This window comes from Tachysurus fulvidraco, chromosome 9 (genome assembly GCF_022655615.1).
Source record: "Tachysurus fulvidraco isolate hzauxx_2018 chromosome 9, HZAU_PFXX_2.0, whole genome shotgun sequence".
Taxonomy (NCBI): Eukaryota; Metazoa; Chordata; class Actinopteri; order Siluriformes; family Bagridae; genus Tachysurus; species Tachysurus fulvidraco.
Genome location: NC_062526.1, coordinates 9,656,205 through 9,728,293, shown reverse-complemented (window position 1 = coordinate 9,728,293; position 72,089 = coordinate 9,656,205). Strand labels below are relative to the sequence as shown.

Below are 72,089 nucleotides of genomic sequence, written 5' to 3'. Positions count from 1 at the left end.
ATAAGCTTTGTTTGAAGAACTCTGGGATGCCCTTCAGTACTTTGGCCCCATTCATCTTGCTAAATAATCCCTTTAAGAATTTAACTGGCGGGGCAAACTGTGCGAAGCGTGCCAGTAATTGTGTGTGGAACCTTGGACGTCTGCATGAATATTTACCCTGTCATCATGACTAGAGGACACAGATAAATCCTGGCGAGGGACGACGGAGGTGAAAGGGAGAGATGTGAACATGGCTGACAAAGAAGGCGTCACAGATGCTGAAGGAAAAAAAAACATAACTTCATATCATACAACAACCTTATTGCAGTGGATATATTTATTAGGTATATGCTAATAATCAGTAGAATCAAAATGCACAATGCTGTTATTATAGACTTTTCAATGATAATAATCACCATTGTACTTTATCCTTTTTTATATTTACATTATTTTTATTTTTTGTTGTATTTGTCAAATATAATGTCATGAAAGTTATGGCAGTTACCTTACAGCAGAAAAGACACATCTGTGACGTCTATGCGATTACAGACATATTTATTCAGACAAATGAATAAACTGCACTAGAGGTTAAATTCAATTCAGACCCCTTATTTTTACACCTTTTTAATAACATCTTATAGTTTCTTAAGTTAGAACAATAAACAGTAAACCTTTGCTTTTTTCATCTTTCTCATTCAATATTTTAGAAATATTGCATAATTTGTCCAATTTTACTGCACATCTTTTTTAAGCAATATGTATTGGAAGCTTCTCTGTAGCATTTGTAACTTACTTACAATGATATATATACCTTTGTTCATGCTTTGCCTAATAGATATATTTTTAGAATATTCAAATAATCATTCTCGGTACAATATGAATCTTAGTGCCGTCGTGCTACTGGTTTCTTGGAAAATGGAGAGAATAACATTGCTATCCTGTAATGACATCAGTGCTGCAGTGACCTCCTGTCATGGCCATGGCATCATCAGAGCTATTCTTCTCTTTTTTCACTATATGCCCAGGGTGTCTCTCTCTCTCTCTCTCTCTCTCTCTCTCTCTCTCTCTCTCTCTCTCTCTCTCTCTCTCTCTCTCTCTCTCTCTCTCTCTCTCTCTCTCTCTCTCTCTCTCTCAATAAAACAAAAATATACATACATCTTAAGTCTGGTTTATACTTCTGCGTTAAAGCATATTTGTAAATTTGCATCACAATGCAGTGAGGAGATTTATGGGTAAGCGTGCATGCAGAGGCATACTGAAAGATTCAAGTGCTGTCCTTCCAAAAGCTAGCAGCATGTCATGTGTATACAGTATGTGGTGCCGTGTGTCAATCAGGCATCAGGCAAATGCTGATTGTATGGGATAAGGACATAACCAAATACAAATGCATGGGTCAGAATAAAGAGATAAAGAACAAATCGTTAGATACAATAACAGATATGAATAGGAAGGGAAATATTTATTTATTTATTTATTTATTTATTATGCTTGCCAGAAAGGTTCACAGAGAATCTGGTTGAGAGAAGAGGTGTGCATCATAACTGTGATCCCAAGCCAGCTGCACATTTAGTTTTTACATTCATGCAAGATTGAGCTTCATGCAAGTGCTCACATATGATTGGAGACCGATGACATTCTTGAATGATGTAGCTGAGGATGAGGATCTATCAGAGCCAGAATTCACACACCATGCAGACAGTGCTAGGCTAACATTTCTACCTCGGGGATTTCTTAAATGTTTCTAGAGCATAGTGTTAGGATTTATATTTAATTAATAACTAAATAGCCTGTAAGAAATGTATACATAATAGCCTGCAACAGAAACTAAAATACAGAAACTTGCTATTAGTTTCTTTGAGTGATGTCTGTAATAAAATATATATGATATAAATATGACGATAAAACATGATCAAATGAACAGTGCAAGGACAGGACACAGTGGCTTATTGTATTAACTACATATATATATTACTACTATATATTGTGGTATATGCTAATGCTTTGTACTGGTTATAGCAGTCATTATAAAGGCCAAATGAAACAACCTACGTGATTGCACACTGTATTTTCTTTTTTCCTCTAAGCGATTCCCAGTAAATGTATTTATAATGTAGAAAGGCATAGCAATATGCATAGCTATTAACATCTCATGTTTTGTTATTTATATTGAAGCAATGATTTTCTTGATACTGATTCATTCAGAAAAGTGACAACAGACAATAGATTTGTTTTATAATTGTTCACCAAATGTTAATTTTTCCCCCAACACAATTATTTGTCTTTTTTTCCACAAATCTTCAGGTTTTTGGGTCATAGATCACTTTTTTTTTTTTTGGCTTTTGGTTTCTGGTAAAAACTGATTTGGTATATGTGACACTGCCCCCTAGTGTACACACTCACATTACGTACAGATATGAAGTCAGACACCTATGTGAGCATCAGTGAACGACACCCTGGCGTGCTCCCAAATACGCTGATGTGGCAGAAAAAATCAGGGCTAACTCCTCCCCTGGTATCAGCCCCTTTAGGCCTTTAGGAGGGCAGCAATCCGGAAAATGACCTGGTCAATTCAGCCACTCCCAGTTCTGCCTGGAGCTATTCTGGGATTTAAAGCCATTTAATACTTCTGTAAGTAGCACATTCTCAGGGAAGTTCTCAGAGGAGGCAACATCAACATCTCCATAATCTTAGCTACACACTGTGCATATCAAGCAAACACTGATTGGTTGAGCAGAGCAGTGTATGCAGTAGCACCCTTCAGTCTAATATTCCCACCAATGATTTTCGAGTACAGAATACAAAAATAAATACTTCTTTATGAACTTATTTGATCTGTTCTCTCGCTACCAAAGTGCAAGACTCTTCTGACGATTGTGAGATGAGGTCCGCTGTGAGCACAGTGTGAAAATAAAGTCAGCCATTTAGTTTCCAAGAGCAAGTCAGTGGGCAATTATGTAAAGAAGAAGAATTATTACAGTTATAATTGAAAATCTGTACACCACCATCGCTTTCATTTACTAGGTTATAACCTGGACCTATTTGGCTATTGTGAAAAAAGGTGTAATGTGTAATCAAATGTAACCAAGCAAAATTAGCTAAATAAATTTTCATATTTTTTATAACATGTGTTCATTTTTAGTTATCTTGGTGAATCAAGGCAAATAATTGCCCTGTCTGGCCATCATACCAATGAAGATTGACAGCAGCTAACGCATTTGAATCTGACTACCAGAACACCGCTACAGACATCTCAGAGCAAAACTTACAGCTTGACCACTTATGGTTTAAATGCCACACAATGCCATTTTGGTCAATAAAAATAACATCAATAGGGCAATAAAACTTTATATGAGGCTACTTGCAGCACACAATACATTTTCCATAACTGGCTCTACTATGCCCTAATGTGAAGTATCCACTGATATCTAAGTGCCAAAAAAAGGACAGACTAAAGACTAAAACTGTTGGTCAGAATCAGATTTCCCCAATTTATTATCACTATATGATTCACTCATATATCAGTTCATATCGTTCATACTTCAACTTGACCTGTATTGAACTCCCATTCAGAGCAATAAAACTGCAAAAGAATCTTCAGTTATTTCAACTGGATCACACAGAAAATTTCTACCTTCTTTCTCATTATCCATACCTTCTCTTAGGGTAAATGTGACGCTGTCCCCAATTGATAGGCGAATATGCAAATGGAACCCAGGGGCTGCAGATGTTTGTAGGTTCTCCAAGACATAATTTGTCCGTTAGCTGTCAAACTAGTCTTGCTTAGCAAAAAGACTGAATGGGACAATAGAGCCGAGGACTGTGGGAACAAACATACCAGACGACTGCTTGTTGTAAAGACAAGGCAGGTCAGTGACCTTTCAGCGCTGTCCCATGGGGCTATTTAATGTCAACACAGGCTGGCCAAACATAAAGGGCCCTTAGTTAAATGCATTTATATTCCATCATGGAACAATGTTAGTCCTCAAATTCATGTTGGATGTGGAACTTGCAACCGGCCAGCTGAAGTTCATGTCAAGTGGTTTATAGGTTAATAGGAGATCTTACTGAACTTCAGAAAAAATGTCCATGATTTTTTTAATGATGCAGCCTTGGAATTTTGTATAGTCAATAAATTAACCCTGAAAAATATATTACAGCTTATTTTTGAGTTACTTTCAATCAGAACTACAGTAAATCCTGCATATCTTATTGATTATGTCTATCTTTACAAGCCTGGTCACTTAACCTTCAACCTTTTCCATGTCCAACATACATCCTGGTCTGCTAAACTCCATATGGACTTTTTTGTAAAGATCTGTGTGCTTATAAAAGGACACTGAATTCCCAACAGTCATGACATGCTTGACCAGTCTATTATCAGCCATTTTAACGGTCACTACTTGACTTGACCTTTGACACTGGCTCTTGCAGTGACATATACTGCCTCATTAAGCGCTTTAGACAAATGTTTTATAGAAATAATAATAATTTTCTCATAAAATAAAAAAACATTTTCTCAGTTATTATCAGTGAACAAATAGCTGCATTTTATACAGGCAGTGCCATACTGAGTGTGATAAACTGTGATTAAAAGATTACATTGTGAAGACTTCCACTGAGGCAATAAACTTGACAGTGGGTTGACAAATGAAATATCGCTGTTTGTCATTTCCTTAAAAATGAAATCCTTTCCAAATTCAAAAAACTAGACCGTTATATAAAAACGTTATATACACTACAATAAACTTTTTTCATCATCTAATAATTAAAGTCTAAATTTCTTGACTAAATACACCTTTCAAAAGATATTACTTCAAACCGTCACTCAAGTTTTTACTGCTTATGAACCTCTTTGCTCGATTCCTTCCACAGTTTTATGCACATGGACAACATGAATGAGGCTATAATCCAGGTCAAGCCATAAGTAGCTGTGGTCATGCTTGTGTCCAGATTTAACATGCTAGTTTAAACCAGTTAGCAACATGTGGACCTGACTGTGTTTGGTCATGAGGGAAATGAACTGGGGTCGCAATACTTATGACCCTGAAACGCCAACATTTTCCCCAAGGAGACTCCATTAGACTTGATAGATGAGAAGAGATCTTCATGAACACAGAGTTAGAAGGACTGATGATGAAATGGACTACAGTTTGATTTTCAAACAGGGTTCTGTGAATTAGCAGTTGTTGTTATAGAGTCGTTTCAAGTACAATAAATACTTAGGGATTTTGGAAAATATTAACAAAGGGACATGGTTAATTAATTATAAAGAAATACTAGAATTGAAATGAAATAAAAATATAATTTCAGGATAAACTTAAAGAACTTTTATAATATCATTCTTTTTTCTAAAATATGGATATACTCATTTTTCCAGTGGGTGAAAAAGGCCTCATCTGTAATACTTGGTCACTTGAATGCTACCCTGTCAATGACAGTAAGCAGCATTAGTAAATACAACAGACTTTTGACCTGAGCATTGCTTTTGAGCCTCCTGTTTGAATGGGCCGAGCTGCAGGAGAAGCCGGAGCTGGCGCCTGAGCCCCAGAATTTCCCCACAACTCTCTTTCACTTTTTCTCTCTTTATCCCTTGCTCCCCCTATGTACCCTCCCTTCCTCCTCACTCTCCCCTGAGTGGGCAGGTAAGAGCTGTGGTCGACTCGCCGCTCACACTCCAGGGTGGCAGATTAGAACACGTCCACCCGCCGGCCCCTTTCATCCTTCGCCAGAGTGCTGGCGGGGTAGAAGGATCCGTTCTTATTTTTATTCGTCTCCTCCTACTCTTTTTTTTTCTCTTCAGCATGGGGGGTGGCTTGGGTTTTGGAATGGAAGGGATGGGGGTGGGGGTTGAGGGGTAAAACCAAGCACCAAGAGGCATGAAAAGAGGGGAGAGAATGAGTATGGCTCAAATAGAAGGTGGAGAAAAAAGGAGAATGCACGTTGTCCTTTTCAAATGGATGGGAAATGATTAGGGAGGGGGGATTTGCTTGACAATTATACGGTGCCGGCTAATCAATTCAGCACATTCACGGCATGGAGTGGACTGATCCGCCCGAACAAAGGGCTGGTCGGCAGGGGAGGTACCTGAGAAATGGGCTGGCCCGGTGTAAGTGGCATGGGCCGACACCTACCCCCCTCTGAAACAGCACGGGAGCATATGGCCAGGCTATGAACTTATTAGACAGAGGATTAAGACGAAAGCCAGGAGCCACAGGGCCACACTGTGGCCCCCTAAAGACCTGTGCACCAAGGTGTGCTTCTACTCATCCATAATGACATGATGCCTACATTAAAACAGATTCTTTTATAGAAGAAGGCCATAGTACAGAACGGCTGGATGCCATCAATGGTTTTACAAATAGTTTTATCTATTATAAATTACAATATTATTTACAATAATTATTGAGCAGATCAACAAAATATAAAACCACAAATCAGTGATTAGATCTAAGACCAATTATATTAACCAAAAGAAGTTTAAAATCAAAAGTTTAAAACCAAAAGTTAAAGTTTAAAAGGGGGCACGGTGGCTTAGTGGTTAGCACGTTCGCCTCACACCTCCAGGGTTTGGGGTTCGATTCCCGCCTCCTCCGAGTACTCCGGTTTCCTCCCCCGGTCCAAAGACATGCATGGTAGGTTGATTGGCATCTCTGGAAAATTGTCCATAGTGTGTGATTGTGTGAGTGAATGAATGTGTGTGTGCCCTGTGATGGGTTGGCACTCCATCCAGGGTGTATCCTACCTTGATGCCCGATGACGGCGAGAAGTTCGGATAAGCGGTAGAAAATGAATGAATGAATGGATGAAAAAGTTTAAAGTCATACACAGTATATGATTTATTGAAAGCAGAACTGTACCAAAAAGATGGCAATAATTAACAATGTCATATCATTTTATTTAAATATGATGCATTTAACGAATTATAAAACAGAGTAACAGCTGTGTAAAAAGCAGAGATATGTTTCTCAAGTAGTCTTAAATATTTGGGTGTATTTTATCAACTGAACAAAAAAAGATAAACTCCAGGTTAAAAAATGATGAATAAAATCAGTTCATTTGGCGGTTGTCTCCCTTTTCGACTTTACTGTACATGAAAGACATTTTCCCTTTTTTTGATCAACAAGCATTTGCCTCATAGACACTGAAGGGTTATTCTGCATTTCTCATTAGCACGGCTGATGCGTTATTATGTTTTGAGCAGCTGAAAGGTGACTTGAGAGGAACCAGATTGCGCAGAGGGTATATTCATGAGCATATCTCACACAGAGGGAGGCTCTCCTCCATACTTTGATCTGATGGAGAGATTGACAGGTGATTGCACCGCACTTTTATCCCTGACAGCAAGGCTTTGTGACCTCTGTGACCTCTCTTCTCACCTAGTGGCAGTCGACAGCCTCCTCCTGATGTGCGGTTATGAGCTGAGGACGGCTGCTCTGGGGCCACAGTAAGCTCGGGTTGATTCCTCTTGGCATGAAATGAAGGTCAGAAAGGTCATCCTCTCAACATAAAAGGGGCTTTTTGATAATCCCTACTACCCACTTCTAACGCCAAGCACCTAAAGGTGAGACTAGATTTCCTCCTAAGACCAGATTAAGGAGCAAGTGGGGGTTTAGAAGGTTTTCCTCCATGCAGAGGACAGCAAAGGTTGGATGAAGTGACCGTCTTTTTGCCAACTTCATCTGCATCATGTTGATCAGCACCCATTAAACCTTTTTAGCATCTGTGTCCTCTTAAATATTTAATCAGCTTAAATTTTTTTAAGTATCTTCAGTGCATTCTTCATTCTTCTTCTATATATTCTATTTCTAGGTTTCCCAGCTCCTTTGCTCTTCTTCTTAAAACCAATATTGGCCTGTTTTGTTAACATCAAGGTTTCTTTTCATTTCTTTGTCATTTACCTGTATTCCTTCCCCCTTCCCACTTTCTTTCTTTATACTGGAAGTCGACCAGTCTGAGGATTCGTTAAGGCAGAGCTGAGAGGTTAGTCGTTAATGAGAGAGGTTTCAAACAGAGCTCGGAGATCGGTACGCTCGCTCTGCTGTCTGTCGCATGACGGCGAGGTTGCCTACTTCAGAGCGCTCTGTCTTTACTGACGTCTCTCTAAACTTCAAGGAGAATTGCTGAGCACACCTCACGTACTTGCTACAGTAAAGACCATACGATTCTTTTGCGACACAAAATTAGACAGGCGCAGCACCTCAATCTGAGGCAGAGGGCCTCCTTATGGTCAGGCTTGCCATTCGTTATTAATTTTAGCTTATATAAATAGATTATTTCTTATTTTGCCTGTATTCCGGTAGAGCGACATCAAATCTAGTCAGAACAAAAGCAAGATGTGGGTTTTGAACATTGATTTTGTTTTGTCTGATCAGTTTATGAGCTAATTATGCAGTATGCATCAAGCATAAATATACATGCAGTTATACTATGTAGATATAGATATACATCTGTGCCCGTTCTATTCTGTATAAATCAATCCAGACCTTTGGCTCAGGGTCTGTAAATTTATTAAGCTTAATAACCATAGGGAATATTATCCTGGCCAAGAGCCATTTTTTTCCAGCAACAGCGATGCAGCCCAGCCAAATAAACTTAAGAAAATCCACTTATCCATATTCAGCTTCATTCGGTTTTTGAACGAGCCCTGCCAGGATACAATGATCCATGTCCAGAGGCACAGGCAGATCTAGACAGATACGGACATGGGAGAAATTGTGACAGGCTCATGCTCTTAAACAAACGGGGGCAAACGGGCTTACTGATTGCTTCTCCCAGTATAGCTATGTTAGTGTGAAGCGTGTGAAAGGTGGCCTTGAGATGACCCTCAGATGGGTTGTGTATTGTGTATGGTGTATTGTGCAGTATGTTCTAGTTCCCAATCTCCGTGTCAAGCAACTGAAACGAGACGTTCAGTTTAGCACAGTGGTTGTGCCAATGCCAAAAACAAGGGATTTTTTTTTTTTTGGAAAACAGACATAAAATTTTCAGTAGCTCTTTGTGGAAATAAGCCACATATAGACTGAATAGTGTATATAAAAGAAATAAAGGAAGGGATGATAAATAGTGTAGAAAAATGCTCATACAAGTGAGGTTAATTGTATTTGTACGGGTAACTGTAATATGGTCAATTGCTTTTGCTGTTTTTGTTCTTTTAAAAGGAAGATGAGTTTAAAGTAGCCAAATGCAAACACTGTTTATAGCACTGACTAGCTGAACCAAAAGAAAAAAAAAATGCTTTGGAATTTAATACTGTATTGTAATTTGAGCATATTAACTGCAGGAGATTTTATCTGTTTGGGCTAAAACTGCACTCTGCATCAAGCACACTTTATTATTAATGGATCATGATTGATCTCTATGTATATATTTAAAAAAGCATCCATTATACAATATATAGTGCAATATACATTCTGATTTCAATATACACTTGTCTTTTGTGCATGCGTCTGAACCCATTCTAGTTCAAGAAGGAGCGAATGCACTAATCAAAGCATCATGCAGCATAATTATCAGAAGAAAAAGCCTGGAAAACCGGGGTGACAAGGAGAGAACAGAAATCACAGGTGCGTACGGCGCACGGAATGAAGCCAAATGACAGAACAATAGTTGTACAGTGTAGGTCTCTGTACTGTATCTGACATCAGGTTCTCTTAGAAGAAATACAGGATGAAGAAAGGTATATGGAAAAAATCCATCATTTAAACGATAAAGAGCCTTAAGCAGTATTGATGGCTGACAATAGATGACGAACAGCAAAATAAGTCTTATTAATGCAAACAAATGATAATCTCACACCAACTCAGATTACAACCCCGAAGCTCTGATAAAACAATTTATCCGATAAAACAATAAATTCAATTACTCTTAAAAAAAACTATATTCCTAGATTTCTGTTTTCATCGTGCTGTTTTTTGACTGACACAAGAAAGTGTTGCAAGTTTAAATGATCAAGTAAAAAAATGTCTTTCCACTTTTCATTGTTCTCAAACGATTATTCAAGGAAGATTAAACGTTACATTTGCCCTGAATAATTTATGCATTATGCAGAGTTGCTGTATCTATCTTTCAAACGGAGACAGATAGGAAGTGGTGTCTGAATAAAAATCCTGAATTAATTGCAAGTAATCTCTTCTATTAACAGATGTAAATATGCCTTCACCCCCCTCCAAGTCTTCCTCATTCTCACACATACACACCAAAAACCTAAAAGCTTCCTCAGCTAAAGGTAAAGATTCTGTGAAAGATTTGCTATGTAAAGGAGGTGTCACGGTGCTTATTTCTTTTTTTTTTCCCCCTCACTGTTAGGGTGTTAATCAGTCGAGATGTTCAGAGGGGTGTGACGGTGCTTTGTATGGAATTCAAAGGCCTCACGTTTCTTTACTTTCACCTGCTGAGACCAATTTGGTCTGTTTCAACAAGAAAAGCAAAAAAAACACCACCAACAACAACAACAAAAAAAACCCCCGAAAAAGGCAAATATCACAAACATGCTCGTGTTATATATAAAATAAATATTAAAGTAGATATTAAAATTCTAACTAATGGCTGAAGAACAATCCTGGTACATATGCAGGGATCACAAAGAAGAGGCTTTTGAAAACACATCTAATGTGCATGTAGCTATATTACAGCTATTGTATGGCAATTTCAGCAGCTAGTCTAAAAGCTAATTAGCATAGTATGACAGCATTGTAGTACAATACACAAAAGCCTGACACATAGCACAGCGATGCTAAACACACTAAGAATTAGTTTGGAGTGTCAGCATAACAATAAGAACTTTATTCCCAGGAGAGCGTCACAAGTAGCTCGTGTTAGTTTAGCACGTTAGTCGGTTTTTCAATCGCTAATTAGTGTAACGGATTGCATTGAACACAAACTAACACACCAACTAATATGCTAAATCAAGAGAACACAGGACACTAAACCAACATTATCTGCAGCACTTTAAAAAATGAGGTAATGAATTTGATAGCATTCATTGCAAGAACATAGTGATGGTGGATGAATCTGTGCACTGAAATCTGTTCATGAGATTACGAAATGAATGGAACAAAAAAGATAATAAAAATAATGTTGTCGAATATTGAGAACGACTACTGGGATCAAGCTACACCTAAAATGGAAGTTGGTTTTTTTTTAGAATATAATTAAGAGTTTAGGTTATGTTAGCTAGCCGTTACCAACTCTGCAATAATGGTACATACACAGCATGTCTATTATAACTGTTTTCTTTGTCCTCGTGAACCCTTGTAAGAATGGAAGCTTGTAACAATGTTCCTGCATTCTCGTTACTAAGAACACTCATGTTTTTAAGATGGTACGTCGATTTATATGCAAAAATAATAAGCTAAGAATTTTTAGCTAGGCCAAATGCCATAACTGAATAGGATTTTGCAATCATTTTACAACAATAGATTAGTTGTTATTTGATTACATCAGTTAGAAGCACAGTTCAGTGATATTCATGTAGGCTTTAAACATATCAAATATATAGTTAAATACAGTCTCTGAATATTATCTAGACAAATTCACCCTAATTGCAGATTCGGAAACTCTTCATTGTGTTAAAATTGTGTTCTATTTATTTTAGGTGATATATTATTATTATTATTACCATTACAATGAAAAGCCTGTCAGTTCTTCCATAGCGTAACTAATCTCTATTAGTGATATCTACTAATATGTGATGTATATCTATCTAGTTAACAAGTGTGATATTACTAGATTACAATACTGCATATGAAGGTAGCGAATGCGGCATCTTTGTGAAGTCGTATTGTGTCCACTGTTATACATTATGAATGTAAATTCTCTAATTTCATCTTAATGACCTTGACTGTGTCTCCCAAAAGCATCATAGCACAAACACGTTTTTAAATGATACACATCACAATGAAAAGGATTTTAACTTTGCATGTTTGGGAAAGTGGGTCTTGGTCTGTATTTGGTTGGTAGTTGTGTGGGCTGTGAACTGTGAAGGTCAGGAGGCTCGGCCCTACAGCATATAAAGAGTCAAAATAACTGGCAAGGGGCCTTGTTAGAAGAGGATTTTTATTATTTCTGGCTTTTGGGACATTTCTAACAATGAATGACCTTTTAATAAAGTTCACTAACTAGCCTGAATTCTATCATTTGGGAGCCATATGTAATGTTTGAAGCCACTTAGACTTCTGCTGTATCCAATGTCAGAACTTCTTATCGTAAGCTTGGCACAAATTATACTGTGAGGATTTCAGAATAGAATTTCAATCTATGTACTAAATAGCAATTATGGTATAATTGTTAATACATTCATAGTTTATTTTTGATTATTTTGGATAATAGCTAATATAGACAAATAGACCTAGGGTAGATTGCAGGTTTAAATGATAATAATCAAGGCTAACATTATAATTTAAAAATTGATTTATTAATTTATTTTAGTGTTCAAGTCTAACATTTAATAATTATTAACTGTCATGAACCAGCAAAGGAAAAAAATGTCTTGAAATTTGTAGGATATCGGTTAGATCATGGCGCCATCTAGTGGACATTAATGAATGAGTTTTATTTATGTGCACCAATGCAGGACATACTACACGAGACACGTCTCTTTGTAGAGAACTCTTTCATATTTGCATTTAAAACAAAGTAGAAGTGTTATAAGAAATACATTTGGATAATAATAGAAAAAATGTAGAATTTGTTAATAATAATAATAATAATAATAATAATAATAATAATAATAATAATAATAATAATAATGTGCAGTTGTACATAAGGGTGTATCGCTGTCTTATTTACCTCCATAGACTTATTTATGCATCTTGTGGTCAAAAAGTGAACTGCACCAACACTGTAGCTGTTCGCTGGGGCAATAATCACGCTGCCCCAGTGAATAGAGAGAGAGAGAGAGAGAGAGAGAGAGAGAGAGAGAGAGAGAGAGAGAGAGAGAGAGAGAGAGAGAGAGAGATCATTGTCTATTCATTAGACTGTAATAAAAGAATTCTAACTTTATTCCATTTATATTGCAGAAAGAATTAGGTCAAAAAATGAAATTTACACTCTTCCCCATACACGCAATATAGTTGAGAGAGGTTGCAAAGATTTGGCAAGGGAACAGCACTAACTAGCCCTAGCTAGTCTGCTAGCACTCTCTGACCTACTGAACTAGAATAAGCATATATTTTGTTACAGACCACCAAACCCTTGTGTCAGTTGATCTGGATAAGGTGGTGCACTGAATGTTATAAATGGAAATGTAAAGGTGACGAAGTGTTTAATGTCTGTACATAAGAAATGTGTGTATACCTCAGTGATGTTGTTTTTAATAAACCATGTCTGAGAAAAGGTAGAATGATGTGTCTGCCTTTAGCAGGATATGAATGTCTCTGGCCAGTTTGTGTGGTTTTTAAGATCTATTGAGAGGCAGGAAATTTTAATGAAACCTGGAAACAACTGATTTATGATATTACCCTGATCACAGCTGAATATAAAATCTTTTAAACTCTTCAGTACGAGCAGCTAGAATACATACTTGATTACTCTATGTTATCGACTGTAAGGACTCATCATATAGATGAATTACATCTTAATTCACAAATACTAGTCCTATAATAAGATATAAGGATAAGCGGTAGAAAATGGATGGATGGATGGATAGTCCTATAATAATACTATACTATTAATACACACACACACACACACACACACACACACACACACACACACACACACACACACACACACACACACACACACACACACAAAAGAATTCTCATAATATCTTTGTAAGGCTATGCAACACTTAACTCAAAACAATTAAATAAAAGCTGCTGTTTTTGTAACAAGGCGATCTTCCTTATGACAAACAATCAAATGCCCCCATAAGGTAGAGACTGTCAGACATTCCCATCCTTTTGAAGATATTTGGTCCCAACCAAGATATTAAAATATGCCCACATGCTTACATACACGCACACACAGACACACACACAGAGACACACACACAGAACAGCCAGTCGACAGGTCATACATTACTCCAGCATGGCCGGACACGCATCTATTTCTCAAGTTGAGGTTGGCGAGGCACGGAGCGGTGGACATGCTACATTGATATAAAGGGTCATTGTGGATACTTGGCGGGAGCCGTGTACTGTGGTGGATTGGATTCACACATGAATGCATGCACTTTCCTGTTCCTTCCATCCTGCCACACTTCCACACCAAGATAGCTTCTGAATGGCAGAACTCAATCTCTGACTGTTGTTCAAAAAAAAAAAAAAACAAGGCTATTGTAAAGGGCATCCAAAAGTGTCAGCAGGATATGGATTTCACCAGCATGGTTTTCTGATAGATAGCACAGATAATCAGATGCCTAAGCTTCTGAAATGTAGTCATGTAAATGACATGCAGTAATGAACCCCAGCTTAGGTTGTAGTACTTTAAGGCTGGAACAGTATAAATATATTATATTGTTCATTAATCCGTATGTTATAGTTTATTATAATATGATAGGATAAATATAAATGGAAAAAAGTAAAGTAAATATTTTACATGTGATATGGAATGTGATGTTTGAAACATATATACATTTTTTAAGCTTTAAAAAAAAACACGAAATACGCAACACAATACATTTCTAAATCAAGTTCTTCACTATCTACACGTGAAGGAAAGAAAATGTCTGTCTCAAATTCTATTCTGTTGTTAAATCTGACTGAAATCCATTCTGCTTACATGCTATCGGTAATATGAGACATTTCATTAGTTGTTGCCTTTTTTACCTCAAAATCCTTTAAAAGCATTATTTATAATATATGTGTAGTTATAGTTATAGTGTACTGATGGCATTAATAACCACATTTTAATTACAGGACTTGATCTACACTTTATGTTGTTGCCCAATAAATTAACCAAGCAAATGATTTAGAAATGTTCAAAATGATTCAGTTATAAAGATATGTTCATGATTTCATCTTTATTCTTATTTTGTTGCAGTAGAAGTTTCTGTATTTATGTATCATAATGCCCGCTATTAGTCATGAAAATATATTAGGACCAGATTTTTAAATTTAAAAAAATCAGCCAAAGAACAATGGCTAGTTAAATAAATGAAAAGTGTGACAAAAATTATCAAGTGCTAGAAGAATCGCATTGAAGGAAATGGAGATTATGTATAAACATGCACACTTGTGACACATCTGCATAAAACCATGCAAAACAAACATTTTAAATCATGCATCCTTTTAGTAATTTTTACTTCAGGATTTCTGGGGTCAACTTCCTCTTTTAATGCTGACCAAACCGTCTTATATGATGTAACATGAAATAAGTCATGTTATTTTCAATAAGCAAAATAAGCAATGGCTTACTTACATGTGTTTCATCTTTGATATTTCAGTCCAGAAAATAAATGCTTTTAAATTTATTTTGTACCATTTTTTCTGATCCCCAAACATACCTGAACTCACCGTAACAGAAACGGCCAATAAATAATCCTTACAAAAAAAAATGTTTACTAGACAACCTTTCAGTCCACAGCCTCTACAATGAATGGAATAAATATTTCCCATAAATGATGTTAGATGTAATTTCACCTCATTTACTGTTTAAAACAAACCCAGTACATGGAAGTCAATAAAATAGATTAGATTTATTCAAGGAAATCATTCCTCATCATGTCCAATCAATCATGTTCATGAAATGCTTTCGTCTATGGCCTTGAGCTAAAATACAGTTTCTGAAACTTTACTTCACACTTGCACTGTACGACATGAACATTATATATTTTTTCATTATAGTACATTGTTAAACTGTACTATGATAGCATCCCCTCCTAAACTATTCACTTAGAATGTAGAACTGAACAGAAGCAAAGCAAAGTCTTGCAGCATGGCCAGTTGTGTGTGTGTGTGTGTGTGTGTGTGTGTGTGTGTGTGTGTGTGTGTGTGTGTGTGTGTGTGTGTGTGTGTGTGTGTGTGTGTGTGTGGAGAGCTGCCACAGGAGCTACTGGTAAGTGGTGTATTTAAAATGCGAGTCACGTAAAGTGGGGCTGTGTTTCTCATTTAAGCCCTGCTCGGTGCAGCTGGAGATTGTGCCAACGTGGGATGCAAATGAGAACGTCTGAGTATGAAGGGAAGCAGACACAAAGCTCAATTATGAAGGAAGGGGGCAGGGGAGCGCGTGCTCAGGATAGCGAGGGGACGTCCTGGTTGTACGCCTAATGCCAACCTCAGATATACCCATTCTTAAATCTGAATTCATGCACTGGCAGACAAAGTGGAGTAAAAGATACACACAAACACATATACACACTTTCATCATGGTCAGTATGATATGATGGATAACAGGGACAATGATGGAGGAAGTGTGACACTATTGTGCTTTATTGCAGTGAAAATTCAATGGCATTCTGTCAAAACTGTATTATTACTTTTCTGGGGTTTTTTTTGTTTGTTTGGTTTTATTTTATTTTATTTTATTTTTTGCAAAATTGGATTTATGCTTTTTTGTCATGAATAAACCTGACTGCTCTCTGACTGAAACATTTTGATTTCATGTTCATGCAAGTTTGAATATGCCTAATAATAAAATGTCTGCCAATGAATCATCGTTCATGTCCTGCTAGTGGCTACCAGTTTAATATGCTACATTAATATGGATGCCTGGTGCCTTTTCAGCCTTGGCACCAGTGTCGTGTGCATGCAGAATGGAAGCTTGATGAGGTGGTGTAATTCAGCGGCGCTGGGATTCATGGGGAGAGCAGCACTCGTCCCCGCTAATGTCACACCAGCCCTGCTCCTCCTTCACCATGGCAACGGGCAACAGAAAACGAGAGGGAGAAATTAAATCACACCGTTGTGGGGGCCGAGGCATTAATTTTGCATAAAGAGTGGGTGAAAAACACACGCATGGAGCTGCTTTTGTTCCTGAAAAACGTGCACTCTGGGAACTGTACCAAATTCAGCTTCAGAAAATTTCACAAAATAATGCATTGCACAAATAACCACCATCAGTACACTGCATGATTTTATTATTATATGATTATAGTAATGCCATCTCTGCGTGGTTACTATTATGGCATTTCCCAAAATTTCACCAAATAGCTTTTTCACAAATTATATATTTAGATTTTCTTTTTTCTAACATCTTGGTGGTGTGATCATTTTCCAATATTGTCATTGCTAACAATTTTTTCAGTGACTAATTATTAAAAACACACTTTAATTTTGATCCATTTACTTTCCGTTTAACATTGTAGAATTTCTGTAAAAGAAAAGAAAAGAATTGAAAAGAAGGTTTTTTTGTGTTTCTCTTTTTCTCTCTTTCCATCAAGCTTCTTGTGAAATCCAAGCGATCCAGACCCCTTCTGCTCTTCAGACCTGCATGATCCAACCGAATGCTCTATGTCTGGTTAGAGACTCATCACCTAAAAAACACTCGCTGCTGCTGCTGGATGGTTCCACATGGACAGCCTGGAGATACACGAGATTGCTGCGGATGGTACCACTTAAAAACCATGAAGATGGCATTCGACTGCAATCGATATGAACAGTATTGCACTCAAGCCTCCAACAGCTGATAACCTCCTCAAGATAGACTTCATGTTCAAACTAGAATGAATTTCCTGGTTACACAATTGCACTTTTTGAACATATACAGTAGTACACAGATAGGAGGAAATTATTTATGATCACACTATCCAGTGTCGCCCAGAAAAGGATGGCTTTACTTTTAAGTCTAGTTCCTCTCTGGTTTTGGTGCTACTGTCACCTCTAATGATATATGTAAATGTATATCCTAAATGTATATATTTATGTAAAGCTGCACTGTGACAATGGCAATTAAATTTAATGTATTACATTACACTAGCTATAAAAAGTCACTCCCAAAATAGCCTTAATTTTTTCCTCCTCACTTGTGGTTATCAAGGCAAAAATAATTATCTTGCCATAGAACCAAAACCTGCATGTCTTACTATGACTTACACTGGAGACTCCTTCTAAAAAATTCAAACATACATCTACCTACAGAAATGTCAGCCGTTTATTATCCGAGCATATACTTAGAACTGTGAATAAGGTGTTTCCATAGAAACGATCATGAAAACCTATTAGGGACAAGTATATTAATATAAACATTTGTAATTTGAATTACAATCAGCCTTTCTGTTACAGTCAGAGTCTCTCTTTCAGTAAATGAATTAACATCTGACCAATCAGACTCGAGCTGTGGTGTGAATCAAACGTTTCACAGCATATATGAGTAGAGAGCAGGAAAAGGTGGCATTCATTTTATATGTGGAAGCATCGTGATTGCTGTGAGGTCTTAAATTGGGTGAGTGTAATCCCACATGAATTTCTCTCACAAATGAACTTATCAGAAACTGTGCAGATGACTTCAGAGAAGCTGTGAATGACAGTTAGGAAGCAGGCAGAAGAAAAAACAAACACCTCCCTCAGTCAAGCATTCAAGCACTGTGGCTGATGCTGCCGTGATGTCTCACGACACTGCGAACACGCTTCAGTACGCGGAGAGACAGTGAGCGCAGCGGAGAGACAGTCAGCGCAGCACCGCACCGCAGCGCACCGGCGCGCACCGCAGCGCGCAGCAATCACCGCTCACACGCTGCACCGCCTCATCAGTTCATCTAAAGATTCGGCATCAAACTAGATATGTCAATTTCTCCTGATGAAAGGAGGCACGTTCAGTCCGCCTCTGCACAACACATTTTTATGCTAAGGACAGGGAAATGAAAGAAAGAGAGAGAGAGAGAGAGAGAGAGAGAGAGAGAGAGAGAGAGAGAGAGAGAGAGAGAGAGAGAACGCTACACACACCTCCCCGACTACACAAGCTTATCATAGCCGTGTTGATTTGATTAGAGCCCACCGGCAGACCCATGCACTGTCACAATATGCTTGTCTTTGATTTTCCTGACGTGTCTGTGCACATACACACGGCTGTTCATCACGGTGACAGTAATGCAGCTTTTGCTTTGTGCGTTTACTCGCGTCAGTCTCCAGCCCTGGTGCGCTCCGACGCACATAAACACTTTAAATAACAAGGAACGATGGTGTGTCATTAAAGAAATGAAAGAAGGCTTAAACATCAATGAGAGTGAGCAGAGATCAGAATGACAGACACAATTCGATACCAAAGCCAACGCTCTATTAAAACATAACATCCAAAATCCGCCAATCAAAAAAAAAAAATAGTCAGCAGTCTCCTCGACGCACAAACAGCAAGACCTTTCTGGCCCCAATCAGCATCCACATCCTCAATAGCTGCTATTACATCAAATCTTCACAGGCTTTGCTGACACCAGAGAAACCTCAGCCGCATGACAAATAGATCATGCAAATGACCTCGCATGGATTTGGAAAGGAACGGCCACATAAGGTGGCAGGAGGTAAACGCTATCCATCAGCGACTGCTCTGTCCGAGCACGGTTTCCCGGTGGGGAAGCCACTCATCAAAGGTCGCTTGAAACACAGAGCTACAGTTGAAGCACCCGGGATCCAGAAAATAAAGCATCTGACACCCTCGTTGAAGAATCTCAGTGCGAGACAGGGGCAAATAATAAACCAAAGCCATCATTCTGTCTGTCCGGACACCTTCTTGGCTATCCACACAGCTGAGCCAGGAGCTCATCAATAATGCAGCATGAGTTCATGTTTATGCAATGGAGCACATATGCATCCTAGGAACTGTACCAGAAGACTGACAAGCCTGCAAAAACATACACACTCGTCTACCCAGAATAATCCAATACTGCAAATTGAAATGGTCACAAATGGTACAATTTAATAGAGAGCGAGAGGGAAAGAGAGAGAGGGAAAGAAGGAAAATAGCTTTAAATACTCACCTTTTCAGTCCTTCTGTTTGATTCTGTTAAAGGCAGGGTCTTAGTGCTTCATGATAGCACAGCACACGGAAAAAATAACTGTAGTGGCATGGTGATATGCAAATTAATGGATCACGCCGAATAGGGGTGCATTTATTATTCATAAATTACTCATGTTTATGCAAATTAGGCTACACAGAGCTACTCAAATGGGGGGTTGGTAATTCCTCTGTCTTGTTGCAGATAGAATCAACATGCAGCTCCTAACACTCAGGGTTTATTGTCGTTTGAACATTGCATATGCTAACATTTCTACAGATTTTTATAATATTTGCAAGAGTTTTTTTGATGATTTGATTTATTTTAATTCATTAGAATCAGACCAGACCTTTGGCCTTTCGTTCATCTATCTAGCTGCCGTGAGAACATTTATTTTTACCTCCATGTTAAAAAAAAAAAAAAAAAAAAAAAAGACATTATTCCACATAGTGGCTTAACATTGTTACAGTACATGAAGGATCTAAATATACATGCGAAACTGCCAGCTTCTGCAATATGAGACATTAAAAAAAATCCATGATATGAGTTTGAACTTGGAGAAAGCATTACACTTCAAGAATCCCCTGTTCTAACTACTGCAGTTGCATCAAATCTCACAAATATTCACTGTACACGTTTAACACGCTGATCAAACTCTGATTATCACCGAGTTCTCCAGCAAATCATATTGTTCAGACTTTCTGAACATCCGTCTTTAGGTTTCACAAAACTTCTCAGTGCAATAAAGTAGGAAAACTCATAAACGTTGAAATAAAAAGTTTATGAAAAGTCAAAACAATTAACAGGAATATGCTGTACTGTCAATACTGTATCTCCAAAATGTGTACAATTTCCAGCTCAATATTTACACATTTAAGCTTTAGAACAGCTTCCTTTTTATTCTTCTGTATAAAAAAAGGATTTCAATATCTGAATAAATGTGTACATAAAGGAATGAACTAAAGGAATTTAAAAAATAAAATAAATAATTATACCACTATAACCAGCACGCCACAGTTTATAAACATGTTTATGTAGTTTCCAAATGGGTGAGATTACACACACAAATTTACATGAGAAGCAGCGCCCCATTGTGGCCACATAAGAGAAAGCGTCAAAAAAAAAATCCATACAACACAATTAAAATACATCTATATTTTTAATACAATGGTCTACAGCTGCTTTACAGATGGTTCGATATTTCTCCATAGGAAAAAAATTAAGATATTTTGCAAATTACAAATTGAAAACCATGACTGAAAAACAGTAATAAACTTGATACTAAATAAAATTGACCCTGCAAACAAGGAACAAGACACATCAGCCTACGAACAAATTGATGCTGAATGCCCAAGTTTTCCAAACCACATTCACCAGAACAAGGACCTCACTATTATAATTTCAATGAGAGGCTGAGTTATAAAAAAAAAAGGTTTCTGATCATTTCCCAACCCTGTATCCTACACATTTTTATCGCATTTCCTTCTCCAACAGACCCAGTTCAAAAAATGAAGGGTTGTTTAATTAGCTGGTTAACTCGATATGGATTGAAAACACTTAAACACATGTAGGACAGAACCAGGAGACATTTATGGATAAAAGCAGGCCTATCTTTCACGGTATCATACCAATGTCAGACAATGACAGAATGTAGCTTTATAACAGCAGTGTGGTGTTTTGTCCATAAACAGTTAAACAAAACAGTTTTTCCTTTAGTGAAATCTACCTAATATAGGCTTTTTTTTTTTGGCAGCAGCGTGCCTACGATGTTTTAAACATTAACCATCATAAGTAGACATTCAATGTTCCAACACTGTATATAACAGCAAACAGTAGTGAAGCAGCCAAACTAGGCAACGTGTTTCCTTGTATTTCCAAACCCTATTTACTACACAGTACACATGTGAGTCTGTCTTTCCATCTTGTCCACAAACATTAAGGTTATCCAGTGTGTTGGTGTAATCCCACAGTGCACTTCAACACGATAGTAGCCAAATAATACACCACAGAAGGCACAGGGTATAAATAGTGCACTTGAACATTGCAGAAGACAACAATATTAAGTGACCCAGCACTCAGGCTACAAAACTGTCCTGACATCCTTGTGCCTTTGATCTCTTCACAACGTTTGAAACTTCTCTCTCAAACTGATGGAGGAGATTAAAGTCACTAAAACCGCGGTATAACAAACCAGTGGCTAAAGTCTTCATAGCTTCCTGCATTTGGTGCAGTGAAGGAACAGTAACTGTCTGCATCTGTCCGTTTACTTTGCCCATCAGGGCTGTAGGGTTGTTTTGGGCCTGAAGCGGTTTGTTCTGTTCGGTTTCGTTCACTGTAGCACTTTTTCCCTCGGTGTCATGAGTGCTGTGTTCCCGAGGAGGCTCAACACCAGCGTTTGGAGACGCAGAGACAGGTTTGTTCTGAGATCCGAGCTGTTCATCAGGCAGATTGTTGTGATCAGATGCCGGATAGATGCGATACCTCTCACGCACGATCGCCTCTCGTTTCTTAAACCCGCTGTACCACCTGGGACTCGGTCTGAAGCGAACTATCCCCATTCGCCCGGCAATGTCCAACGCTTTACGGTGAATCATTAGATCAGTAACAGGGGTTCCGTTTTGCTGCAGCTGATCGATCCATTTCCAGATGTTTGCCTCGAGTCTTGGTGACCTACCACATCCTAACCACTTGTTCTTTTCACGTTTAATGATCTCGCCTTTTATTATGCAGTTCCTGTTATGGATAATATTCCAAAGCATAGACGGAGTCACGTTCAGTCGTTTCGCAGCCTTTCTTTGGCTCATCAGAGGAAGCTGGTCATACAGCTCAAGAATCCGTCGTTTGTCTTCGATCGTGAACCTTCTTTTATTCGCAGCCATGTTGCCTGAACCTAGTGCGATGGCGCGGTTTGTTTTCCCCCCATTGCTGCTGATGCTACTTCCGGATTATTCCTTTTTCACGCGCTACAATTGGTTGGGTGTTTATATATTCCGGACCCTGTTGTGACGTAGATTTCATGCGACATTTCTTAACGACACCAAACAACCACTTGATTTATACCTTGTTTTTATTTTAGGGAACGGTTTTCAGTTTGTTTCGTCGTGTTCATTTTGTAGCTATTTCTCTATAGGATGTATAGGTTATTTTTTAATCAACGTTTGATGTTTAATAGGTTTTATTTGAGGTCACACACGAGACGCTAGGTGGCAGTATGTATGTAGAACTAACTGCACACCGTTCACGAAGAAGTAACCGGTGCGTGTGCGTGGGGTGTGCGGTAGGAGTTAAATGCACTTGTTTTTGTAACCGGGTTGATAAAAGTGCGAGAGTTTTGGCAGGATCCAGAGGTGAGGTTTTGCTCAGTCACACGTTATACTTTAACAGAAAGACAGTTAGCTGATTGGGTCATCAGGCAAAATGTAAACAATAGTTACATTACAAATGGATCCAAGAAATACATTAAATACATCAGTGTGTTTTTCATTAAGTCGTGATACACATATGGAGGACATTCCGCATAATGTACTATTAATTATAAACAGATTTATAAATGCATAGAGTAATCAGTGATGTGACTTTTTATAGGTGGCAAATAAATGAATGTTTCTTGTTTGTAAGCAGTCCCCAGTCAGGAAAGTCTTCAGTAAAGGAGATATGTGTTCTGGTTTCTCTGTAAACAGACAAGATGTGTTTTACAGGCAGTCAGGGAAACACACACACACACACACACACACACACACACACACACACACATACACATACATACATATATATGAGTGAGAGAGAGAGAGAGAGAGAGAGAGAGAGAGAGAGAGAGAGAGATATCTATATACAGAGATATACAGGTCTAGAACCGTGATTCACTTTGAATTGTATGTAGTGTCAGGACTGTGTTCTTAACTATTGGAGTGTTTGAGCCACTAGAGCGTGCACAACTCTTTTACAGTATCCTATTTTTGATTACTTATTAGATTAATCTGCATGCATCGTATATGTTTGCATAGTCTGCAAGTATGTTTGCATACTTTGCATATGTTTGCATTTGCATATAAATGATGTTAATGAGTTTAAATTGGAAAAATAATACAACACCCAGAACCTGAATGCTTTACTCACTGGAACTGAAAGCATTCATATATTTCTTTATCGTCCATGCTTTACTGAAAGAAACCCTGCTGCTGTTTTTCAGTAACTGCAGCCATGTACCACAACAGCTCCCAGAAGAAATTTTGGACTTTCAGTAAAGAGACCAACTTGGAAAATTTAAGAATCGAGGCTAACCGGAAGTTTTGTGCAAAAGCCCTAAGTCTCCGAAAGGTATGAGGGGGAAAATAGCAGAATGAGTTATATGTGCTTTAGAAAATATTTTCCCAGCACTGGTTTAACTTGCATGTGCAGATGAGTTAGTTAGTTAGTCATATAGTTGTATTTTCTATAGATCATGTAGCTATTTTAAATTAACTAAACCTTCCTTAACCTTACTGAGATCTGAGATTTTTTAAGACTTTCCTAGTTAGATTTGTGGTACAAAATCGGTTGGTACAGAACAAGAAAGAAGAATTAGTTTAAAAAAAGAAGGATTTAGTTTAAAAATGCATCCAACAATTATTGAGTGTTATGGAGTATGTAGTATTTATGGAGTTCAGCAGTGAAGGAAGCATGATTTCTGCTATAATGTACTCTTAAAAAAATAAAAATAAAACATTAAGTAAATCTGTAATAATACTCAGTCCCTCCAGGATTCAGAAAATTGCAAAATCATTGGCAAAAATCAAAGCAAATTCAAACAATATCAGACAAAGGTATTTTTTTATGTTTTATGCAGCTTTTGGGAACGTCGTAACAACATGTCATTCAGCCAGAGCCCTATTTGCTTCACGTGAGCCAAACATGTGTACAGCTCTCTTAAAACTAAGTTTTGTAGTAGTTTAATAGAAGAATCCTGTGTTTATAATTACACCAAAAAAAAAAGGCACAAAAAAGCCTGCTCCCTGTTCGGGGACGCCACAGCGGATCATGTGGCCGCATATTAGATTCGGCACAGGTTGTATGCCGGATCCCCTTCCTAAAGCAACCCTCCCATTTTATTTGGGCTTGTGACCAGCACTGAGAGTTAACACGTCGCTGGGTTCGCTCTCTGCCTGGGAATCGAACCTCAGTGAGAGCGTGGGATCCTGTTGCTGGTCCACCAGGAGGCATTTTTGGCTGCAACATTCACCAAAAAAAAAATTCCCAAATCCTGGAGGGACTGAATAACTTTATGGAGCTAAATGAGCAGTGAGCATGATTCCTCTGCTCAATCTGCCCCTGTGGATTGTAGCTATTATTGGGAAGATCCAATACTGTACTGTGTATTCATGCAGCTGATCCAGCCTTAATAAAGGCAAAGAAAGAAAGAAGAACCAATGAATATTACTACTCTTGCATATATTGCATATATATCTTTACTTTGTTTAATCATCTTTTGTCTTGTCTTTGTTTTAACAGCCTGGAATAAGTGAATCCATACTTCTTGATCCCTCTGAAGAGAAAGTGCTCTTTAGACACTATGAGAAGAGATTGCTTGACTTCTGCACAGTTTTCAAACCTGTGATGCCCAAATCTGTGGTGGTAATTCTCAAAGCTGCTCCACACCCACTCATACACCATTCATACAGGTTCTGCAAGTGTCCTAGTGATTCAGACGCTTTAGTACCTTCTGTCAAGCTCCCAGCCGAACCCCCTCACTATACTCGTCTGTACAGATATAATACGATTTTTGTTGTAGTCATGGGAAGAATGTCACATAATTAGGGTCTGTGTTTGAGCATTTGTTTACAATTTGCAGATGAAATGCAGGAATTTAATAATTGGCTTTTTACTGTTTTAGGGCACGGCTTGTATGTATTTCCGAAGATTTTATTTGAACAACTCATTAATGGAGTACCACCCAAGAACAATAATGTAAGTATTAAAACAGGTAAAAATCGGTTTATGTGTATGTACACTCTTAGAACTGAATATACATGATGGTATTGGGTCAGGTTACACATTACTATATAATTCATCTGAAATAGTTAGTAGTGATGTGCCATTGAAAGCACATTTCAAGCACAGAATATCGCAGGGTTTTTTTTTCTACAATCCCATTGTATTACAAATGTGTGAAGATATTTTTGTTACATTATAAAGAAAATTATTACTTTGATTATTTTGTGTAATGGCCATTTTCTAGTTAAGGGTGCAAATAATTCTGGAGCTGCCTGGCAATATCAAAGCAACAGACATTACAGTTTGTTTCTTGTTTCACCTGACTTAGCATTTTAATTATAGAAGGTTCTGTTAGAAAACTGTGGTTTATAGTATACTGTAAAATCTGCAAATTTCCAGCCTCTCTGCTTGTCTCCGGTCTCTAGGTTGACGTGTGCGTACTTGTCCTGTAAAGTGGACGAGTTTAATGTTTCCAGCACTCAGTTTGTGGGGAATCTTCAGGAGAATCCAGCAGCTCAGGAGAGAGCTCTGGAGCAGATCCTGGAGTACGAGCTGCTTCTCATCCAGCAGCTGAACTTCCACCTGGTGATCCACAACCCGTATCGGCCACTCGAAGGCTTTCTCATAGACCTGAAAGTAAGACTCCAGACCTGTACCGTGCAGGGAAGATGTTTTTGACACCATCACGATTACAATTGTCTTAAGTTAATTGTACTCACGCTTTCTCTTTGTGAAATACACCATATAGGTTTGTCATTACCTGACTATTACATGGTCTATGTGCTTTTAGAGTATTCTATTCCAAATTCAGTCCCCTGTTCTGGTATTATAACCTCCACTCTTCTGGGAAGGCTGTCCATTAGTTCGGAGCATGGCTGTGGGGATTAGTGTTCATTCATATTAGGTGAGAGCCTGGGATGTAGTCACCATTCCATATGTATCCCAGAAGTGTTCAGAGTCTGTGCAGGACACTCAGATTCTTAGTCCTTCCTCGCCAACCTTTAACAAACCATGTCTTCATGGAGCTTGTTTCATGCACAGGGGAGTCATGCTGGAATTCCTGTTTAGGTCCCTTCAATCCACCCATCCTCTCTCAACCTACTCAAAGTGTCTTTGAACTACCATGAATTGTTCCTTGTTAAATTGTCATGTTTTGTGAGAATGGCTTTTTTTCCCCCCTAGACAAGATATCCGCTATTGGAGAATCCAGAGATGTTGAGAAAAAACGCAGATGATTTTCTTAATAGAGCAGCCATGACAGACGCAGGCCTTTTGTTCTCTCCATCCCAGATCGCCCTCACTGCCGTCTTCAACAGCGCAGCTCGAGCAGGCCTCAGCATGGAGACGTGAGTTTCAAACACACCCTGATATGTTGTACAGACTAATGGATTTTGTCTTTGTATTTTAAAGTATGCAGCAAAATGGGGAGTCTTAGTCATGTGCTGATAAGCTATTGTGAGGTATAAAACACTTGCAGCTAAGTGCTTAGAAGAAAATGATCAATAACTGGGTGGTGTGAGTGTATGTGGAGTTACTATCATTATCCTTAGGTTTATGATGTTATATAAGAGCGAGTCCTGACGTACCTGCTGTCACTTAATAACTCATCACCGTACCAGCAACAAGGCAGCTTGAGATGTTGCTGAGAAATGACAAAAGCCTCCGTCCTGAAAACCTTCCGGTGTCAGAATACATCGCACAGGAAACTCCACCCTTATAAGAAAACGGTTTATGTTACTAAAAATGTTTGAGAAGCCGTCCTACACAAGTCCCTGTGTTCGGTGTTCATATAGAAACAATACTGTATTAGAATGAGCACGCTAATATATACTTGTGATTTGCTTTGCAGCTGGAATTACTGTTAAAGCTGCTGGTTTAGAAATTAACCTCCTTTTAGCCAGTTAGAACAGAGCATTCACCAGCATGCTGTGGTCGGGTCACTATTATAAGAGGGGGATCACTATTGAAAATGAGTGCGTGTATGCTATAGCAGTAAGAATGGACAATAAGAATAGTTAAAAAAAAAGTGTTTAGGTCTCTGTTTATAATCACAGTCCAACATTAGATTAAAAAAATGAACATTAGATGGAATTGGACATTATGGAAAACTATATTTTTAATTGAATAACGTTCAGCTTCAGGTTGAAAGGAGTCATACAACAACAACAGGTTGGATGCCTTATATAAGTATGTACTGTAGGTACAGGTGTGCATGTAGAGGACACATCTGGAGTTCTTCATCTTTAGTCCTCACCTGAAAAATATCATCTGCTACTTCCTGTAGGTACCTTGTCGAGTGCATGGGTCTAAAAGATGACAAGGAGACCCTTTCAAAGATGTATGACGCAATGAGGCGTAAGGATTTCTCTCATCATTTAAAAAAAAAAATTGCTTTCGGGTCAACTTGGAAAAGTCTGTAATATATAAAGTTGTCATAGTCTGGGATTGTCTTTTGCTATTATTAGGAATCGCTAACCTCGCTAAGGAATACGAGCTTCCCAAACCTGAAGAAGTGGCAGTTTGCAAACAGAAACTGGAAAGGAGTCACGCAGAGTTTAACAGCAACACAAACCTGTGAGTACTCATGTTGGTGCCATAACGTGTTGTGAAATTCTAAAAAACACAAGTCACACATCATAATACAAACAGTTTTATTCAGCCTGGTCAGTCACTTGTATCCTAGATGCAAAAGTGTGGTTTTTTTGTTTTTGTTTATTTTTTTTTAAATCAGGTAGAAAAATAATAAAAAAAAATCCAACAGCTATCATAAAATCAGGGCAGACATAATACATCAGCGTCATGCTGTTTCTAAGGTCCAATCACAGATGAACACAATCTAAACTACAGTCAAACATTTTGGTATATAGTGAAATCGCATGTTTGTATGGCTAATTGAGCAGAAGTCCCCCCCCAAACCAAACAAATCACAAATGATTTGACTCCTTGGCAAAGCTGTTTCTAAACAGTTTATCACCACAATATTTACAAACAAGATGTCAGGAAGCATACAGCGGTGTTACAAAATGCGTATTAGTGTCATTTCTTGCATAAATCAAACGCTCTAGTATTGATTAAACAGTGTCCGTGAACCGTGTTAGCACTGGGTGATGGAGGTGAAAGTACTATCACACCCAGTAAGTATTGCATTCCTTTGGGACGACAGCGGCAGAACGTGATGTGATCCAGATTAGGTGTAAAAACGTACGGGCAGTTTATCATATGTAAACACATGCACAGAGGAACAACTTCACTATCTGTCCTTCAGAAAGTTTTATCCGTCTCAGCACAGCGCTCATCCATCACACAGATGCCTGGTTTAGAGATAAAAGCTGAGGTGCAGCATTTCATCGGGGAAAGCTGCTCAGGAGGAGGTACGATAGGATCAGTGCACTCTATCAGGACAACTCGTAGGAAGAGGTTTACACAGTGGCTTTTGAGTGCAGGTTTTTAAGGCTTGTAGTTCAGACGAATTGAATTTCCAGAGCTCAGCATATTTCCTAAGGGCTTGCTGGAAAAAAAAAACTCCTGCAGAGGCTGGAAAATAATGTAGTTCTTTATAGCTCAGGAGTTCACTGCTCATGAATAGAGTCCCTAAAGCATTTTGCCCTGATTTAGGTTTTTAGAAAAACAAAACAAAAAACAGTAGACTTTACCCTGCGTCTTCAACAATGAAAGTCTTCATTAGAAACTCGTGTACGGTCAGATGGTCTTCAGAGCACCTGAATTGTAGCAGCCAAGATGGTACATTCAGGTCTGTAAAATAAAGAAAGTTCAAAGCACCACTGGACAAAATTATTAAGCAGCTAATAACAATATTAACAAAAATATCAGGGATGAAATGATTTAAAAAAAAAAGTTTTCAATGAAGTCTTTTAGTACCTACCTCGTCCTGGAGAGATGATAGATGTATTTAGCTGACTATGTGATGCATGGACATGAGTCTAAACCTACACATGGAGGAGACTGAGGATAGAATACTCTTGCATGCTCAGATGTATAGGTTGATGTAAAGCTAAACTAGAGTCTACATCACTAGAACAGGTTGATGGATTTTTTTCCCCATGTGTTCTGGCCATGTTTTTCAGAAAAAGGAAGCATGGCTATGAAGATGACGACCACGTCGTGAAAAAGCCTCTTGTTACTGAAGAGGTAAGATATGACTCCTTCACCTCTGGCAGTTCCTTTCGAGCACATTTTCATTTTTTTTTATCTGCTTCTTTATAGGGAATCTAATTACATGTTATTACTTTGTAGGAGTGGACCGACGAAGACCTGGATGTTTTGTAACATCGTTAGTTCATCTTGTTTTATGAAGACACATTCCTTAAATGTACAGATTGATTTAGCTGCCTAGTCCAGGTGAAATCATTGCTCTTTGTTTTTTGGCCACAGTCTTATTACTTTATGCTATTTTGTAAATACATAGGCAATATTTGCCTGCTGTAGTTATGATGTTTAATTCACTCAAAATAAAATAAACATTTTGTACGTATTTATGGACGTGGACTAAGTTCGACAAAGCAGAGAAAGACGTTAACATGGGTCAGGAATAAAGGTTCCTTTGTGCTCTATTTAATCACTTCACACGCCAGTCTGAATCAGTCAGTACTTTATACAGTTTTAATAAGTGCATGCATTCCTTATACAGTCTGTACTATTGTAAATTTTATGGCTGTAAACATCTTAGTTCTGGCTTATGACTAATCTCAGGGAAGTGTGGACCAAATCAAAAAGTTAAAAGACAGAAGCAGGGGAGATAACTCAAATTATATACTCATGATTCCAGCAAGAGAATTTATTGTTCTGATATAAAATAATCATACTCTCTTTACAAATCCTGTCTACACCACAATCATAAGTAAATGGAAAAAAGAACAATAGTTTGAGGACAATTTTGCATATTCATGACCTTGTAAATCAGTAACAAATTACAGTATAAAAAGCATAATAGCTCATAATCCAGTTATAGATATCGCTGCAGCCTCGTGTCAGTTGTGTTTTCTTATCGAGCAGACAAACAAACGCTTTGGCAATGGCTGTTCAATGGTATGCTGAGCTTTATGGGTCACAACTGGGACCCATTTAAGTTGAAGAAAAAGCAAAAACAAACAAAAAAGTACCCATATTATGGGGCACAGTCAACTGTGAAGTTGCTGTGGGAATAGCTCAAAGGTCGTCAGTGTGGGACTCAGGCCCCAGGCTTTTTGTTTCACTTCTGTGGTTGCATAGTTATCTTGGCATGGTAGAAAAGGAAGGGAAAGGGAAGTGGCTAAATAGTCAGGGATAGAGGTTGCCATTGTGATGAAGGTGGAGCATGCTGGGATCCCACTGGCTACTCCATGGAGACGGAGACAGATGGAGTGAGTGACAGACAGAGAGCGGGAAGTGGAACTACCTGTTGCTGTTGGAATTGGCGTATTGCACCTGTTTTTGCTGGAGGAGCTCCGTGACGGCCAGCAGCTTTTTCAGGACATGCTGCAGACACACAGTCAGAGAATATCACACATGTCTGACGTTGTACTCGGTCAATACTATGTTTTTTCAGTGAATGAGTAAGTTTCTAGCTACACACCTGCTGTGCTCCTCTCTCGTTGCTCAAGGTGCGGAGTTCATCGGAGTGAGTGGCACAGATCTCGTGCAGGGCAGCAAGGTCTCGGGTCAGATCAGTCCTAAAGTGCTCTGGAGCATCAGGCAAGTCACGGACGTTCTGTAGAAACCGGCAAAATAATTTGCAGCTGGTTAAAATTGCAGCTAAATTTTTATGGTGGAAAATGGCTATGATCCATCATATTACTTTGGATTAAATTGCATTGTGTAGCTTTAAAAAAAACATACATACAGTTCCTACAGACTTAGATTTCTAATTCCAACAGAACTCATTTTTCTTTCTTTAAGTTTTGAAGTAGCATACATTATCCATACAGTCAAGATTCAGTATTAAAATTGTATGGTTTAGTTCGGCTCAGCTTGCAGAATCCAGCCACCTGTGTACAGAATTTTATGCAACTCACCCCCAACTCATCCAGAAACATGATCATGCGTTGTTTATTATTCTTAATGAATGGATTCACTCCTTCCATGTAGGGCTCCTAGACCATGAATAGGAAAACTGAATAAATCTTCAATTACGATGTCGATAAACATGAAACGATGCACACACGTGTAGCAAAACAAACCTTGGCCCCAAACTCCACCAGATTGGCTAGGTTCTGGACTGACTTGGCCACAAGAGTGAGTGTTCTGCCTGCAGTAGTAGAAGGAGGATCTGTGTATTAAAAAAAAACAACCAATCTTTAATTAACTTAACGTTGTCTAATTGTTAGTGTCCTAAAATAAATGAGTTGCCACTTGACTGTAACGTTCTACATCAGGGGTGTCAAACTCCGGCCCGCGGTGTAATTTTATTTGGCCCGTGCAGCTGGCTAGCCGCATGCTCCGCTAATACTACAAATCCCAGAATGCCTTGCCACTGTATTGACGTGTAGTCACGAACAGCAAGTGCCCCTCATTCTCTATTGACAGTCGTTAACAATCATGCTACAGTCACATCAGGCAAGTTAATTCCACCCTCCACAAAAATGGCCAAACAAAAGATGGACAATATGAGCTTTCAAGACAGGTGTTCACGTATATAAAGGACAGACCTGTTTGTCTTGTGTGCTAACGGAGCTAACGTGTCTTAAATGAAAGAATATAACATAAGAAGACACTATAAAACGAAACATTATGAGAAGTATAAGGACCCAGACGTAAGGCAGAAGCTCCAGAATGCGGAGGAGATGAAAAAAGTCTGGTTTCCCGGCAGACTATGTTCATGAAAGCAAAATCAAAAAGTGAAGCTGCTGTAAAGGCTGTAAAGCGTTATTGTGGCAGCAGAGATTGCAAAATCTGAGCAAGAGTTTGTCAAAAAGTGTATGGTCAAAGTATGCGAAATGAAAACCACTGATGTGTCTTATTTCAAATTTAATTTCTTACGTGTTTGTAATATCAAGCTCTGGTTGTTCCAAATCCTGTATTTAAGCAAAACTAAAGTTTGTTTCCATATGAAAAAGGTTGAACATTACATATCAGTTGCGGTTAAATTCAATAAATATTCAGTTTGGCCCGTGACTTTCTCAGTTTTATATTTTGGCCCACTGTGAATTTGAGTTTGACACCCCTGTTCTACATCCTTAAAACTACAGTACATGGAAGAGAAAGATTACGGAGTCAGCAAACAAAAGTGCTTTACAATGATGTTTCTGTGCTGCTGCAAGTCACCCTGACAATCCTACAATACAAATTCACATTTCTGCAGTGTCAAGTCATAATGTTCAGGACAACTGCACATGCATAAGCTCGGGTAAGTCAAGACATTATAACCAACTTTACACACAACAGAAGTCTGACTATATTGCACTAGAGGTGTAAGAGAGCATGAGATAAAGGAGAAAAACGTATTCTAAGGTTTGTTTTTTCACCTTTTGAATAATTAACCCACTCATTTGGTTATCTAACTTGTTGGGAATCAAGTGAATGATCATTTGATTTATCCTCATTATAGAATCTGTGTATAGAAGTTTTCCCTCACAATAGAAGCAAGTGACTAACATTTGGTGTTTATAAAGAGATAAAACATAGATATTAACTGACGTACCAAAAAGAATGTGGTTTTGGGAAGCAGCCTTTATTTTGTCCTGAGTTGTGAGATTAATCTGCTTAGTGGGTGAAAGATTGCAGCATAACCCACATTAAAAAAAAACCTTTTCACAGGTAGCTTACCACTGAGGGTCTGACATCCTGTATCTTTATGCAGCTTTTTATGTAAGCTGTGCACTCACCAGAGATGATGTTGAACATCCTGGGGTTGAGAATGGCAGGGCAGATCAATCGCAGGAAGACAAAACCACTGCACACAGACAGAAACAGAAGCACTTGGCTCAGCTGAAACACAGACCTATACACTTAAAGGACTGCAAAATCAGCAGTCATGGTGGCCTACCTCACAACTCTGGTCCGCATTGTAGTGTTAGTGGGCCATTTCTGCTGCACAGACTTCTGCAGGCACCCATAAATAAACCTCAAAGTTCTGGCAATAGAAAGAAATGGTCTATAAATAGCAAAAAAGTTTAATAGTATATAAATCGGATCTGAGCATATGCTTTGATTCTGCTTACGGTGGCAAGATCTCAGCAGCCATAAAGATCTTCTCAACCAGCTCAGAGAGGATGGTGAGCAGATTGGCCAGATTCAGTTGTACATCCTCATTCTTTTCCAGTTTAGATGGGTTCAGCTTTAGCACAAATAAGCAGAAGAGTGTAAATAGAAGTAGCATTCATGAATGGCATGCATTTATTCAGAATCCGCTTCCTATGACATGAGAGGCATTTGGTTTAGAAGTGTTTTGACATCATTACATTAGCGTTACTAAAATATAATTTTCACATACATTATGGAAGTTTCTACACACAACCAACACAAAACACTAATTCGGTCGTACTAAACACGTGACAAACCTCGCAGGACTGCTTGCTGTCCATAACCTTAAGAATGGTGTCTTTGAGGGCATGATGGACGAAGGGTGTGGCTGTGGCCTTCATGTACTGCTCCATCAGAGTGCTGGCCAGTGTGGTGGCACGGAACAGAGTGGTGGCTTCATCTGGACAAAGATATTTCTTCTACAGCATTCTCACAGCATTTGTTACATGCATTTACTTGTAAGGCTTTTTGCTTTAGAGTCAATTTGCTAAATTGACTATTGCCGTTAAATAGGGGAGTTTTTGCATACGTAGAAAAGAAAATGGTCAGAAAAATGTTACCTTCCACGTTAATCTCTCGGTCATTTAGAGTCCTGAGTAGTGGGGCCTCGGCTTTCTCGTGTCTGAAGATCCGGAGCAGAATGCTGGCCAGCAGAGTGCGGTCCTGCCCACACACATGAGCCAGCGCGTAGATCACGTGGAAATCTTTTTGTAGAATCACCTGAGTACAGAAGAGTGGTTAAATGGAGACTACAAACTTTTTGAAAAAGATCAGTAGTGCAATCTAATTACATCTAAAAACAAATGTTTGAGGTTCTTACTTCTTTGAATTCATTATACTCTTCCTCTGGCATGATTTTCTCCATGGAATATCGTGCTCGCACACGCAAGGAGCCCGGCTCAATTCCCTTCAGAGGCACATGAGAGCTCAGCGGGAACCACTCGTCAATCATCTGGCCCCTCTGCAAGCGGCTTAGATGGCAACGCATGAACACTGTGCAGACACGCACAAGCATAGTGTTTTAATTCAAATGTAATCTTTCAGTTCCTCTCATGTGAACAGCAGAGGGTGCCAGAGTGCAAAGGAAGATAACTTGTACCAGCAAGTGCATGCTGCTCTATACACAAATCATTTTAAAAAAGTATACTTACAAATATCACTTTCTTTACTCTTCTTAGTTTTGTTGCTTAGGCTGATTTCAAACCGATTGATTTCACTGGATAAGTCGCTGAAAGGAAGCAAAAAGCAATAACTTCTTAATGAGTTTGGGAACATCAGTTAAGGATATGAAAGTATTCAATATTAAATACAAATACAAGTCTACTCACTCAAAGATGAACTCCTCTGTGAAGACTGGGTTCTGTCCATCTCTCGGGTGAGTCCTGGCTACATGCACGCTGTTCAAGTAGATGTTGCAGTATGGGTTTGTGAAATGTTTGATTGGAAGTTTGTGGGCCTCTTCCACATAAAGCACTAAGCTGCTCACCTGAGATACAAGGACAAAAATCATAGGGTTTTAGGGCCATGACACAAAAAAGTGTCATCAATTAACAGCACAGACTGACAGCCTATTTCTACAGCATGCATTGAAAAAGAACTGTAGGATTCTCTAAGATGCCTATGGGGTCATGTGGTATATTTTACAACTGTTCTTTATAATGTACATAAACATGATTTTGAAATCTAAAAAGCACATGACAATTCCGCTTTTTATTTTGACTTTTGAAGATCAATTTTACTCTCTGAGCACAATCTCTTTTCATAACCACCCCTTCCCAATAATTCAAAAAGTGGTCATTATCAGTGTCTGGTGCTGGCAAATGCCAAATAGTGCCAAGGGTGTGAAACAGCACCCCAAAAAAGATATGTGACAGTCAGCTTGATGCATCAGACCCCAGGTAGCAATGCATTACCTGACGTAGACGCTTGTTGGAAATGGCCTGTGTAGGCTTCCTTAAGTTACTGCAGAAAGTTTGTAGGCATTTCATCCAATCCTGTGGGTTTTCAAGAGAGTGAATTAGAGTCACCGTTCAAGTCAGGAACATTGAATATATGACCAGATGTGATCTTCAGACATACCTGGGCCTGCTCAGGTGTCTCTCCCGCAAAGTAGAAAATGCACTGCTCTTCACTAAAGTGCTGAATCACTATCTGGAAACAGTTTGGCCTGCAAAAGAACAAACGATACTGCTATGTTTTCACCTTGCCCCAAGGAGTTAAAATACTACACTCCATAATTCATCCTTCTTTAAAAGTTATGTAAACGCTGCTATGAAATAGCACGTGCTGGTTACCTGCCAAACAGACTGTCATGCACACAGTACACTGAAGATACACTGAGGTCGATCAGCCCTTTGGGTTTGGTGGCTCGTTTCTCGCTCTCAAAGTAGATAAGTTGAGCATCATTGCCCTCAAGAATGAAGTAAAGGTTCTTCCAGCGTTTTCCTTTGCCTAATCAAACCATCATGCATTGTATGAGAACATTTACATGGATCCAGCAGTATAATATCCTTGCATATCTAGTTTGTACACCCCTGCCAAAGCACTGAGCTGCTTTAATATATTGAATCTTGTCACTTTACATAGGATTATGTAGAAAATTAATGTGGAGTTTGTCATTCAGTACCTTTATTAATTAGGAGGTATCCTTTCTTGACAATGTTTTTGTAGAACGCATCTTTCGTTTTTCTCCGAATTGTTTTGTAAATTTCTCGATTCTCATCGATGATGTTACAGAGAACTTGTTCTTGTTGCTTTGAAAAAAGAAAAAAAAAAAGACAGAATTCAAAATAATTAAATACAGATCTAAAATTTTGTTATTATTGTTATTTACATTATAAATTTGAACAAATACCTGATTTGGGACAGGATCTCTCAGGTTATAGCCTTCTACAATCTGCTCTTTTCTATAATGTTCGATGATATCCTTAACACTGCCGAAAATACAATTTGAAAACATTATTTAAGGCCTAATGTTTTATCTGTGTGGTATATTACTAATTACAATGAACAGGTCTATTATATGAACTTAAGAGCATTAAAGGTTACTTTCACACAGAACATTTATACTATACAATTTACATTTATAGCCATGTGTGTACTTATGTATGTACATGTAACATGTAAATTTTTTGCCCCATTTCTTCTATCTTGACCAGAACACGAAATGTCCTGCAGAATATTGTCTATAATAATGCAGAATCTGTAGATCTGTGTCAGCTGCAGTGTTGAATTACTGTATTATTTTACTGACGACTATAACTATAACTACTCACCATTTCTTGAATGTATTCTATTAACCCAACAGATCCAGAACAGTACACACATGGTATATCTATGTTAGAATTCTCAAAAGAAAATTTTAAGTCATGAAACTTTCAACCAGTTTCTAATCTAATAATACCCTTACACCAGCAAACAAAAAAGTCTAATCTGATCCTAGATCAGCAACACATTACAGGATGAGTGACAAACTGTTAAAGACTGTGTTTATCCCGATCTCCTGCAGATCTGTGGTGTGCTGCCTGTTAGGCAAAACATTAAATATGAATGAGCAGGGGGTCCCAGCTAAAGTCAGAGAATAAACGGGTAACTATCTGCCCTCGGGCTTTGCCACTGCGCTTTAAAGTCATAGCCTCCAGACATACCTGTTGTAATACCTTCCACCCATCATGTACTGGTTGTTGGGGGTAGGGCAGATCTTGAACCTTTGGATGTTCTCATTAGTGCGGAAGAAGAGCGAGTAGTCTCCCGGTGTGCTGTCTGACGGCCGCACGAGAAAGCTGCACACCTGGCCTGCTGGTGAGGGAGATGAAAAGCACAATTTTCCATATATGTAGCCTTTGTAATGCTATATAAACAGCTATGAGGCAAACACTACTGGAATAAGGTTGTGGAAGTTCAGCATTTCCCCAAAACCTTCTGCAGGAGATAATTTTTATTAATAAGATGCAATGAATGAATATAATGCTTTAAATCTAAATTCATAATTCAGTTTCATCCAAACTAACCAACATATCCTGCAGCACGAATGAAAGATTTATTATGGTTACCTTCAGCGGTCAATGGTTTTAAAAACAATAAGAGTTTTACGGTGTTTTATACAGACAACTGTATAGAAAGTCAATAAATATTAAATATATACCTGTCATCAACAGATTGTATGCTTCTTGTTTGCTGATTTTCCCATGGTACCAGCTACAAAGAGGGAGAGCACGAAAAGGAAATAAGCCATGTGACAATGGCAGAAGCAACATTAGTGCATTTGAGTCAGTACTGAGTCGAGGTAGATCACCCAGTTCATGTCATGTTTAAACTCAAGGAAACAATCAAAGGCTCCTGCCAGTCTGTCCTAATCAGATTACATTGTCTGGTATGTGGCTTAATGTCATGTATATTTAATAAAGTGTTCAATATACTTCTTCTAAATGTCTCTAACTTATAAAAACTCAAGTCACCTAATCAAATCTAATCAGAAGCAGAACAACAATCGCTTATTTGATTTTTTTTTTTTTTAAACGTGTCCTTTTAACCAGTCTAGAAAGCCTGATTGTCATTAAAGGTCTTAAACGCTCTCACTTCAGTAAAGGTCACACAGGCTTCATGTAAAAGCTGAGCTAAGAGTAAGACAGTGAGGTAATTAATTATAACAAAGTGGCCTCTTCACATATATGAGCTATACTATAGAAGTAGGTCACTGGTGTTAATCATTTCACTGAGTCAATCTGTTAGACTGCTTCCTTAAATAAACTGTTAGTCTGTGGTTTCATCACATTCGCTCTGTAGTCTGCTCCCAATACAAAACAAGATAAAACACTGGTGGCTTACATTTTGCCCTCATGGGGATCCTCCTCTCGTCCCTGCAAACAAAGTCAGCCATTAATCATAGTAAGTACCACTTCAGAAGACAACAGTACTAAAGGGAGTGACCTAGTCTTTGTGAGAGCTCTTAAAATCAGGGAAAAGGAGGATAACGAGATAACTCTTCAGAGTATTGTTAAGGGAGAGAGAGAGACTCACCACCTCCTCCACCAGATCATTCACTATAAGGCCCTTTTCCTCCGTTCTGACATTGGTCACCCACATCCAGCCATCTTCATGTTCATTGTGAACAATAAACATGTCTCCTTTGAGGAAACTGACAGAAACACACAGTAATTCATAAAGGACCATAACAGGCAATCTGAACTAGTGATGAGTGTCTGTAATAATGGTTAAAAAATAAAAATAAAAAAAAGAAGTTAGTTTCCCACTAGGCTAGTTGAATGTGTGTGCATGGCCCCTTTTTTTTATTCAAACAGGTCTTTCCTACTTTTAGGTGCTAAACGACTTACTAGACGGCAGTAAAAACCTTTGAACAAGTATATGGCATATGGTCAAGGGCGTCGATTTGGGTAGGGACAGTAGGGACATGTCCCTACCAATATCCAGGGAACACTCAATTGTCCCTAGCAATAATTCGACCAAGCCTATATATATTTATACATAACCACGGATATCCGTCTGTGTCTTGTGCTTTTTTACTTATTTCATTTAACATTTATCCAGGAATAATTAAATAAGATGAATATATTTTATACGGCGTTCTGTAAAAAATTGCGCAACTAGTGGAACACAAACGGTTAACAGATTTACCCCCTGCAATGAATCCCGCCTCTGTAACTCACCTCTCTAAAAGGATTGGCCTTTGCCTTTTTTGAGTCCTGCCTCTCTAACCCACATCGCTGTTTGATTGGCTTTGTCTTTCTCGCTAATGTGTTGAGTTCGGCTACAGCTATATTCCGTTGTATGAAGCAATATGCAACGTGATTATGCAGGCTACCGTATGTCAGGTAGAAAGTATTCTTATAACAACAGTTTTATGCACAAAATAATATAAATTATGTCCCCACCAATGTCAAATTATGTCCCCACCAATGTCAAAATCAAACTTTCGCGAGAGTCTTTTGAGACTTATCATATTTTTAAAAGATATTATTTTTAATAATATTTAATTTTTTGTGCAAGTGCATTGATGTACTTGAATAGAATATCTTGGAATTTGTGGGTTTAACATGTAAAAGATAAGCGTGTGTTAGTTTAAGCACATGATGGTTTATTTAACATGACAAGGCAAATTAAGTGACTAATGAGCCCCATCTGGTTTATGGTACGATATGGCTCTCCATGAGTACTCATGAGATATACCTGATCTCGTCTGTATCTGGCACTTTGGTGTATGGAAGGATGGCTCTCACTCTTCTCCTGTCTTCCACAGGCTGTAAAACAGACACACAGAAACCTAAAGTCAGCATAAACTGGCTGAAACAAAAGCCCTTCATGCATTGCTGGCAAATGAGACTTAAGACTCTGAAGAAATGTCTGAGGGTGAAAAATGACTACAGAAATACATTCTTTTTTGCATATGACAAGTTGTAGAGTAGCTTGGTGCTTTATCATACACAGATGCAGATATAAAAGCAAATAGGTTTTCTTTAAGTCTTTCATCTGTGATGCACGAGTGAGACATTTCCTGTAGCACAGTCACTGCTAAATGAGATGGCAGCATTACCTCTGGTGGAGCCACTGGTGATAGCAGCTTTTCACCTTTCAGTAGGCAAGACACGTAGCTGTAATAACCAATGAGGTCTGAAAGGGATGAGAAGCGTCTCCCACCAATGTAATAATCCCCACACATGGCAATGATCCTGGAACGCAAACATGCCGAAGAATCAAACAGTGTTGCAGTTTTCATCACCTATGTGAGCTGTCAAATGGTGGAGACGTATGATCATATCCTCATAATTAAAACTGGGCTTCTAAAACACAGGACAGTTTTAATTATTTATGATTTGTGCCTGCAATGTTGCTTCTTAATCGTTAACAACAAAAGCATTTCTTTAGTTATATGTCCCTTTAAAATGTCAACTGGTGTGAAAAAAAAAATATTTAATTCGGGCTGCGGAGGAAGGTGACAGTTCAGGTGACAGCTGACACACCTTTTCTGTTTAAAGACCCACCCACATTATCACTCAGCTACCACTTAAATAAAAACAGATACAAGAACCTCAGGGGAAAAAAAACACTTAAGTACAAAAATTTCACCATTACAGTAAAAAAAAAAAATCTCATTACAGTAAAAAATGTCACCATTTCGATGTCTCACGCTCACTTTAGATTACTAAAGCTACATTTAGTCTACTGAAAGTTTTTATAAACATTTAAGAAAAAATTTATTGTGCGGAAATCCGTCTTTTTATTCTTTAACCTTCTCGTGCGTTTTCTAATTTCTTTGAATAAACAAATGTGATGATAAAAGTAAAAATGTAACAAACAAAAAGGTAATTTAAAAACCATTACTGAACTTTCTCGGTGACTGAATAACAAACGGCTTTGCGTGTGACAGCGGTTTAAAGCAAACATGCACTATAAGTGAACGTAAGGTTTGTGGATTTTTTATTTGGATCACGAATGAAATTCATGACACTGCACGTGGTTTGTACCTACAGAAGTCTGTGCAATATGAATTCGCAGAGCACTGCTCTTTTTAGAGCAATGTAAAATTGCAGTAATTAATATTTAAATGCTAACTTAACGCTAAAAGTAAGACGACAAGCTAAATTCTAAAAACAATATAATAATACCTGTAATTTTGTTCATTCCATGTGGTTTTGTTTGATTCCTTGGTGAGCGTTATTTTGACAGACTCACCTGAAATGGTTGACCACATTGGTCTTGCTGAGGAAGGAGAGCACAAAAGAGCCAGGCCTCCGGTCGCTCTCCCTGATCAAGTAGCTGCCCGGTGTTTTGGCCTTGCGCAGCCGCTCCTCTGCAATGGTCCGGTCCAGCTTCCCATGGTACCATCTAATGTAAAACAACAGAAGCTAGTTTCAAGGACTTATCGATGGATAATTCTAATTGAAGTGTAGAATAATAACCTTTCCTGTGAAATGCTCAAATCAAACCAAATCTCAAGGTTTCTAGAAACATCAGATACATTAGTCTTATCAGATACTGTCCAAATGTATCTCATTTAAAATGAATGAACCAAGAACATTGCCCAGCATTGCATGAAATATGAAAAGCTTTTACGCCAAAGTCCAGGTCATTGCTATAAATTAAAGAGTAGGTTTTCTAACACTGGTTAAAATTTCAATGATTTCGTTTCCGGGGCTTGCAAATAAATATTAGCACGCTTTTAATGGTTTCTCACCTTGCAAGGTTGGTAGAGGTACAGGAAAAGAAAGCATCAAGTGAGAAACCGAGAAAGAGTACAACACAGTTAGAGTGAGAGGCCAGCATGAGAAAAAGAAAGAAAAACAGAAAGGAAAAGAGCAGCGAAGGCATAATGCAGTGCAAGCAGTTTTAAGTTTTAGATTAAAATAATGTCCAGACTGTCAAGTGGAGCAGAACGTTGATGCTGCAGAGCATCAGTATAGTATTAAAAGTAAAATATGATATTACAGTAATGTTCTGTATGAGTGAACACACTTCTGTTTCTTTGCATTCATTAATACCATTTAAAAGGAATCTAGAACACTGGCAGGATAAAACTACTATAATATTCCTTCAACACCAGACCGTGCTCACATTTTTCACACTAGTGCTTGCCAAAAATGACCTTAAAAAAATGATCTCAGCTCTAAAGATGTGTGGGAGAGAACTCGTGTGTCTGTGTAGAGGAAGTGGTGCTCATGTGGTGTTGGTGCATGAATAAATGTTTGACACCGTCCTGAGAGTTGACAGAGAAAAGTTGTGTGTTTTCCATATAAGGTCTGCATAAAGTACACCACAAACTGTAGATGTATCAGCTTCTAGCAATTCGACATCTTTTGCACTTGCCTTGCATCCAATGTTTATGTTTACTTTGTGTGTGTGTGTGTGTCATAATAATAATAAAACATCCTATGCTTAGCACAAATGCTGTAAATAAAAATAAAAAAAAAAAAATCTCTGAATGAATAAAGAAGAGTTTAAAAAAGAGGGAAGAGAATTTATTTCACATCACACTAACAGGTGATTAAAACAAATAAGGGATTGGCATACTGGTCACGGATATTTAGTCATATATCATCCAAGAGGTCATCTTTAACTAGCATCAGAAGTTAGACTGTTACTGTTCCAAGATTTATGATGAAAACCAGACTCCATGTGACTTTTATGGTGAAAAATAGCTCAGCCAGCAAAAGATGGGTCCCTAACTGAGACTGCTGCCATGTAGCAATTTTCTGGATAAAAAATGACATATATTAGCAGATCAACTTGTATGTTTTATTAAAACCAGGATTACAGACCCATCGAGGAATGAAAGCAGCATATCAGTCTGAGTATCTTTGTACTTTGTAACAGTCTTTGATCGCTGATTTTTCATAGTCTTACAAGTTCTGGCAGTGTCAGAAGTTTTTAGACACTTGCCTGCAGTGTGACATCTACGATGAGCGTCAAACCAATAAATAATAGCAGCTCCGAATGGGATGATGCACTTAGCGTGACAACTTTGATGACTTGCTCCGTGTCATCGGTTTTTATCTGGATTGTCAAGCAAAATTAACGCGACAGATTGTTTTCTGCTACCTGCCATTTTAGCGAGAGAATGTTAGTCTGAACGTGTCACGATTGATGCCGTAAAACCCTGGCCCTCTTCTTGTGTGCTTCCGATGATGACATGTCTTGATTATTGTATGGACATGATGAAAACTGATATCCTACTGTCTGGACACACAACAATCGTAAAGGATTATGAAAAATCGCAGTGTGAGCCTGGCTTTAGTCACAGCGACTACTTACATTGAACATATGTGCATATAAGTGTAATTAGCATGAACATATTCATCTACACGATGTGCAGTGGGCTGGGAAATCCATGAGCTGAAATTCTGACATCTAAAATATGACATACTGAAAACCATGTTGTTTTTAAAATCACAGCACTGGCTACCTGAATAGTGAAAAGGGAGAAATTCCAATGTCATTATTAGTTTAAATGCAACTGATGCAAATTATCCAGAAGTTGTACCATGTTTATTACTATTTTAATTTTTTTAGCACTCCGAGGTTGTAAATCATGCTTGTATGAGTAAGTCCTGTCATTTACATTTTTAAAACAGTGTAACTGCAAGCAACAAAGCAAACTTCTGTTTACAAGCCAAGTTGTGTGTTCTTGTATTAATTTGTGATAATTTACCATGTAGAATCAGTGATAGTCAGTTAAAGTTGATAAACATGCAAATAAGTATTTAGTCCTGGAAAACCTCATCTCAGCTGGAATGATCCTAAAATAATTTATCATCCTGATTCTGAAGGGCTTTAACAAGCAAACATCTTGCTTACCTCTACATCTGTAACCTAATCTATTTATTGAAAACAGGGCGTTTATGTTCTCTGATCTCTTTAATCTCCTTGAGTAAATGTCAGTTACGGCATCTGAAATACAGAAGCATCTTTTTTTTATAGCGCCTTTAAAAGATCATCTCAAAGCGCTTTACAAAAGCAGAATAAAAACAACAAAAATATACACATAATATAAAGATTCAAATTAAAGCAACAAAAATAGACTATAAAATAAGCATTAGGTAAAATTACAATTAGTCAAATTAAAAGCTACCCTAAAAAAAACTAAGTTTTGAGCTGAGATTTAAAAGTGCCAAGAGATGTTGCTTGCCTTCTCAGTTGGTAATGAATTTCACAGTTTTGGAGCTAGTGAAGAGAAGGCCCGATTTTAAACGAGTTAAAGGAACAGTTAAAAGACCGGTTTCAGAAGAACGAATGTCACGAGATGGAATATAAGGAATTAAAAGATCAGCCAAATATTGAGGCGCTAACCCGTGTATGGCCTTGTAGGTAAGCATCAGAATCTTAAAATCAACCCTAAACCTAACAGGGAGCCAGTGCAAGGACTCCAAAACGGGAGTAATGTGATCTTTTAACTTTGTTCTAGTAAGTATTCTCGCCGCAGAATTTTGCACTACCTGTAATTTGTAAGGTAGCTTTAGACACCCCAGCCAACAAGGCATTGCAGTAATCAATACGGGAAGTTGGTGGGGTGAGCCAACAAGCATAATCGCAGTCTTTTCACTGTTAAGACAAAGAAAACTTTGTCATCCATTCTTTCATCTTAGAAATACATTCAGAAAGAAAATCAACAGGCACAGTTTCGTTAGGTTTAAAATGAATATAGATCTGAGTATCTGCATAAAAATGAAATTTTAGACCAAGTGATCTCAAAAGTTGGCCAAGAGGGAAAACAACTATTAAAAAGCAGAGGGTTTTTAGGATTGATCCCTGAGGCACCCCAGATTGAACAACGTTAACCTCATAACTAAATCCACCCATGGCAACAAACTGCTTCCGATCATTGAAGTAGGACTTAAACCAATTTAAAACAGTATCAGAGACACCAAAAACAGTTTCAAGATGAGTAATTAAAACTGAATGATCAACGGTGTCAAATGCGGCACTGGGATCAAGAAGGATCAAAACTGAAAAACAGCCTGAATCTGAGGCAGTTAATAAGTCATTGGTAACCCTGACCAGGGCAGTTTCTGAAGTATGGAATTTACGAACACCCGATTGCAAAGGCTCAAAGAGATTGTTGTCAGTTAAATGAGAAATTAACTGAGTAGCAACAACTCGCTCCAGAAGTTTAGCAAGAAAAGAGAGATTAGATATTGGACGGAAATCAGCAAGGTTCTCATAGTCTATATTTGTCTTTTTAGGTACCGGGGTGATCGCAGCCGTTTTAAAAGCTGTTGGGACAACCCCGGTACACAGAGAGTCATTTATAATGCTCAAAACAGTGGGACCCAGAGAAGTAAATGATGACTGAAACAAACCAGTGGGTATGGGATCTAGTAAAGAAGTGGTTGCTTTCATTTTAGAAACCTCTACAAAAAGACAATGCGTGCCAAGTGTGGAAATGTTGAACCAGAATAAAAAGGGAGTAAAAACAGAAGACAATGAAGAAGAAGCACAAAAACCTCTATGAACATTATCGACCTTTGTGCTAAAGAAATGCAGGAACTTATTACAGAGATGATCAGAAGCAGTAAAATGAGAGACAATTTGACACGCTTGACTAATAAGTGTTTGCTGTAAAATCATGACAGCTTGTATTTACACGTTTACAAATTGAACTTATCTGGCTTGCAACAATATTTAACCAAGCATGACATTAGTTGTTATGCTGGTGCCTGGTTTTCTTTTTGTGATCCTTACAGTATGAACAGAATGATTAAATCAAGACATTTCTAAACATGTTTGTAATACGTGGCGCTGCAGACGTCTCCACACAAACTCAGGTCTATGCCTATGACAGCAACCGTGGCCTTTAACTTAAGAGATAATCATCTGTCAACAGCTTAAAAATAATACTGGCAGAAAAAGGAAGTGATGAACAAAGACAACAAGTATATCTAGATCAACTAGATTAACGTCCACAGGAAGTGCAAATTATGAGAAAGCTCTGGCTTGGGTAAAGCTGTTTTATTGTTATTGTACATATAGAATTAAGGCTACAACTGGCAGCAAATCCTTATTGTATTGCTTACTGCATTACACAGCTTGAGCTTAAATGAGCAACAGGAAGCATGTAGGGTTGGACCAAGTGCACTATTATAATCTGGGTGTGCATGACACTCAACTGCCTCCCCCATAGATACATGCACGCTTCATGTCAGGCACTATTTTTCTCAGAGCAGGCCGAAACACCATGCATGAGAGACGACATCACAACAGTGTGTCTTACTGAACTACATGAACTTTATTCATTTATGAACATGTAATTTAAGCAGAACAGTTTTCTGGGTCGTTAATGTGCAAGTACTTTATAAAATATGGCTTATATATTTCACTGGCTGACAAGATCCAATGTACACTTTGTAAGCAAGATTATGTCCGCTTTTTAGAATTAGGAATTTACAGGCTCCTTTAAAAAGTTCCATTTATTTCCATTAGAAAACACACACACTTTTCATACATACAAATTGTCAACTATTTAAAATAAATGAAAGGAACTAAGATGTCATTTTGCCTATTCACACATTTTAGTTAACTGCAAAAGGCACAAAAGTCTTTGCACTATATTAACACAAGATATGCACTTACTTTAGAATAATTAATCCAGAACCCCACCATATTGTATTACATCAACAAAGCAAACCCTATGAAAAGTGACAGGTCTCACATTGTAATCATGAAGTCGTGTTTTGTACAGTTTGGGATGTTTACTACTCATAATTGCCTTAGAAACTCTTTTCAGCTGTTTATTCAAACTTCAATCAATCAGTTTTCTTATGCTCTTTCCATACTGCAAACAGGACATGACCCTTTTGGTTTGCCCACAAAAGCCATCTATGAACTGACAAGGTTACATCTCAGAGGAAGCAGCAATGGCCTGGGCTTGTTAAAACCTGATTGAGTGGGGTCATTCTCTCTCACTCTCATCCTCCCTTTCTCTCTTTTCCTTTCTCCATCAGGGCATTTTTATATGGCTGGTTTCCCTGATGCAGCCTGTCTACTAAAATAAAAAGCATCTCTAAAAACCTCCCGTCACTGCTCATTAGCGTCAACATGAAGCAGACTATACCACTTGACATTAGAAATGTGCCTCATGCCAGCGGTCATCAGGGAATCTGTGCATAGCTCACTTTCAGGATGAGAATATGCAGGACTTCAGGTTTAGACTCTCACATACATCAAAAAACTTAATTCTCAGCAAATTCTCAGAATTACTGCAAACACTATTGGAAACCAAGATCTTCCACCACAACAAAGAGTTGTCAACAGCAAGAAGAGAAAACCACTGAACTATACAAGGAGCAATATTGGTATAAGTCCAGAAGCATGCTTAGTTACCCAAAAATAATATTATGATACCAACATCTGAAATCACATGATGTACGGTTTCAGTACACTAATGAACAGGCAACACAAAATGATAGAAATCTGGACATGTTCATTATTAATCAAAGTAACATGGCAACATAATCCTACAGTACAAGCAACCTGTAAAATAACAAACATTAATGAAGAGAGCTATTGTAGCTAGCTAATGCGCTTTATTTAAAATAGACTCACTAAGGTTAGAAAGTGCATTAGCACACATGTATTTTTAAATCAGGGAAAGTAATCCAAGCATCATAATACTGACACTAACAGTATCAGGGCATCCTAATAACAATAGACAATAACAGTATCTGAGCATCCCTAGTTTGACCATTGTTTAGAACGGTAAAGGGAAAACTCAACAACATTCCCCCACATATATTTGACTAGTTGAGTAATATGAACAAGCGGTCACCATATAGAGAAAGCACGTTCTTCATCCGATCCAACGGCACTTACACTGGGTTCATCTTCTGCTGCATCCTCGCCTGTCCCACTCTCTCAAATCATGAGGTTAAGCCGTCCGGCTGCTGGATCTCTAGCATGTGCCTCTCTGGTCCCACGAGACATGACTGACGCGACTCCAATACAATCTCTGGCATGATCCCATGGAACTGCGGCAGCGCTAAGCTCATCTCTCTCCTCTCCAGTGCAGTGCAGCTGCTACATCTGCGTGTACTCTATCAGAAAAGCTCATGTGTGCATTACAGAAATGTAAACTTCACTAGCTCGCATCAAAGAAAAATAATATTCCAGAGGTTAGCATTATACGTCAGGTCCATGTTACTACTCTGGATTGCAAAAAAGCCAAGAATGAACAAGACAATGCTCAGGATGGACTGTGCACAGGAAAAGATCTACAATGCAGTGGCAGTGTGTGTGTGTGAGACAATCTCACCCACACACTCCCACTCATTACCACAATCATCTATGAAGGGGTCTGCAGCTATTGATTATTTTACTAAACGAGTATTCTATAAATTATTACATGTCTTAATTTCGTAATCGCTTAAGATCGCATTTTCCTTTATTAGAGAGGATTAGTGAATATGCAAAAGAAAATAAGACGGGTCTCTTAAAATGAACAACTAATCTGTTTACTTTTTAGAAAAATTTAGAAGCCATTTTTGTTGCTGGAAATGCATTTAGTTACAAATTACAAAACTAAACCCATTTAGTGCATTTGATTGCCATACTACATTCTCTGGTGGAATGACCAATTTGGCAATCATGTCTTCAAGCCACTCTGCGATATTTGCAGCTGTGTTTCTCTCTTCAAGGGGCACTGTGGTCAGGCTGTGGGGCTGTGTGTGGGTGGGTGGGTTGGTGTGTGTGAAAGAGTGTGAGATTATGAACATGAATGAATGCTTAGGCTTTCACAAAACGTAACTAATTCAGCGGCATCATAACAAGCCACCATAGTGACTTACGGTCTTAAATAGTCACTACATATGGCCACAAACAAACTTATATTTTCACAGGCCTTCTTAAACTAGCAGTCATAATGATTCAGGCTAAATGTGAACGCTAACGTTTCCTTGAGTCATTTTCACAAAACATTCCTACCCATTACTTAGGAACTTGGAGGACATTTTAGGAGGATGTGAACTATAGCTACACATGAGAGCAACCAAAGCTGCTCTGTGTACATTATAAATAAATAAATAAATAAATAAATAAATAAATAAATAAATAAAGTGTCTCACACAATGTGCTGCTTGCAAAATATATTTACAGTTTAGTAATACTATAGGCAGTTCATGTGTACTATATAATTTGCCTGTGTGGTAAAATAGTGAAGATTTGTAAAAATCTTAATCTGCATCTTGATCGTTGCTCAACACCCTGGATGTAAGGTACATAGTATATCATGTTTGGTTTATGGCAATAATAAATGTTATTAATAATGCAATACAAGTAGCACTTGGCCACCTTAATTGTGTCAAAGTAACTCTCTGAGGAAAGAAGGTTGGAGACCCCTGACGTACACAGTGGCATTTGCATGCAAGTTTGGTACAATGTCAAAAATAAAGATACCACAAATGTCAGAACTTTGTTCCTTCCTTTCAGCGAAACAGGCAGTGAGTGAAACCCAAAAAATAATTCATGTTATGTGTTACTGAATGTTTCCTCTATGCATGCTATGCGCTATAGTATGTAAATCACATCATGACTGCTTCTTTAAAAAAAGAACACAGGATTATTTATCAGCTCTCTGTGGAAGCGTAAATGTAGACACCGTCATGGTAAGTGCAAACGTGAAGCTTTCGAGAGAACATCGTGTGGCTAGGTTTACTTTCAAACAAATTACACTGATGTTTTTGTGCAATGATATCTATGAACTTTACTCCTCAAAATGTCATGCTGAACTCTCAGCACATACAAGCTGAATAAGACAAAACTGGAACAAACTCTTTCCTTATTAGTGTACCACTAATGTGTCCTGCTAAAAGAGACTACAATGCAAAACCATTCTAAAAGAGGAAAACATTTAAATTGCATTCAACATCAGCAGTGCTGAAGATGCATCAACACACAGTTTAAACAACACAGCAAAAACCTACTGAAAACTGATCAAAGACTGTACAAGTTATTCTATCCATTGCAGACCTTGTACCACTTGGTATTCAACTGGCTCTATGTTTATTTAGAGTCAATTAAACAGCAAGGGTGTGCAATTTACCTCTTCTCTGCATGCATGGAAACCCAACCATTTCTCTGCCATTTCTAATTCAAAATCCATGTAATCTTTATAGGAAGCTCAGAAATCAACTGGTGTGCTCGTTATTTGACCTCTTTTGCTGTTTTGTCATGATTAAGTAGCAGACTGGTTAGCAGCTGTGAAAAATGTACCCCAACTGTTGGCACTGCAGTTTATGAATGAGGTGCGTTATACAGAAGCATGAATGCTTATGGCTGTCTGTGATGTGCTAAAGCACAATGTTTAGTCACACATGGTGCAAACAAGACACTCCATCTAACCTCATTTTAAGGAATAGGTTCACACATACAGAGAAAGCTTCTCGTTTTTCCACTGCTCTCCCTCACTGCATCACAGGATCCAAGGGAATCTGGTAACATGATGACTACACATTGTTATGATTGGATTACTGAAAAACCAGTAGACATTCAAGATTCGTTTATAGGAATGAGCTGAGTGCTACACTCCGGAAGACAACTATTTTTAATCATATATTACACAAAAAGCATGCTAATGCTTTCAACTTGCTGTAGAAAAAGGCCAAATAATATTTAATGTTTCTCAGAGCAGCATACAGTGCAGCATACTCTGGACTGTATACCTCGTCATCATTAAGCTAACTGCTCAAGTTGTTTGTTTGTTGAAATATCAAGCATCTCGGTGCTGGAACCAAACTGATTTTGCCATCTCCCTTTTACCGACATGCTGCTGGTCTGGAAACAAGCACCAGTAATAATGGTCCTAAACATGACACCAACTTGAGCAGTTAGCTTAATGATGACGAAGTATGCAGTCAAGAGGGTTTTCAGATCCAAATGAATCAACAACACTAACAGAAGAAAACATTTTATCAGCATTTGTAACAGAGTAATATGGAGCTTCACTGCATTAAGTCTGTCATATGTAGATTCCTCCGACAATGCCACAATGACAACTGGGATCCTGTAAATCTGTGAACTAGTGTACATAGAAGAGGGCAGATAATGCCCTTCACCCCTCTGGTTGCATGAGCAACTCAAATTTGGATGATAAAAATGTGCACATTACTGGAAGTAAATGCTATTATTCTTTCTCTCTGCATCTGAAAGCATATCTCAGCTCATACACCAGTAAAAACTAATGGTTCTTTTAAATAAATAAATAAATAAATAAATAAATAAATAAATCAATAAATCAATAAATAAATCAATAAATAAATCAATAAATAAATAAATACATACATAGCTTGCAGAACAAAGAAAGGCCATGCTGGTTAACATGGAAGTATATTAAAACCTTTTCATTTATTCAAAGCTTTTTGGAAAAAGAGCCAATTATATGCAGTAGAAAATATGGTGGACAGGTACAAACTAAAATAATCTCAAAATGTCGTGTCGATATTGCTTTAGCTTTATAAAGGCCAAAAGGAAGCAGTTTACTGTGTGAGAATGTCATCTATCAATAGTGTGTGAAAATATGCAGTCAATGGTTTGTACATTTCTACATACATCAGCTACATCAAGATGACCTGGAATCTAAACTCAAACAAATTAATGCCTCAAGACAATTAGAGCTAGAGTTTAGCCAGTGCCTTAGCAAATGTGGCTTTTAATCAAAGACATGACGTCATACAAGAACATGTGCTGGTAATATTTTCCCTTTAAAATGAATCTAAATTCGGTCAAAATGCAGCAGGAATGAAACGAGTCTCCTTTGCATTCTGATATTTCTAACAACAGTTCTTGAAGCTCTTGCCAGGTCAGTCTCAGTGTATTAGTTACAAACTCAGCAGTGTAAATGGGAGGGTCTGCTTTAGTGGCTACACCATTTGAGGAAGGTCAGTCTGTAACTTTATCCTGAAAGGGAAATGATTCATGAGCCATAAGCAAAAAAAAAAAAAAAAAAAAAAAGTGACTAAATTTGGTATTTGTGACTAAATTTGAAGCTGCATCTTACATTTGAGGAAGAAGTCAGAGAGTTATTGAAACTTGCAGTACTCTAAACATATATATTAGACTCAAGATAATTCTCCAAAATCTCTAAATGGCCCATTCTGTAAGAAGTATTAACTATCTGATACGTGATCTCTTGGACATCAGGGTTGAACTCTGTTTCATTAAGTAACTGACCTGGAGCTGATCATTAGATATGTAAGGAACATGATGGGAATGTGAAACATCCTTACTGGTTAGTGGGTGGTGCAGAGAGGCAGAAAACAGCCTCCTCTTCCTCGTACTCTGCTCCGTCCTGTTGGTCGCTCTCGTCCACACTGCCTTGCGCTCCGGGACCGGGAAACATCGGCGGAGGCGGAAGCGGCGGGAAACCTGAAGGCCCGTCGGGAGCCGCCGAGCTGGGAGACGTGCGGCTCTCTGGTCCCTCTGAGCCCGGGGAATAGCAGCCTCCTCCTTGTCCTGAGCTTGACCCGGCTCGAGTGAGCTCTTCTCCTTGCACAGGATAGATCATGGCGCTGCTGAGACCGTCAGGGGACGGGGACGGGGCGGACGGCGGTCGGTAGCTCGGCGCAGCGGCTTGGCACAGCTCACTCACCCGTACTCGAGTCGGTTTGGCATAAAACGGAAACTGGGTCGATTCGGGGCCTCGACCGTCCGCTGCCACTGTGCTCCTGCCTTCGTTCCGCACCTCGGCGTCCATCAAAATGCGACACAATCGGAGAACCTGCTCCTTTTTCTTTGATTCAAAACGTTCTCCTAGTCTCTAAAGCGTCGTCCAAAACTTTCTTGGTAAACACCGCACCGCCTCCCGTTAGCTAGCTAGCGCTGGCTAGTCCACACACGATAGCTAGCTAGCTAGCCAACGCTAGCTGACGGTACGCTGGATGAGTTATGTCTTCATTGTTTCCTGAGTTTCTGGTATAGACGGGGAATAGAAGAAGAATATGAAACAGAGGAGGTATAAAAAGGCTTAAATAAAGCGAGTAATCAGTCGGCGTGTTGCCGCAGCGCCAGTTCTTGCTAGCAGTCCACTTGAGGTGGATGTGTGGTTTTATTGTGAGAGTCTGCGCCAGTCTTTTTCTGCTCTTATTTTGTTTCCAAACAGTTCCAAAAAAGGACCCGAGTTATTACCTGACACGGCCCGCAGTCGCCTTCTAGTATCCGACAATCCTCTCTTTCTTCATTTCCAGTCTGCGGAGGCGTTAAAATCGTCCCTTCTGCCAAAGTTTCTCCTTTCTTTCGAGATTAGCGCAGCGCTGGAACATTTGCCACAGCTGCTCCCAGTCCCACTCCTTTCCCTGCGCGTGCCCGTGCTCCCCGCGCGCAGACCAACTCAACAGAGCGTCGCGTGCATCGATGTAATCTGCTCTCAGGCTAACTACACAGTTAGAAATATATATAACATTTGAAATATAGTATATTTTAGTTATTATAGTTACAAATATATATAAAATTTATATATAAAATATATATATATATTATATATATATATATATATATATATATATATATATATATATAATATTTTACTACATGCACCTCTCCAGATGAAAGATTCTATTGACAATGATATATAATTATTATATTTGTGTGTGTATATATATATATATATATATATATATATATATATATATATATATATATATATATATATATATATGTGTGTATATATATATATATATATATATATATATATATATATATGTGTGTATATATATATATATATATATATATATATATATATATATAATATATATATATATATATACGTATATATATATATATATATACCATTATGCATGTTCAGCATACTGTATAAATGAGTTTATATTGATGAGCCAGCGCTTTATCATTCTCTATCCATTTAAACATTGCTTTAGTTTGCATTACCTAATTGAGAACTGTCAGAAATATATAATCAGATGAAAATCCGATTTATCCATAGGAAACTAGAGGGTCGTAGATGAATCATTTCTTATAAAGAGAAACCAGTAGAGCCAATCTTGGTGAAAATTCACTTGAATTTTAAAAATATTACTTCAAGAGCATGGTTAACAATCTTTCATGTGATTTTGTCTTTTAATACAGTTTTTTAAGTGTGATTTTCTTTTACACAATCCAATTATGTTCACATGTGATTTTGACACCATTTACATGATTTATTTTTAGATTGGATCGTATCAGATGTCATGCATATTTTTATGTTGTAAATGTGTGATCACACATTTTTTTTCCACACATGATGACATATGCATCTGTGAAAAAATAATTGTCTATAAACCAAATGCATCTGTTTCATGTGACTTTAATTCTGTGAAATGTTTCAGCTTTGATACCATCCTCTCCTTGTTGGCCATCTTTGTGATTCTCATACTGTCAGGCTACACCCATAGTCATCACACAAGAGGGATGGGGAGAGAGGTCAGTACAAATCCAGCTCAGTACAGTTATCTTCCCATTGAATGATTTTTCTCAATGCCACACAAGTAAATAATTAGTGACAACATTCAAAAATAGACAGATCTGTTCAGATCTCCGCCCAATGACTTTGCATCTATCATATAAGAAATCTTCAAAACTAAACAAACATGTTGGGGCATTGCACTTGTTTTCCACTAATTATCCGTGAAGTACATAACATCAAGAAAACTTAATAACAGTCACATCTGCTGTTTATAACAACAGGAAGGCCCAGGTGGTTCCCCAAAATCTTTCACTTGCGGTGTAATTGGAGCACATATTTAGACACCAGTATTCACACTGGTGGTCCTTTTGGGGTCTTTTGTTCAGGCGTGTTCTCTTCCATGCTGGGTGTGAAAATCAAAGCAGCGTGGGGCTAATTGTCAGTCATACAAAATGAGCTGTGTGGAAGCAGTGACATCTGCTGAAGAGGCCTGCTTTCTTATTGTGTCTCTCAGTCAGACAGAAAGAGAGAGAGAGAGACAGAAAGAGAGAGAGTGTGAGAGAGAGTAAAATGCATGAGCAGATGCAAGAGTGTTGCTCCTGCTATTTGCCAAGATGGGTGGACATATTAACCCTGTGAAAATGCCACATTTATTATTTTTACAAGGAATAAATCAAAGATTTCGTTTTCATGAAACCTACTCTACCTGGTTCAGTTCTTCGATGAGCATGATAAATCATTTTCAGAAAGCATTTACGTTATAGGCATGTTGTGGTGCGTGGCAGGCAGCATAGCTTTGCCTCCAGGATTCCTAGTTCAATCCTCTCAGGTTTCCCTGAGCATGTCGTTTCTTTCCATCTCTTAAAAGTATGCTGGGAGGTGGATTAGTTACAATAAAAAGCATTTTTGACAATCTCTCACATTTATCCATATCTTATTTACAACTGACCTCAAAAGAATTAACTGTGAAGGATGTGTTTAAATGAAACTAGGATACGGTGATATTTCAAAATAAACATATTGCCAAAATGCATGGATCAGTGCAAAAAACATTGCTTAGTAGTAAATAGAACAGAAGGGTTAAAAGGCAAAATCATAAAGTAGGAAAATATGTGAAGAGACAGGAAGGTAGAGAAGGCACCCTGCTGCACTGACGTATTGAGAATTCTACAAAAGCTGTGGGTGATGGATGCGTGTAAAAACACTAACAGTACCTCTTACTGTTTAAAACCTGTTTTCCTACATCATTTAAGGTACACCGATGCACACTGTTATCAACAATCAGTGTCACATTAATTCGTTTAAAACAGTCTACTAATAGCTTTTGCCTCTCTCTCTCTCTCTCTCTCTCTCTCTCACACACACACACACACACACACACACACACACACACACACACACATACACACACGCGCACACATTCATATGTATAAATATACAGTAAATGCTTCATTCATTATACACTTGTTCCATACATGTATGCAGGTTACTGATATATATGCTTCTATTTCTTATACACAGGCACTGGTAAACATAAAAATGTCCAAACACACCAGATGCGGGCAGAACCTGAGAAAGTCCACACAGACAGTAAGAGTTCAGCATTAAACCGCAGCCCCTAGAGGTAAGAGTTAGAAACTCCATTAAAGATATTTAACATAATATTTTCATTTAAATGCTGCACAAATAATACGTAATAGAAGATAGAAATGTTTATTTGTCACGTATACATTACAGCACAGTGAAATTCTTTCTTTTGAATACTTTTGAGATTGGGGTTAGAGTACAGTATCGGCCATGATACAGCACCTCAGAAGCAGAGCAGGTTAAGGGCATTGCTCAAGGGCCCAACAGTGGCAGCATAGCAATGACGGAGTCTTGAACCCCAAACTCCAATCAGCAGCCCAGAGCCTTAAAAGCGTGAGCCACAACTGCCGCTAGAGATATACACTTACTTAGCGCTTTATTAGGAACATTTGTACATCTGCACATTCATGCAATAATCTAATCAACCAATCATGTGGCTGCAGTGCAGTGTATAAAATCATGCAAATTCAGGCCCAAAGTTTCAGTTAACATTAACATCAATCATCAGATTCAGGGAAAAAATATAATTGTCATTTTTAACTGTCCAGTTTCAGTGATCCTTAGCCGAATGCATCCATTTAATAATATATTATACATTTTCCCTAAGCTTGACATGCTTCAGATCACTTTACATAATGTCACTAGTAAAAAATGCACCAGAATAACCGCCCTTTCTACACACCATACATGCTGTTTAGAAGCATAAAGGGGTCACCTTTGTTTACAAATGTGGGGCGAGTGTTTGTTCTACCAGCAACGTGTAAAAATGTGTTTGTGCTGTCTTACATAGAGAGCCACACTCATCTTCATTCAGGATGTGCTGAAAATAGAATGAGATGCCATGGGATGTCTGCCTCATCTTCCTGGAGTTCCCTTGAGTAGGTGGACAAAAACAGACATGCAGCTATGATACTTTAACTTGGTTCCCTGAAGCTACAGTTAGAAGATTTATGGTACTGGTAGAAAATCCCATCCTCCACTGACCTGAATTTCTTTTGTAGAGCATGTGGTAAGTGTTGAAAGGAATATTATCACCTCCAGCAAATTCTAAGTGTATGGTAATAGAAGACATTTATTGTACAGAAGTATATTTGAACTGGACCAGCTACAGATGTGAGTTTGCACAGTTAAGGGCAAGACAATGCAGGATTTCTATATCTTTATATATCTTTATATATATATATATATATATATATATATATATATATATATATATATATATATATATATATATATATATATATATATATGAATGATATGAATTATTGTATGAGAATGATCTTTTAATCTGAAACATCTTTAATGAGCACTTTATTAATTCACTCAAAAGACTGCTTTTGAAATTATAAGTGTAAATGAACCAACAGTTGGCAAGCACTAAATCCTGGATGGACCACAACAAGGCCAACAAGGAATGGCAGATAGAAATCTGTTCTTCTCAAAATCAAAATATTTTACAATATATAAAATATGGTGTTCAACTTTCTAAAGCCCCCAATACAGCAAATTTCATTGGAGCAGTTCAATTGTCTCACTTTCTTTTGGGAGCTGTATCAGAAAGAGAATAAAGGAAACAAGATACATGTGGTAATCTAATTTCTGCTGAGAGCCACTTGCGTGCATAATGCCACCTCATTTGCATGGTGTTATGAGAGTCATTACGCTAAATGGAGAATTGTCACAGTAAATTACTGGAAATTGAATGTGCCTCATTGGGCTAAATTGGGAGAGAATTTTCATGGCATAATGGCGATTTGGAAAGGGTGTGAGTCTGTTAACTTCGTTTCCTTGCTTCATTTAAAACACAACAACCCAGTGAAGAATGCAGTTTTGTTACTTGACCATACTGTGTCAAGCTGACTACGTTCAGTAGCAATTGCTAGTTCGGGCATGATTTGTATCTTGTTGCAACCTAATTTAATTTATCCTACATGATCAATATCAAGAGCTGCAAAACAGAAACATGTGCATGAGAGAAAGAGAAAGAGAAAGAGAGAGGGAGAGAGAGAGAGAGAGAGAGAGAGAGAGAGAGAGAGAGAGAGAGAGAGAGAGAGAGAGAGAGAGAGAGAGAGAGAGAGAGAGAGAGAGAGAGAGAGAAGCATAAATGGAAAACCCTGTCAAAAAGAAATCCATTTTGTGGCATTGTGCCTACAATGGAGCAGATTTTAATCTTGTTTCCAGATAATTCTATCCCAGCATCTCAGTTGCAGTCCACCTCTGTTCCTGGTTGCTATGTTGCCCTGACTAGACTAACTGGAGCATACTGCTTACTACCCTTTAGAGTCTTTTCTTAGGAAAAAAGAAAGATAAATAGAAAAAGAAATGAAAAATGACTAAGCGTGAATATTAATAACAGCCCCCTACCTAGAAGCTTCTACCAGCAGCCTTTATAGTGATGCAGAGCCGTTTCAGGCTCACTGGCATTAACATCTAAACTTCTTTTTTGCCTGCTGGAAAACAAACCTTTGAAAAGTGACACTGTAAACTTTTCAAATCAAAATATACAGTAGTTACTGGTTTGGAAAATATTCATGTAATTATATTTCTTAACAGCATTAGAGAGAACAATAGTATTTTGAGAAAACAAGATAATGTTGTGTATTTTCTGGCAAGTTCAGAGTAAATGTCTGTATTATGTCATCTGTTACACATCTAGTCTCTTAATGTAAAAGTTCTTGGCCACATTTATTGATAAAACATTCCCAGTGGACGCACAGGTTAACACTATTAACTCCCAGAACTTCCCAGAGGGTCCATTTATACTTCACCACTCTCATAGGTACATAGAAATAGTTTCACTAAATAATGTGTATTATTATATACAAAACTGATTAAGATGAGATATGTATATATGAGGTTAGGATTAGAGTCAGTGCTTTGTGTGTAGCGTATGAAGAAGGCATCTCAGTGGGAGAGGACACCCTCAGTCAGACCGTGTGGCCCAGCATCAGCATAGTAGTCCATTTATCAGAGGTAGCTGACAACATGGACCATGCGATTTCAACAGCTAATTAGGGCTGAGAGAGAGAGAGAGAGCACGAGTCTGAGAATGATGTCACCTCCTCTTATTTGAGATAATAGCTGAGTTCATCATCCTCTTTAGCTGGTCAGGATAGTAAGGCCAGCACTACGAATCTGACCGTTCGGATAATTTGTGCCCCATCCTTCTTCTTTTAAGGGTCTATAACTAAATTAATAGGCTTAAGTCTCAGTTTGAGTCAAAGCTAACAAGCCAACTGTGATTTTAAGCAACACATCATATATATACCTACTGTATATAAGTTTATGTTGGCTCAGGAGGTGCATTCTGACCTACTCTGCAGACAGATTCTGTATACGTGTGCCGTTAAAAATATTCCACGATTACACAACAGTGACTTGTGTAGACAATCTATGCAACAAGGTTCAACGATGATTTAAGGCTTTTGATGATATAAGTGCATGTGACATTCATGACATTCATTAATGTGACATTCAGTACATTCATGCATAAGATTATGAGTAACCTGTTCAGATGGACTTTTTGTATTTATAACCCGTGTAAGAAATTGTGACTGTGTACAGAAACTGTGTACAGTTTTGAGAAAAGTTTTGTGTTTGTAAAAATGAAACATCTGATTGTTAAGTACATCACTAAGCATGGCTCTCAGAGAATGTTTGATGGAATAGAGAACATTGTTGATAAACCATATGAGTGGGCTAATTCTAAGTTGGAAAATGATCCCAAAATGAACAAGAATAAAAAAGGAAAAATTGCCAATGCACTGCAAGCAGTTTTTGCATCATACTAAAAGAGATTACCAGACTAGTAAAATACTCTGGAAAGAAGAAAAGATTAGGATACAGAATGAGATTGCACTCCTTAGAACTAACAACCGCATGCTTAGTTCATCCGTGGAAACACTGTTCCAAGATTTGGAGGAAGTAAAGTTTGCTTGTCAATTCCCGATCAAAAATGGCACAACTGAAACTAGCACCAGTAAGACATCTGTATGTGGCATGTGGAGTAATCAAGTTACTTAAATGCTAGACAGTGATGAGAACTTGAAAAGAGATTCTCAGTCAATCAGGAGTCAATACTCTGACTGTACAGTTAGATTTCCTATGGCTCCAATGCACTTGACTACAGCTACTGTATGCGTGCTAATGAAGGAGCGGAGGAACCAATGTTCTCTACTGTGGTCCGAAGGTTTAATCCCAATGAGCTAGAAGCTGTGATTAAAAGTATTTTAAATTTGATCTTGCCAAATAAGATCTATTAGATTTTCTAAACGTTTTTGAGCAATATGCTGACATTTACAAATTTACAGATGGTGATGCATGTGTGTTGTTAACTGTGTGTTTTTCCTGACACTTTGTCTGGAGCGTTAAATCAGAAAGTCAAAACTAGAACGGCCAATAAGTTTCAGAGGAAACAGGCACTGCTTGAAGTCCTAGGTGTAATGTCAGTTAACAGATAAAATAGCTGATGTGCACATTTAGAACTTTCAGTGGCAATCCTGACATCACTCCGAATGATGTCAGTTTTAAATCTGCTTTGATTAACAAATGTGACCCACTCACCCATTCTGCTGTGTCAATGTTTGTAACCCATCTCTCTGATTATAATGACATCATTGCTAAAATGACAGTTTTTCAACAGCACTGCTAACTCAAAAGAGATCCCATTATGTGTCAGCAGTAGGTGTTAGAAAGCACTAGCAGAATAGTGGTCGCAAGGTTTCCTGGAAAAAAGAGAACTACGCTGCTGTTGATAAAGAGGAAAGACTACCCCTTCATAACCCTAATAACCTCCTGGTGTGTTATTCATGTGGCAAAGAGAGACATATTTCAAGGGAATGCAAATTTTCCCTTGAGGACAGGTCCCAAAACTGATTTAAACCAGTTCCAGGCTACAGTATACAGACTGAGAAAGGAGCTCAAGAATCTGTGTAGCACCTTGCCTGTTATTTTTCTCCAACATATATCAACATGTCACAATCAAAGTCACAGAGATCACACTTTTCCCCTGATGCATTCTGATCATCAATACCAACATGAGGGCCCATGGTCTGTTCACTGGGTGAGACCATGCAGAGATTCACGTCACAAGCTCTGCCACAAAAGTAAAAAGTATCAACCTAGTGCATGTCCACAATAATTTTACAAGAGTAATAGTTTCAGGAGAACAACTCTCAATCTCTTTTCTATCTTTGTTAATGATAATCAAATGTTAACACTTTGTCCGATTAATGATAATTTACTTTGTATAATACCAGAGACAGATTGGTTTATAGGAAAATATTACTTTCCATATGTAAATTTGGGCATGTGGTAGCCCAGTGTTAAGGTGTTGGGCTACCAATCGTAAGGTTGTGAGTTTGATCCCAGGTTCACCCAACTGCCACTGTTGGGCCCCTGAGCAAGGCCCTTAACCCTCAATTGCTCAGTTCTATGTTTTGACTAAACAAATGCATGATGGTCACTTTAGGTTATTGCCTGTTCTGATCTGATTTGGGATGTAACTCTCAAAACTGCTGTTTGTGTATGCATCTTTCTCATTCTTTGTCAATGCATTATGTTATGCTGTATGTGTTCCATATTGAGACGGCAGATTGCATATAATTCAATGATCAATGTGGGGTGTTCCAATTGGCTGTGATGGTTTCTGAATGTCTCTGCTCCAAACCCAAGTAATATTGTACATAGAACCAAATTTTAAGAAGAAAACCTGTGATAAGTTTGCCTCATGGAATGGAGCTATCACCAGTGTGCATGAGGTGATGTTTCGATGACGGGTAAGATTCTCTCAGGGCCGAAGGGGGACAACGTAGGCAGGACTTCACCTAGATGGGAGGTGTGATCTGTATTAAGGAAGTGATGTGATGCTTCAGGGCCAAAAGCATCAAAGGGGGGACTGTAAGAAATTACAGATAAATGCACCCAGATTCCACTCCAAGATACATCGAAAAGAGCTCATTCCTAAAAAAGCTTACACATCATAAGGTAATATGTTTAGAACTCTAAATGAATAAACTTGATTCAATCGTTAGTATGGGAGCGGCAGCAGGACATCAAGGATCGTCACTAACAAAGGGTCTACGTGACCACGATTACCATTTAAAGTGACCATTTGGTTGATAACAATTGTAACAATACCAAGCCAAAGTGTACGTGACCATGATTAACATTTAAAGACATCCGGCTAGACAACAAAGGTGTATCCCAGCCATTTGGGAGACACTCATTTTATTCTACATTGGAATAAACTTCTTGTTCTTCATTAAGATCTTGAACCTCATCATCTTATTTTCATACACTTTTTTTAGTTCTTACACCAGTGACACCACTATATGAAAAAAAATCACCAGCAGCATGATTAATCACCAGTTATAGAGTATTCTGCCTTTACACTGTTGTGTTGTGACCCTGGATAACCACCATGTTTTAGTGAAGATGAGAATGGGTGTAACATAATATAATAAAACAACATGGCCCATCAGAGCTTATAGTCTTTATTGTCTAAGTAGAGGAGTATCCTGATCACCATTATAGGGAAACAAGGCAGCTTAAAGACACCCATGCTGCTAGTAAGACGTGAAAAACTAATGGTTTTTTCAACTCGGTCACAACTTTTAATTTCCAACTTCCAACCAGGAAAAACAGATGAAAATGACTTTTCACTTTCAAATTCCTACTCATCAACTACAGTATGAGTTCCTTCAACAACAAAGTAAAGAAAGTAAAAATTTCATAGTCAACAGACACATCCATTCATACATCCACTCTGGACAATCTGGATGGGGTCACAACTAATCGCAGGGCACAATAACACACACACACACACACACACACACACACACACACACACACACACACACACACACACACACACACACACACACACACACACACACACACACACACACACACACACACACACACACACACTGGACAATTTAGAGATCCCTATCAGAATACAACGGATGTCTTTGTATTGGGAGAGGAAACTGGAGTGTCCATAGGACACTCCAGGAACATTGGAAGAACATGAATGAACTCTGTGTAAATGATTGATGAAGAAAACATGCATCATTCATCACAATTAACTGGCTAGCTTTGTGCTAACAGGAGATAAAATGGATTCAGCTAGTTTTTATCTTTTTACTTTATATGTCAAAGACACAAAGGTAAAAAATTACATGATTCTGACTTAACACATATGACTTAAATGGTAAATCTGATATCCCAGTCATGGGATAAATATTGGGCATTCGGTGCAAGGCAGGTAGGCCACCTGTAGCTGGGTGACCTAAAGGTGTCATGTTGGACATCTTTGTGATTCTTAAACCTGTGCCCTCCTATCCAGGGTGTCTGCTGAGTTTGAAGTCTGACCCTAATACATTGGTCAGATTCTACAGGACTGATTTGGAGTCCCAGCCCATGTATTGCAGCATCAATGGTTTATCAGCACCCTTTCTGAAAACACTGTTTGTAACACTGTAATTTAAATCAGCACAACAATACATTTACATTATTTAGCAGACACCCTTATCCTTAACTGAGGGTTAAGGGCCTTGCTCAGGGGCCCAGCAGTGGCAGCTTGGTGGACCTGGGGTTCAAACTGGAATACAATGTAGTATGTAGTACACTGGTGTACACTTTCTCTTATACTAGACCGCTGCTCTTGCATTTGTTTTTTTTGGCCCAATTCTGTAAAATATTATAAATGAGGACATATTTCTTTAGATGCAAATATCAGATAATGCCTTATCCAGGGGGTACCAGTTTTTGTCTTGGTGGACCACAGTGTCCCAGTTTACCATATGAATAACACTTTATAAAAATATCTTCATAAAGTTACATACACTAACTGTCTAGTTTATTTGGAGCACACATACACCTGAACATTTAAACTCTAGAGATTTTTTCATGTGGAAATCCCAGGAGATCAGCAGTTACTGAAATTTTCAAACTATGTGTCACAATGTGTAAACTTCTATGTCACAATCAAAGTCACAGAAATATCACTTTTCCCCCGATGCATTCTGATGTTTGATGTAAACATTACCTGAAGCTCTTGACTTGTATCTGCATGATTTTCTACATTTGCTTCTGCCACGTGATTGGCTGATTACTGCATAAACAAGCATGTGTACAGGTATTCCTAATAAAATGACCAGGTAGTGTAATCTCAGGAATACTGACAGGACACAATGCGCACGCACACACACACACACACACACACACACACACACACACACACACACACACACACACACACACACACACACACACACACAATCATTTCAGTGGTTAATGGGATAGTTATCCCACTTTATTTCTAGTCTTTTTTTTTTTTAAAAAAACCTATAATTCTAACCTTCTAACCATCTCCAAATAATGATGTTTATGCAGGATATGACTGGAAGAATCCCCAAGAACAAGCAGCATTTAGAAGGGCTACAAATGAGTTTCTAGTGTGGCTTATTTTTGCTGATAGCTGAAAGCAAGAAGTCAACCCCCCCCACCACCACCACCACCACCAAATATGTATTTAACGACCTTTTGCTGATCGTTAAATACATATTATCTGTAACAAACTGGTCTAGTGGAAACACACACACACACACACACACACACACACACACACACACACACACACACACACACACACACACACACACACACACACACACACACCAAGTTGCATTTTAAAGGACATTGTACTGAGTAGTTCATTAGTGTATTATGGAAACTCTGTTGCCTGCTCCCTTCAGTCAATTCTAATTATTTATGCTGAACTATCTCAGCAGAAACTGGCTTGTTACTGGTCTTGGCTTGAGCATCTGAGAGAAGATGCTGGTTTCCCTGTGGATCACATTGTATGGTTTTGTCATTACTGGCAAGACAGATCCTACTTTCATCCAACCATACTCTTTTGGTTTAACATACTTCAAAATGTCCACAGCTTCTTTAGTATTCTGTTTAAAAACCCTGTGCAAAGCATTTATAAGGTATATTTTGCAGTAGACAGAATTATGTCATCATATTCTATGCATATTAAATCACATGATGTGGACATGTAAAATGACAGATTATGCTGATTTAGTGGTGAATGTCCTGTGTGTGTAAAGTTTTTTTACACACAGTTTTTTTTAGCCCTCAGGTTTTACATGAGCTCATTAGCAGAAAGCATGCATGCCTGTTATATTTACTGTGTATGGCTTCTCACCAACCTGAGTTATAAGCATTAACAGTAACACCTATAGTATTGACGCAACAGAATAGTAATAGCATGGGCCTTCCTGACCTCAGAATGCAAATAGCTTATATTCTGAAGGCTACTGTACATTGTGTGCTGTTAGTCCTTGAATAAAATTCTTGCAGCTCCAGGGAAAACTAGAGCCACAGGCCATTATGCATATTATCATTAACGATTCCAAAGAAGCATTCATGAGAACTGGAATTATTCATTTTGTCTGTGAATGGTCTCAAAATGGGATTTTTTTTAGATTCATACCATGCGCTAAGACTGTCAAATATCCTTTTATACTATATTGAAGAAACAGTAGACTATGTGTTTATTTCTAAATAGAAGGTGGAAATTTGATGTCCTATAAAAAAGTGGCAAGAAAGCCCGTTATATATTTGCTTACTGACAGATGATCAGTTGATCTAAAGAATGATCTAAGTAAGGATCTTGGGTAATTGTGTCTGATCTAGGTTCCTCGTCACATTTAGAACGGTCATATAAAGTTCATGAACCGGCATAGCAGTGCTGTTCCTGGTGCTGTGACATGTTGTAGTAGTCATCACATCGAGACCTATCATTGATTAGCTGTCAAAATAGTCATACAATACATAGTCTGGCTTAGATGTCTCACTGCCAGGATCGAGCTTTCAATGAGCTCCTTGCAGATGGAGCAACATGTTAACGGCAACATTGGGGAAGTCGTGGCCTAATGGTTAGAGAGTCTGACGGTCTGAAGGTTGAGGGTTCGAGTCTCGGGCCGGCCACGACTGAGTTGCCTTTGAGCAAGGCACCAAACCCCCCCCCAACTGCTCCCTGGGCGCCGCAGCATAAATGACTGCCCACTGCTCCGGGTGTGTGTTCACGGTGTGTGTGTGTTCACTGCTGTGTGTGCACTTTAGATGGGTTATGCATCTACATGTAATTTAGAGCATTATTAAAGACTGCTTATGTGTTATCAACATTCCAATTTAATATAAGCAACAAAAGACAATCAGCTGATAAAACCTGTGCTCCAGGTCCCATATTCATATAACATTTAAGGCTAAATATAGCTCTTAAAGGTATAGTTCACCCAAACATGAAAATTGTGTTATTTCCTCACCCTCAATTTGTTCCAAAACTGTATGAGTTTCTTTCTTCTGTTTAACACAAAAGATGATATTTTGAAAAATAACATAATTTTCTATACCTTTAAGAGCTACATTAAGAATATGGGACCTGGAGCACAGGTTTTATCAGCTTTCAATTTTCAATGTACATTTAAGAGTGAACAATAAACATTTGTTCAGTTTTATCACCAACACTCTTTCATTGCAGAATATTATGAACTGAATGAACTGGTAGTTTACATGCTTTCCAAATACATTTGTACTCGGGCTGTGGGTGAAATGTCACCCGAAGCTGCTGTAGCTTTAGGCACAGGCTTCCGAAAACACTCAGAGTGTAGTTTGAGTCTGCTTTCGTTTCATATCTTCTTTTACTTTAGTTAGTTAATTTCTAATTTGTGCCAAAAAACACCACCAAGCAACTCATATTCCTCCTTGGTAGGTGACGTCAGATCAGGTCACAGGCCACGGAACCACAGTCTGTGTTCGCAACACAGACGGGGTGAATTTATGAATGAAAGTTCTGTCACAAAACTTACGTATCCTCACGCTTTTTAAGTAGGTATACGGAAATCCTTGGCCTTTCCTAGTGGGTATACGGTGTATACCTGCGTATCACGTAGACTACACCACTGAGTGAGACCACAAGGGATTGGTATCAATGGATTAGCTGACGTAGGTCATTTGCACGGTTGAGCTCTAGGTCCAAATCTTCATTTAAAGCATTTGAGCAAATGCTAGTGATTTTCAACATTCTCTGTAGAGATTCAGTTTCTTTTTTAAGCCACTTCTGCTTCTGTATACAGGGAAAGTGATTCAGGTTACTTTCTTACCAGGAATGACTTGTGACCATTGATTATAATTATTGTCATGTCAGGCTGTCATGCTACAAGCTAATCTAGTGAATCACACTGGACAATATTAGCTAAGATTTAATGAATGGGCTAATGAGTAAATCCAAACAGGGGATAATATACAGTACAGTATATATGAAGGACAGGTTATTTCAGTACGTCGTACTTGTGGTCTGACGTGTACAAGGCAAAAAGAAGAGAAGCAATTCAGCATTTATTGCACATCATTTGTCATACATCACTTGCCATACATTACTAGCTATGGCAATTGGAAAGAGGGAATTAAACATTACATGTTTTACTTTACATTCAAAAACTGCTTACTAGTTCAGATGTAATGAAATGAACTATTTCTTCTTATGTAAGAAATAAATGTATGTATTTTCCGATATCAAGTGACAAGGATTGTTTAGCCAGACAGTTTAAAGATGAATGAACTATGAGTCACTTGTTCTTAGGAAACTTCAATATTTAAATATATGAACATAAAAATGTAAATATATTTTGAATAGAGAAAATCGTTCTGACAGCCGTACACTGGGTATTTTGTCACATGGCAAATTAGTATAGTCAGCTTCATGCATAGAAGTAGCAGAGTAGAAACCTAATAAATTTAGACACATTTTAAAAAACCTTAGTTCTTTGATTTTTCTTGCAGGATACACGCACATTTCTTCTCCTTCTTTAAAACAGTTTGGAACAATTATATTAATAAATGTTCCCTTTTCCAAGCTAAAGCTATAGGGGATGTAAACCTTTGCACACAGCTGTTCACTGAACAAAATAATATGCCTGCAGGACCATGGTGTAACATAAAGTGCAAACCTTAGACAGGCGAAAGAGGGAAGTCATGTGAAAATGTGCATGTGCATGTTTAAAAAGGTTAGCTGTTGAACTCAAGTTGGGAACGAGTGAGGGATTATATAAAGTATAGTGCTGGGGATGTGATGGCTGAACTCGGCTCTGGCTGACATTGCCCATCTGTGACTCGCCCCCATTCCGGAGCCCTCTGAGAGTACTGCTGTCTGGGCCTTCTGCTGCGCACACACTTAGTAGGACGGATGGACATGTGCACCCACACACAAACGCACAGATGGGTGCATGCAGTGGCAGTCAGATCAGATGACAGAAAGACGTACTGCTCTTTTAAACATACTGTATTTAAAATGAGGCCAGTTGTATCTGTAACATGAATGTTTTATGTTGAAGCTAAACGCACCACCGTGTCCCTCTGTCTCTCTCCGTCCATGTTTTAAGGACAGCGGCTGGCCTGGTGCTCTACTCTGAGCCTATAATAAGTGCGCTCTGGACTGAATCACTGCCATTTAGCTTTGTGGCCCCCATCTTTCATTAGCTCTCACTTCAGGCAGTCCCAAGCCAGCCATGTCCGAAAGCTCCTTTAGGAGGGACCATAATGAAGATCAAAAGAACCCATATTCAGCCAGAAGCCCCAGGGAATTCCTTTTTTTCTGTGGGTTTTAGAGCCCTGCCTTATTCAGTGTGTTGGAATAGAGTACACAGGCAAGAGACTATTCTTTATGTATAAAGCCCTGGGCCATATAGTGGTGAATAATGTGTGTGTGAGTGTGTGTGTGTGTGTGTGTGTGTGAGAGAGAGAGAGAGAGAGAGAGAGAGAGAGAGAGAGAGAGAGAGAGAGAAGAGAGAGAGAGAGGAAGAGAGAGAGAAATGTCCAAATGTTGTCTAATCTGTAAGAAAATAGGAACCATGAGGAAAAAAATTGTAGAATTTTACTCTCTGTTCTTTCACTACGAGTACTATTGAAAGCATTGTTGATTTTCTGGACTGAACTGCGAGACTAAATGAATGTAATTCATCCTGAAATGAATGACAGCTGCATGGTGGTTCAACATGTTTTAGTGCCTAATAACACAGTTAAAAAAGAAAAAAAAGTCCCATTCTGGTAAAAGGTAAGTAATTCTCTGGATTCTGGTCACTTCTACTGTAATCTGTGTTGAAAATTTTAGCACCGGATGCTATTTAACCCCTGCATTTTAAACATCTTTCAAGATTTGGGAGTTAAAGTGTTATTGTAATCACTTATCATTTGCCCTAGAAATAGGACTGCATCAGTAATAAGGTGAACAAATGCAAGAGAAAATGTAGATCATTAGTAGATAACCCTAAGTAAGCAGTGAGAAACATCTTTTCTGTATTTACTCCCGTGTAACTTCCTAACACAACAGAGATGACTTTTCAATGTGTCATTCTGAACACTAGAGTTAAAAAAATAAAGAGGATGCAGCAAATGGTTGTGGATTGCATGTATGCACAGTATGTATGTATGTATGTATGTATGTATGTATGTATGTATGTATGTATGTATGTATGTACTGTATGTATGTATGTATGTATGTGGATTGATAAACTTGTAGCTGAATAAACAAAGGTCCTTAGGTGTGAATTAGGCCAACTTGCAACTGTGATCAGGATCAATTAGTTACTGAGGATGAATAAATGAAAAGAAATATAATTTACAAGAGAGCAAGTAGTAAACATCATGCAGACAATTAATAATTCTTAACGAACAAACATAAAGGATAGCACAAACACACACACACACACACACACACACACACACACACACACACACACACACACACACACACACACACACACACACACACAGACTTCTACTGATATACTTATTAATGCAGTTAATTGGTGCAACACTACATCTCATCCTTAACTTCAGTAATAAAAAGGAAACCTTTTGGCTCAATCAGATTTTAAATAAAAAAATAATAATAAAATTGAGTGAATGCACTACTCCAGCAGGGGCTGCTCTAACTACATCATCAAAAACTCTGCTGTGTGTTTCTAACCCACATGAGTCACTGTAAAGGGAGATGCTATTCATTTAGGTGAAGACAAATATATTCCCACTGAAACCCTAGACACTCACTATGATTATGAGCCTCCTTAATGTGACGCCACAATTATTTCATGAACACTTTATTACAAAGGACAAAGAGGTTCCCTGTTCTAATATAATCCTGGTGAAAAGCTTATTCAAAATAGCAGCATTATGAAAAAGTTTGAAAAAAGCAACAACAACAACAATAAAAACTTTTCGAAGCTTTGCTGCTAATAAACAAAATCACACACTGTTTTGTATTCCAAAAATATCTGCATACTAGTTTATTCTGAAATCTATATAACACTCAAAATATGCCTATGTTTTTTTTTTTGTTTTGTTTGTGCTTAAAATTGTCTCTCAAAAGTCCTCATGTGATTTTTCTGCATTTTATAGTGAGAAATATATTATGTAGAAGTTTCACGAACCTGCACCACAACCCCTAGGTGTTGCCGTGGAGAATTGTTGATGAAGATGACTGCAGGATTTGTGACAGTGGTTTATATTGAATGCTGAAATGCACGCACACACCCACCTACACACACACACACACACACACACACACACACACACACACACACACACACACACACACACACACACACACACACAAAGTACTTTTTCCAAATTCTTTATTTTCCATCCTATTCTCGAGGATATTTTAAATGACCTGTTCTACAGAATTGATTTCAACAGTAATCACTTGAGCAGATCAATGGCCTTCAGAAAAAAATTACATTGCAGCACCCATGAGTACCGTGCCTCTCTGGAGGATTGAGTTTTTCAAAAATGAGAGCAATAGAAGCAGAATTATGAGCCCTCAGAGACTGGAAACACGCTTCTTTCCTTTCAGCTCGGGCCAGTTGCTGCAATCATAAATATCCCTAATTCTACAAATTCTTAATTAAATTACATAAATCCTGCTTACAGTCGCCAGGGACCGGAAGCCTTTTTAGCTGCTGCTGAAGAAAGAAGGGTATTACACAGCCTTTATTTCACCCACTTCTTTATCTAACTCTCGATCTAACACTTTCGCATTACAATCGTGAAATTGCCGTATATTGTAATAAGGAAATCTGTAATAGTTATACCATTAACTGTAGTTATGAGAAAAATGTAAGAGCTGACATGCCAACTGTATAACATTCATTTCTTAATATTTCTGCCTCATGTAAATGACACCGAATAACATACAGTAGGTCAACTGTTATATTTCACTACAGCAAAACATGCGGATCTTTACGTATTTAGGTGTTACGTAGCTCATTGTTTTAACCATTTATTGTTCACATTTTTAGCTTATGGATCAAAATTGTATCATATGTATACAACCAGTTTTTACTCCATAAGGTTACAGAAGTTTTACTAATACCTTTTCTGCAGCTTTCACCAATTAAGTCACATTCGTAGATTGTTTTTATATTTTCCATTCTATCCAACATCAAAATATCATTCCAACTGACATTGTAGTTCAGTTAACTT

The 72,089-nt window shown here is 38.2% G+C and overlaps 3 protein-coding genes and 1 long non-coding RNA gene across 5 annotated transcripts; 2 read left to right on the top strand and 2 right to left on the bottom strand.

The window, feature by feature from the left end:
- Positions 1-20,858: 20,858 nt before the first annotated feature.
- Positions 20,859-22,815, bottom strand: LOC113637623. Its single transcript, XM_027138359.2, has one exon. The coding sequence runs from the start codon at positions 22,723-22,725 to the stop codon at positions 21,922-21,924; it is 804 nt and encodes a 267-aa protein (XP_026994160.1). The 5' UTR covers positions 22,726-22,815; the 3' UTR covers positions 20,859-21,921.
- A 73-nt stretch (positions 22,816-22,888) lies between these two features.
- On the top strand, positions 22,889-30,308 carry ccnh (cyclin H). The gene is made up of 10 exons (XM_027138358.2): positions 22,889-23,193; positions 24,036-24,163; positions 25,334-25,456; positions 25,716-25,789; positions 26,242-26,452; positions 26,999-27,162; positions 28,101-28,171; positions 28,282-28,390; positions 29,902-29,965; positions 30,071-30,308. Exons 1-10 carry the CDS (start codon positions 23,058-23,060, stop codon positions 30,101-30,103), a joined length of 1,113 nt encoding a protein of 370 aa, XP_026994159.2. The 5' UTR covers positions 22,889-23,057; the 3' UTR covers positions 30,104-30,308.
- Positions 30,309-30,596: 288 nt separating this feature from the next.
- On the bottom strand, positions 30,597-53,862 carry rasa1a (RAS p21 protein activator (GTPase activating protein) 1a). Of its 2 annotated transcripts, XM_027138356.2 has the most exons (26): positions 53,678-53,862; positions 52,780-53,461; positions 41,744-41,896; positions 40,605-40,740; positions 40,241-40,311; positions 39,074-39,191; positions 38,882-38,913; positions 38,199-38,251; positions 37,702-37,852; positions 36,909-36,987; positions 36,681-36,807; positions 36,349-36,505; positions 36,134-36,221; positions 35,968-36,048; positions 35,383-35,540; positions 35,206-35,282; positions 34,875-35,047; positions 34,615-34,774; positions 34,312-34,454; positions 33,973-34,088; positions 33,798-33,884; positions 33,637-33,704; positions 31,993-32,081; positions 31,828-31,905; positions 31,389-31,523; positions 30,597-31,291 (listed from the first exon to the last, which is right to left on the bottom strand). In XM_027138356.2, exons 2-26 carry the CDS (start codon positions 53,244-53,246, stop codon positions 31,208-31,210), a joined length of 3,081 nt encoding a protein of 1,026 aa, XP_026994157.2. In that variant the 5' UTR covers positions 53,247-53,461; positions 53,678-53,862; the 3' UTR covers positions 30,597-31,207. The 2 variants fall into 2 exon arrangements, with proteins under 2 accessions (XP_026994157.2, XP_026994158.1); XM_027138357.2 differs by lacking the exons at positions 52,780-53,461; positions 53,678-53,862 and adding an exon at positions 48,374-48,411.
- Positions 53,863-54,365: 503 nt separating this feature from the next.
- Positions 54,366-57,679, top strand: LOC125145561. The gene is made up of 3 exons (XR_007143958.1): positions 54,366-54,967; positions 56,472-56,574; positions 57,328-57,679. It is a non-coding gene; the product is annotated as an uncharacterized LOC125145561 (long non-coding RNA).
- The last annotated feature ends 14,410 nt before the right edge of the window (positions 57,680-72,089 follow it).

Coding starts and splice junctions, on each gene's coding strand:
- LOC113637623 (XM_027138359.2), bottom strand. CDS start 22,725: ATGGCTGCGAATAAAAGAAGGTTCACGATCGAAGACAAACGACGGATT.
- ccnh (XM_027138358.2), top strand. CDS start 23,058: ATGTATGTAGAACTAACTGCACACCGTTCACGAAGAAGTAACCGGTGC. Junction 27,163..28,100: donor GCAGGCCTCAGCATGGAGAC/GTGAGTTTCAAA, acceptor TACTTCCTGTAG/GTACCTTGTCGAGTGCATGG. Junction 28,172..28,281: donor GATGTATGACGCAATGAGGC/GTAAGGATTTCT, acceptor TGCTATTATTAG/GAATCGCTAACCTCGCTAAG.
- rasa1a (XM_027138356.2), bottom strand. CDS start 53,246: ATGGACGCCGAGGTGCGGAACGAAGGCAGGAGCACAGTGGCAGCGGAC. Junction 36,808..36,908: donor GAGATCCTGTCCCAAATCAG/GTATTTGTTCAA, acceptor CTTTTTTCAAAG/CAACAAGAACAAGTTCTCTG. Junction 34,089..34,311: donor ACAGCAAGCAGTCCTGCGAG/GTTTGTCACGTG, acceptor TTTGTGCTAAAG/CTGAACCCATCTAAACTGGA.